Genomic DNA, 72089 nt, shown 5'->3' with positions numbered 1-72089 from the left:
ACTTCAGAGAACTCCTGGAACTTCATTGCGCTTCCGACAGGTTCTCAGAATTTTAGACATATACTCTGGGAATTTAAGAGAAATTCTAAAGGAAATTTCGAAAATTTCTTAATGAACTCTTAGTAAATATCTTTACTTATTTCAAAAATATACCGCTTTTTTATCCAAAAACAACCCATTTTTGAGAACAAATTACTCGAAGGGCGACAAACGGCAGCAGATATAACCAAGTGGATCTGAAACTAGATGATAAATACTACAAAATCCAGAATGTTTCATTTGTATCTAGTTGTATCCAACGACAGGAAATAGACAATTTAAAAAGTACATTTGATGCCCATTAGGGTTCTTCATTTTGAAAACCTGTTTGCAATCCTATAGGCCTTCCAGTTTGATTCATAACCCCACAATATGGGTCTGTTTAAAAAAACGGTGAAGATTGATGAAGATTTAGAGGTCGCGCAAATGGTTTAAAGTTTTTATGAAAAATTAAACTAATTACCACAGATCTCTTTCCTTAAAAATATCATAACGGAACTCACTGACGACATACTATATTTAACAAAATTGTATTTGTTTTGCTTTTTGCACAACTTTGTAGGACATACCAATTTTTTTTATAACAACAACAAAATAGAAACTTTCAACGGTCTCTAGGAGTTGCGCTACAAAACAATTGGCACATTGTTCATTAGCTTGTCAAAAAAGACTCGTTCCCAAAAATCAATTGCTGAACCGATTCTTGATCTATTGGCCTCAAATGAAAGATAATGGTTCCTTAAATGGCACCTTGCCCAGGATTTCCCCATTTTTTTAAACTGGTTGGTTTATTTACTAGGCTCAGTCGTGTGTGACACTTTGCGGAGCCAAAAATCCGTAATTTTTTAATTAACATTTTTAATAGCAGTAGTTCTAGGTTAGTATTGGGTACCAATTACTTGTGGCGAGCTCGAGGTTAATTGGTAACAATTTCGATTGGAAGGAGCTAGGTAGGAAACAGGTTTCTGAAGCCTGCTTCAGATACTATTCTCGAACGGTTGACCAAATCCTGGCTGGGCAGGGGCAAGTAGCACAGAAACAGGTAGATAATAAGACTAGGACTCAATGGCTGGAAAATTTGTGGAAAGGAGGGGATGGTCATATCAAACTCTAACATCAGACAAACAAAGGAATTCGTAGATCGCCTGCATGTAGGGAAGATCACGGGTTCCCAATACATCTCTTACTTCACGGTAGGGTTGTCTACCTCGGGTCACTAGGGTATCCTAGGATTTCTCCAATTTGGCCACTTGTGTTACCTGAAACCGCATCCGATAGGACACAAAAGGACACTTCCGAAACCTCAAGTACTACTGTGTTACTTGACTTATAACGAATATACGTTCTATGCGAGTACCCCGAATACAACGTTTAGTTCGTCTAATTTTACATTGCAAATGCTATGCAAAATTAGACGAGTCATACGTTGTATTCGGGGTACTCGTATAGAACGTATATTCGTTATAAGTCAGGTAACACAGTAGCACCGTACGATGGCACAAAATTAATGATTTTTCATCCCGAAGTAAGTAGACAGCATGCCACGAACAAAGAGATGGCAGGGCCCTAAATAGGTCACATCCTAAACCTAATGTACATGAGGATTAGGAAGTTTCTTTTTTGAACCCTTCTGGAACCAATTCTAGGTATTTGGAGGTGGCTAGATCTACCTGTTGGTTCATGGCATGTTGTTTATTTACTTCTAGATGAAAAATCATAAATTTTGAGCCGTCGGACGATTCTAGTACATGAGTTGAAGATGCTAATTTCAAATAACAGACTGTAGTGGTAATTTTTATACGATAGATGGAGTAGATGAAAGCATAGAGTTGATAGTTCCGTTAGAGTACGGCAGTGTGAAGATTGCATATAGATATTAGAATAGCGAGCTAGGACAACTTTTAAGGAAGGTACAAATCGGTTTTTTCATCTCTCTTTACCAGTGGCGTCGCCCTAACCTCAATTTACCTGTTCAACAACTCTCAAAACTTAAAAAATTTAAAAGAAATGGCTTCCAATGGATACAAATCAGTGAAACTAGAAGATCCTGTGCCTTTTGAAACTGATTTGAATGTAAGCATGACCCTAAATAACGTTTCCAAAGTCGTTGAACAGGTAAAAAGTGAGGTTACGCGACGCCACTGCTCTTTACCAAACTCGCCCTTTGGAGAGGGATGGTTTGGTCAAGAGAGATGAAAAAACCGATTTGTACATTCCTTAAAAGTTGTCCTAGCTCGCTATTCTAGTATCTATATGCAATCTTCACACTGCCGTACTCTAACGGAACTACCAACTCCATGCTTTCATCTACTCCATCTATCGTATAAAAATTACCACTACAGTCTGTTATTTGAAATTAGCATCGTCAAACAATGTAAATCGTATACTTCACGTAGAAGTAATACTTAAACATATAGTCGAAGTAGTACATGAGGTTTAGTAAATGTCCTTTTTGAGCCCTACCGGAACCGGTGACCGGTAGCCTAAATGGCAAAATTAGAGAAATACTGGGAAGCGTGTCATTCTAAACAGCTTAATCTTTCATTTGAGGTCAGTAGATCAAACATTGATTTTTGGGAGCGAGTTGCAGTTTGGGTCTGTTTTGACCCGCTAATGCGAAAAATAAAATTTAACTAACTTAAACGAGCACTTAGATAATTTGTGTATTTAGCAAAATTTCTTGTAATAATATGTTCTACAAATTTGCTGAAGACACCAATGCATTATATCGACATTTGAAAAACAAATGATTTGTCATCTCACTTTTAGGTAGATTAATCAAAAAAACGCATATCTTCAAAAGCTAGATCTTTCAATTTCAAGAAACTTTCCCCAAGACACTGCATACTTAAAATCAAGTTATCCTAATGAAGCCTCAAACGATCACGTTTGTTTTCGGTTTTAGACCACTGCGCATTGGCCACACTCAGAAATGTTCCGTGTTCCCCGGGGGAAGTGACACTTTAAATTACATGTTAATTCAAAGGATTGGAATTCTTATTGAGTGTCCAGAGTAATTGGAAGTCTGATTGAGTGTCCAGAAACGGACATGTTCCGGGTTCCCCTGGAGAAGTGGTCAGAATCGGAGTTTAATTAAAACTCATCATGCGGTACATCAAATCAGATGAGAATTTAAAAATAAGATCATGGAAATTCTTATTGAGTACCTAGAACCACATTGGCCACTCCCGGACATGTTCCTGGTTTCTCCGGGAAAGTGGCCAGAAAATAACATGAACTACAACCGTTCATGGGCACAGCAAAACACATGATCATTCGGAAACAAGATGATTGGTAGTCTTATTGAGTGTCCAGAACCACATTAGGCACATCCGGACATGTTCCTTGGGGATGTGTCCAGATTCTGCTATTAAACTAGCCCATCAAATCACATGATAATTCAAAACAAAGATAATTGGAAGTCTAATTGACTGTCCAGAATCACATCTGACTTGAAGTAATACCTATATTGCGACACCTCAAATCACAAAAGATCATTCGTAATATGATATTGATTCGCCAGGACAACATTGACCATACGCAGCCAAGTTCCGGCTACCCCGGGGTAGTGGCCAAAATCTCACTTCAACTAAAACCCTAAAAATTAAATAGTTCAGGTAGTCTTATACAATGTCCAAGGCCACATTGATCACAACCGTCAATTTTCCGGGTTCCCCCGGGGAAGTCACTAGAATATGATTTGATCCGAAACTCGTCATCCGACACGTCAAATCACATGCGAATTCAAAACTAAGATGATTGGTAGCCATATTGATTCTTCAGGACCACAATTGTTTACTCCCGGGCATGTTCCGGCGTCCCCCGGGAGGGTGACCAGAAATTAATTTGATCTAAATCCCATCATGCGACAGCAAGGTGTCGGCTACATAGAAAAATTTAAAGAGACTAGAATATACAAAGAGACGCCATCTGAACCCTGTGAGGACAAATCATCTAGCAACTAAAGAGCCTGAATTTATAAAGAGATGACTTGTCAAAATTGGAACAATCGGTTATCTGCCAAAGTCATAGGAAAAGTTATTCCAATCGAGCAGAAGACCTGTCAAAGGGACAAGATGTCGCTTCTTTACCCAATTCAGTCTCTTTACTAGCAACCAAAGTAGCCAATGCGCACAACACTGTCATTGTTCAAAACTTCGCTTTATTTTTGATTTGGTCACGAATTAAGGTTTGTAGGGGAAATGGCTCTAATGTTGGCCTATGGATCTAAGATTGGGCCCATCGCTAAAAATTTTCTATTTATCAATTTTATCTAGATGAACGCGTCATTGGGACGCACGGTACTAATGGATATTTTGGGTCGCTATTGAAAATTTAGTCGATTGTTGAATTTATGTTTGGGCCCTAATTAGGGGCATTTAGGCCGACATTACATCCATTTCCCTTACCTAATCAATTTAAATCAAACGAATTAATCTTTTTATTGCGCTTGATTTTAGAGATTGTACCTGAAAAGCTTGATGAAGCAGATAGCAATACTTCTCCAATCACCACCATTAACAGTTTTTGTTTTGGTTTAACAAGTCTCGTGCTCAATTAGGATGACACTGACAGATACATTGAAATTCCGAAAGGAACATGGTGTCTCTAAGTATATTCTAGTCTCATTAGAAAAACCTTGAAAATAAAGGATTTTCTAGGAATTCCATGCTGATCCTGGAAAATCAGGGAATCTCAAGGAATTCCTTTAACATTCTGAGAAATATTTCTTAATCCTTTTTCATTACTTAAAAGTATGACTAGTTCAGTAAATATTTCAAGTGTGAGCCGGTGACGAATGGTTGTTATGTGGAACTCACTCTTAATGAATGATCTATACTTTGATCTTTTGTGTGAAAGGGTGCGTTGCATATTTCAACATATGGAAGTTCAAAATGGCCTGAATGAAATATGACGCTTGCGCCAATCACTTGAAGATGTGGTATGACGGAAAATTCTTACTGATAAAATGGAAATCAATGTTGTTCTTGATCTTTGTTTTCTCCTTGATTTGTTTTCCGTCGATCTTGTTTTCCGTGCTGAGCACCAATGGCACCGACGCCAGGGAGGGAGCTCCTACACCTAGGCGTGATCAGAGATTTTATGCCTCAGAACATCCCGGCGGCATCGACTGGGATTGAACCCAGGCCTGCTGTGGTGAAAGGTAATCACGCTTACCACTACACCACCGGCGCCGCTATTCTTCTTGATATTGGATTTTGTAGAAAATGCGTGTAGTTTAATATTCCAACGATTGCTCCTTGTCGCGTTAAATTGAGATGTTCCCTCATTCCACATCCGTTGAACCATACTGAATGGTCATCCCGTTGTGTTTTTATCACAATAAAGCTAACATTGGACTTATCTGTATCTTTTCCGGTGTCAACGGCGGAGTCATCGAAGAAAAGGCGCCAAGAAACAAGTGCAGTAGCAAAATGGAACACATGCGATACGACAGTGGAGTGATCCTAGTAGATACTTGGGAGCATTACGAGAAGTCTTACGAGAAGAGCTACATCTTCAGAACGCATAAAAAAGATGTGTACAAAGCATATCATCATCTATGTTCTTTCCTTAAATGGAGCGTAGTAAGAAAGCTTTACCATTGTCTAATTACTCCATGGAGGTTAGCACAATATTGAAGAGAAACCGTAATTCACTGCGGAGAATGGAACACGAGATGCTACTGACTCTTCATAATTTGTGTCATGACGACACAGACGTGCCTACGATGAATGATACTGATAATGTCTAGCAGTCTAGCGATTCAGCAAACGACAACAATCATCACGAAGAGCGTCCACAAGGGAGTAGTAGAACAGGCCACATTGCCCCCGAGTGGCTGGGTGGATACACGATAAACAACAAAATAAGAATAGCAAGGCTTAACTACTACGGGCATATCCTCAGGAGCGATCCAGGCGGAATTTTGAAAACGGCACCTAAGTACAGAATACCAGAACCCAAGAAAATTGAAAGACCGGCATATACCTGGAAAACCTGTATTCGTCAGGACGTGGAGAGGAGAAAAATTCCCATTGAAGTATGGCAGGATATCACACAAGAAAGGAGCAAGTTCAAACAAACCACTAAAAACCTGTATAGTAGCATGGTGGAGTCGGAATTTGAGACAAGCAGCGACTCGGACTGGGAGGGTGATTCAGAAGACCTAGTTCCATCAGACTTCCTTGGATTTAGTGATGAGGACCCCATCATGAGAGGAACCGATTCTGATGACGAGGTCGGTCCGAGGCAACGACAATAACAACCCACAAAGCATCCCCAGTCAACCGATGATGATTCTGCAACAAAAGTAAACCCAGAATTCATAGGTAAGTTCACACAATCGTTATATTAACATGCTTTCCGAATAGGTCCCTACTAAAATGTGTTAGCAGTTCCTATTCGACCACCATTGGTTATCTCTTCTGGCATTCGAGTAGTGGATTTATTGGATAGAGCAGGCCTTGACAAATGAGCCCCAAAAGGGCTGCAACCTGTTACAGTAGTCTACAAAAAAAGAGACTAGTCTCATACAATACAAATGCTCGGTGATGTTTGAGGATGTGTTTGTAAATTAATCATATCAATGGAATTGCGAGCATGCGGTTGCTCGAATAAAGGGTATTTTGATTTGTTGTGCCTAGATTATCAAAAAAATCGAACTCACACTGGGCTGGCACGATCCCTGGAAGTGTGTTCCAACTAGTCTTGGATGTTTAGTCTGTCTTTCTCCGGAAGGTTCTTCCATTTTTTCTCGGAAGTATCTGTCAACTTTCCGCGGAAGCTAGTTCCTATTTCCTTGGGACAAGGCAACTTTTGATCATGAGTTAATTTTGAGTAACTCTGAGTAATACACGTAGCTTAACATCATATACACATAGCAACCTGATTGTTGTGTTGGAACCGATACTGCCAAGCAAAGCAAATTTACGTTTTTCAAGAACATTTTAGCACCGTTTAGCTTGGCTTGCAATGCTAAACCGGGAAGATGTTTCGGCAATGGAAGGGCCCGAAGAAACGTGCTCGACTTTTGGCTCAGCTCTGGTACTCTCTTCGGTCCCAAGCTAAACGATGCACCCCTCGAATCATAAGAAAATCCACGAACCCCTCATTTTATCTGTCAAACTTTCATAGCAAATCAAAACAAACATAGTGTAGAACTGGAATTTATACTAGAATGGGGTACGTTAATCAATTTGCTTGGGACCAATAGGCTAGTCAAGTAGTGAGCCAATTTAAAATCGTTAGTTTCGAATTGATTGTTGGTGGTACTTTCGTATAGCAAGCGTAAATTGGTGGAAGATTTTCATGGTGACCTTACGGAAAAGCCAGAGATGTTTTGCTTTACTGCCATGCCGATGACGATCGAGTGCTGCAACATTAGCAACCGCATAGTACGGATTCTGGTGGGCAAGTCCCAGAGGGGATTCTGGGAAATTCTATGGAGGTTTTCGGACAATCCCTGGAAGGGGATCTTTGATAGTCTCAGGAGGGATTCCAAGCATGACTTGGGACGATTCCTGGATAATCCCAGTGCGGCTCTCAACAGAATCAAAGGGGACTCCGAATAATCCAAAGAGAGATTATTGACAATCACAGGGGAGATTCTGGAAATCCCAGAGAGGATCAGTCAGGGGGATTCATGACAGTCCAGGGGGGATTCCAAACAATCCCAGAAGGGATTTCGAACAATCCCAGCTCGAATTTCATCAATCCCAGGAGGATTCCGAACAATAACAGGGCAGATTCTAGTCATTCCAAAGGGGGATTCTGGGATTCTCAGTGTGAAAATAGTAGAAGGGTCTGTGCCTAGAGGCACAAACGGAAGCTTGACGTAGGACCACTTTTTTCTAATGGTGGCCACATCAGTGCAATAGTTAATGCCGACCGAATGACGGCGGCCTAGTCATGCTGCCTATTGCGGGAAGGCTTTCCTCCGGCCGATGTGGGTGTTTTCGTCGTGGTCGTCATCTTCGTATTGGTGCGATGCGTGCTGTTCCACTCGGACGTCGTGTCTGACGCTTATCCGTCCGTTGCTTGAAAGCAAATGACGAAGAAAACGATATGGCAAGCGTTTTTATTACCGCTGTTTTTCTCCTCGCTTCCTTTCATTGGTGAAATTGTGTGCGGTTGAGCTCGCTCATGTGAGAAAGGGGAATGGGTCGTGTGTTCGATTTGCGCTCTATCGTTGCGTCCGTGTTTGGGATTTTTCGTTACATGTCTGAATTTTGAATTTGTTTTAATGTAGACGTAGTGGTGGTTCCTGCAACACTCCGATGATCACTCATTGACAAACTTTATATAAGTTTCAGAATAGAATCAATTATGAAGTTTGCTGGAAAGACCGCATTCAACAATAGTCCTTTTGTGCTAAATATGGATCATCACAACAACACCAGACGATGAAAATTCAACCCGTTCCTATTCACCCTTTTCAACTCGTGTCTATCGATGTCTTTTCCAGGAGTATCTGGGGAAACAACGGAAGTTTCCGGTAACAGTTGGCCATTACTCTAACTTTTTCTAGCTAGATTTCTCTGAAATTTAAATGGTTCCTCCGTTATGGAGCTTGTAAATATAATTTTGCTGATCACGGTACACCTTTTAGTGATTTTAATGTTGAGTTGCCTCATTTCAGACATGTAATCCAATAAGATGAGAAGGCTATTTGACCGATGTTGTGATATATATTATAAATTTAAAAGAATCATCTCATTAAATTTGGCCAAATTCCAAATTTCTTGGTCTTTCAATCACACCACCACATATCCAAAAACTTCGAAAACATTACACTTTAGCCATCGAGAAAGCAAAAGAGGCCTTGGTGTATCCCCTGGCCTGGACCAGAGTAATCGACACTTTAATCGGCCTGGACCAGAGTAATCGACACATAATTTCCTGACTTTATTCGGAAGTTTCTTCTGATTCTTCTAAATTCTGTTATAATTTGCTTCCTATTTGTACTATAGTCGCTATATTCATAGTCTGACGGATAGAATCTCTGGAAACAACTGAGCTGTCAAATAGCGGAACCAATCGAGCAAATCACGACCAACAACAGAAAAGAGCACATCAGCTATTGCGAACAAAATTTCGGAAACCGTTTTCTCGTAACTCAAGGCTCGCCTACACAATCTATCACCATCTGTAGGTTGTGCAAAGTTTCCCCTAACCGATGATGATGGTAATTTTCGTTCGATTGGTAAGCTGTATAAAAGTTTATAGTACCTTTTCAATTGTTGGTCTACAATATATTGAACTGGTTCCGCTTTTTGATAGATCGAAATTCTATCCGCCAGACTATGAATTTCTACTTCTTAAGTGTTGTTTACCAACAGACCCTTTGACTGTGACGTAAGACTTTTCTTTAATTTGTATTACCCGGCATATTACCGGCACTCAGAACGATCAGCATAACATGATCCCCCAGCCTGAGATGAATGTGATAATGAATTAAGAAACCTGTTTCAGCATTCAGGTCGGTTACCTATAGGATTTATTTATATTTTATAATAACGACACACTGCCGGCTCCCATATGTTGAGAAGAGGTTAACGATGCGATTGACATTGACATTGGTACAACTGTATCTTACATCAATTGTATTACAGTTCTAAATGTGTACGGATGGTATTTAAATTGTATAACATTTAAGGCAAGGGCAAGGCCTACTTTATTGTGATAATCAGGTAGAACGAAAATTGGATGTAGACAGGAAAATTAAGTTTTGTTTCTGGGTAGGCTATTTATAATTTGTCTGATGCAGCTATTTCCGCATTTTGAAACTTTCATGTTGATGGAACATCGAAGCAACCTGCTAATTTTGCCATTGAATCAGAATATGCCTCTGAACCAAAACTTCAAATCCCAGAGGTACCAGAACGTCAAATGTTGATTTGAAAATGCTAAGTGTAGGTAGGTACAGTTTGCATGTAGTAGCTTCTATAAGTCAAAACTGACCCGATCGTTGCTGTAATCATTATGCATAATTACCGCTGATAGTCGTATCACAGTAACCTTTCGACAACAACCACCTGACGACCGATGCACGGATCATGAACCAAAAAGCATTTTTCGCTTTTCCTTTTTTAGCGGTCATGTCTTTAATGTAACTGCAAAATTATTTAATAATGAACCGCACCAGCGCGTACCAGTTTGTTTATGTGAATCCACGTATAGTGTTTCCTTCCTTCAAAATTTGTTCGCGGTTTTCCAATGCGCGAAAAAGCAGATTTTTGCTGAGTCACGGTGAGGTGAATGTTTTTATTGTCCCCTTCTTACATCTCTCTTTACCACCAGATCCCTTCTTCGTGGCCTGCGTTAAATCATAAAAATACAGTTGCATACTTCATGATATAGGCACACATATGTTTGCGAGGCACGTTTATATACCTACTTATTTCGGTGATCATGAAAATCTTTGGAACATATTTATATTTATATGCATTTTGACAGTTGCAGCAAGGATGCAAATGCGTTTAGTTGTTGTACTAGATTGTGATTCGTACAGTTACTATTACTTAATATTTATTTTTATGCTATTGACAAAACATTAATTTTCGCATGTTTAATCTCTTTTTCTGACCTAAAGACTGACTGTGGCTTCTCAAAAATGTTATAGAAAACTGCACATGGAACCTATTTTAGCAATTCAGTTAAAACATTGACGAAGGTCAGATTAAATATGTTGGAAGATGCGATCAGATACTTAATATGTGTCGATAGTACCAAAACAAGTTTTGACAGATGATAGATGGTTGTCTGAAAATTATCATGTAGCAATTTGTTTAATTATAAACAATCTTCTAACCAAAATATCCTGTCTACTTCCAGATCATTCTGCATACCATAGCATCTAAATACATATTACATTTTTCGTAAAAAATCTAATTATAGGAATAATGCACATAACTCAAGTATGGCTCCAGCTCTACGTTTCAATTGTTATAGTGAACTATTGGCGACCAAAACAAAATTAGCACCCCTCCATAAAAAAAACACGCTTATTGCCAAACAGAACACACCCACAGCCAAGCCAGCAGAAATACATAAAGAAGTAAAAGATGCGAAATAAAGGTGGAAAACGGAATTGCGGATGGAAATAAACAACGTGAAATGATCGCAAAAAAAAAAACGGAAAAAGGAGGGCGCGGTGCAGGCACATGATTGAAGAAGTTTTTTGGCCAGTTGTAATGATGCTGCAAAATATTTACTCGGTGGGTAAAGGAGTCGAGAGTTGGCGAAACTCGTTGGACGCATCTTTCGCATTTGCTGACTAAGCATGATTTGCACATTGTGGATCGTTCACGATTTGGTTGCATAATTTGTGTGGTGGCTTGGGGCGTTCTTGAGATGGTTCTAAATTTAAAGAAGAGCTTTATCAACGTCGATTTCACTATTATTTTTTTTTCGAACTTTTATGACCTTATTTTCGACTAAATTTAACGACCATCAAATCAGCTGGTCGGCGTTTGTTGACGTATCCTGTTCCTCGTGAACGTCAGCAACCGGGCCAAACGATTGTTTTCGGGGTTCATTCGGTTTTTTATGTTACCATGCGTGATGCTTTGAGGTTTGGCCATTTGGTTCGGATGGGAGCTTAGTGAAAGCGTATGGTAACAGTTTTATCTTGGATGCGTGTTCTACCTGGACCTGATTGATTTTTTTTTCCTTTGGTTTGTTTTTTCCGTCGATATTGTTTTCCGTGCTGAGCACCAATGCTACCGACGTGCCAGGAAGGCAGCTCCCACACCTGGATCCTACCTATCGACCCATCAACTCATGAACCGGGGACCAACGGCTTTACTGCCCATCCGAAGGAAGGCGTGATCAGAGATGTTATGCCTCAGAACATCCCGGCGGCGCCGACTGGCACCTGATTGATATTCTGATACTATTTTAATAAATTTAATAAATCACAGTCAGCGAGCCTGGGTAGGATTAGGACAATCGTAGGAGAAAGTTGGTCGGGTACGGTATCTCGGCGTCAAAAAATTCCGCGTTCTATTGGTATACAGGAGTAGTGCAGATTTCGCCAAAAATCATTCGTAGTTTGCTAATTGAGAATTGACAGAACAAAAACATTCGCAGAGAGATGTCACCTTTGGTGAATGAATCCTTACACCCTCTAGAAAATTGTCATACACTTTATTTCACTCCAACATGTTCAGTCGTGTTCAGCATCCCTCTCCTTGGCTAGTTTTTGCACCTTGCTGTTGGTGGGCGGGCTTAATTTCATGCTTTTTAGTGGAGTGTTGGAGACGGTAGGTTTATGGCCGGCGTTGCTGGCTCATGCCGCGATAGAATGGTGCCATGGGCAGGCAATGGGGATTACTATGCTTCCTCTTTCTGATAAACCACTGCATGAGAGAACCAAAGATCTAGTCGAGCAGTGATCGTATCACACTTGTTACTCCTTTGATTGAGAACCGCGTCGTAGTACGCTTACGTATAGGCACTGACGTTGGGTGCGATACTGGCGGGTTTTGCCGCAAATCACTCTTATTTTTTTACGCAGATAGATTTATTTGGGTTTGCAAGGGAATTATACAATTGAAATATTTCAGAAAGTGCCCAACACTGCTCCTTCTATTTGCGTGACAAGCTTTCATTGTTGTTTTCATTGAGGTATTACTCAGGGAACAACGTTAAACACCATTTTTGTATATGGTATTGTAACTAATCTTATATGTGCTTCATTTTGATTTGGGATAAGTGTTTGAACTATGGCTCGGGATTTCCACTGTGGTGTGCTTCTATTGTGACATATCCATATGTATTTTTGTGGTGCGACATAGTGGAAACGTGAGAGCGTAATTTGAACATTTACCCTATACAATATAAACTTTAGCTAGGAAACTAACTGCAAAGTGAAGCATTTTAGTCACTTGAAGGTCACCTGGGACGAACAAAGATATAATCATGGACCCAAAGGGTAAGTTCCTCCCTCACGCGATTTTTTTTTTGGTCCACCTAGCTGTTTTTTTAGTGTACCTGGTGCACCCGGTACTAGAGCAAAAGACAGCAATTTGTACCAGAACAGGTGTCAAAAGTGACACAGACAGCACAACTGCCAGCAAAAAAAAAAAGCGCGGTACCCGCTGCCGTGGCAGTCAGATTGAGGTGTGTCATATCCCTTAGCACGTTTCTTTTTTTTTTCGCCATTTTGTTTCGGTGATAATTGAAAATTATTTTCCCGTGGTACTCGTTCCGGTGAGCGTTCTGGTTTGTATAACGGTGCTGATTCCAATTTTGTGTACGAACAAGTTCGAGTTTGCTGATTTGTTGTCCACGGTAAATGAATGTCGGAAGCTACCACTACCGGAAGAAACCGCCAAATAAGAATTGAATCACCATTTTGAACCATGGATGCTGAATAGATGCGCGTACTTACCAAATCTCCCGGATATCGGCCTATTAAGCACAACCCGCACTTAGTCTTTCCTAATATAGCGCAGTTTTGCACCAAACGGAATGTTATTATTACTGATGGCTTCCAAATTTATTTACCTTTCCGTATGTACCGTAAGATTTGATAATAACAAACCAATCGTTGAGATATTGTCAAAAGTCTAGCACTTGACGAAAAACTTGCCTACGGATTGTGTGATGTGCTTGAACTAAAGCCCTACAGTAAAAGTATGGACGTCTGTCAAAAGTTTTTCAATCGCACCGCTTTGCGCGATTGGAATAGCTTTTTTTCAGTTTTGTGGTGACAGTCGTCCATACTTTAACTAAAGGGCTTAAGCTTGAACGCATTCATACTTTGTTCAGAATCCATAAACCGAACCGAAAGAAGACAGTTGTACTAACGCATTGAAACGCCAATGAATTCACTTCGGCCTTTCGGATGAAGATAAAAATTGATTCGGTCGGAGTGCTTCTTTTGTTTTTGAAATAATGGATACAAATCTTTATATCATGCGTTCTCATTGACTTCGTTTCGTAGCTTATTAACTAAAGTATCATACCAAACTCATAATTGACTTGTTAACTCTGAAAGCATGGATTTATTTGAAGTTTTCTGCTCGATAGGCCCACAACGGGCGATTAGGCCGAAGTAGTTCTCTACCCTACGTCTCTAATTTCTATACTGGGGGGTAATATTAAAAAAAAATCAGACATGTAACGAAAAATCCCAAACACGGACGCAACGATAGAGCGCAAATCGAACAAACGACACATTGCGCATGCTTACATGAACGAGCTCAATGCTCGGTTGATCACTCATCATTTCACCAATGAAAGGAAGGGAGGAGAAAGCAGCGGATAAGCGTCGGACACGACGTATGAGTGGAATAGCACGCATCGCACCAATACGAAGACGGACCACGACGAAAGCACCCACATCGGCCGTACTAAAGGCTTCCCGCAATAGGCAGCATGATTAGACCGCCGTCATCCGGTCGGCATCGACTTGTACTGGTGTGGCCACCATTTGAAAAACAACCGGCCCTTTTTAGGGCCACCAATTCAAAAACGGAAAGAGTTAAAAACTTAATGATCAACATATTTGTTCCGTTCACTAGCGGTCCTACGTCAAGCTTCCGTTCGTGCCTCACACCCTTCTACTTTTATACGTCTATTGACCTCCACGGTATACACGGAGCTATTAAAATACGGTGGTGAAGCACTGGCTAAAGCGCTGCACTAGGTAATTGCCAAGATTTGGGAGGAGGAGATATTACCGGAGGAGTGGATGGAAGGTGTAGTATGCCCAATCTACAAAAAGGGCGACAAGTTGGATTGCTGCAACTACCGCGCGATCACACACTGAGCGCCGCCTACAAGGTACTCTCCCAAATTCTATGCCGCTGGCTGTCACCATTTGCAAGAGAGTTCGTGGGGCAGTACCAGGCGGGATTCATGGGTGCCCGTGCTACCACGGACCAAATTTTCGCGATTCGGCAGGTTCTGCAGAAATTCCGCGAATACAACGTGCACACACATCATTTGTTCATCGATTTCAAATCCGCATACGACACAATCGATCGAGATCAGCTATGGCAGATTATGCACGAGTACGGATTTCCGGATAAACTGACGCGATTGGTCAAGGCGACGATGGATCGAGTGATGTGCGTTGTTCGAGTATCGGGGACACTCTCGAGTCCCTTTGAATCTCGAAGGGGGTTGCGGTAAGGTAATGGACTTTCGTGTCTGCTATTCAACATCGCGTTAGAAGGTGTGATCAGAAGAGCTGGGATAGACACGAGTGTCATGATCTTCAGGGAGTCCATCCAGCTTCTTGGCTTCGCCGATGACATTGACATCATGGCACTGAACTTTGAGACGATTGCGGAAACGTACATCAGACTGAAGGCTGAAGCTAGGCGGATTGGACTTGCCATCAACGCATCAAAGACAAAATACATGAGAGGAAGAGGTTCTAGGGAATACAATGTTAGCCTCCCACCCCGAGTTCAGATTGACGGTGACGAAATCGAGGTGGTCGATGAGTTCGTGTATTTGGGCTCACTGGTGACCGTCGAAAATGAGAAGGATCTGGCAGCTCTGCCCGTATGAAGTAGGAAAATAAATCAGTGAATTTTAAAACTAGTTTTTCATGGTGAAATTGTTGAGGAAAAATCAGTGGAAGGGTTCAAAATTGATCCCATGTTACGGAAGAGTTGTGTGAAGTAATTATTTAGGCTTGGTCTAATGGTAGCAGTGGAGGTTGGACTGAAAGTGAAAACGAATAAGTGGTTCGAGCAAAATGCCTTAGTCTGATTGGCAACGGCAACGGTAAACACGGATAATTGGATGGCCAAGGACACCCAGCAACTCACCAACAGGATCAAAAACTGCATTCGTAAAATCGATATGGCAGCCGTCCAACGGTCATGTTCTTATATCACGGACCGTATGCTAATGATTTTCACTAAGCTTCACTGTTTTTTTAAACTAAACAATGTATTTCAATTTTTATAATAGTTTTGGATGTCCACAGTTAAATTGCATCACTTAGAAGTACTTGCCAAAAATAAGTCTCTCAACCGAGGGGGGTGACTATCTAATATGCAGGACAAATTACGCTTGGCTGTTGTGAGATGCGCGACAGATAGAAAAAAAGATTGATGAAGATTTTGAAGATTTCCTGCAGAGGGTTGGAGAGCGACGCGAATAGGTGGATTTAGATGCAAGAGATGCAAAAAGATTTCTCGTAGATTATGATTCGCTACCGTGTGATTTACCGACTATGTAAAATTTAGATTGTCATGAAATTTTCAGGGACTCTAATACTGTACTATATATGAGCTTTGTTACGTGGTGGTCAGAGTATTATCAGAGATTCCCCGGAAATTAATCACAGTCTCTTCCAACTTCCTCTAAAAATTTCGGTCACCTTGACCCGGAAGTTCCCGCTGATTAGGGGGAAGAGATTTCTTTCGCCTTCTCCGGAAAGGTTAATCTGAATTCCCCCGGAATTTTCATCCGACTATCTTCGGAATTTTCTTCTAGCTTGTCCCTCGGGATGTGTCTTTTACATTCCCCGAATTTGTTGTACCTATTTTCCTCGGAAGTTCCTGATTTCTTCTTGAAGACACTTTAGACAACTTATACCGGCTCCTCTAGATTTAATATCCCCAAGTGAATCGGAAACGTAAATTTTCTGGGTGTTAGTTTTAGTCTATTTTTGATGAAAATATATGTTTAGTAAATTGGTTCAATCCATTAAGAGGCGAACCGTTATAATAATAATATTGGTTATCTGTTAACATCTTGCGAAAAGGCAAAGGATGAGATGTCGTTTTTGCAAATTCTGTGTACATTGGCTTCTTTACACAATAAAAACGGTTTTCCTATGAATTCGAACCAGTTCCCAGAGAATCGCTTTCCCGAGATGACCAGTATATGTATCACAATGCTGCTTGTGCAGCAGGGCAAAGGATACGCACTTCAAATTCATTCATTAATTTTCAACCGAATCGAATTCTATTCGTCTAATCGTCTTTAAAAATCATTGCTCCAGAGAATGCTGCTCAGTTAAATAAGTATCGTACCGTAAGTGGGGGTGACATTAGGCCAAAAAATCAAAATTTGTCGTCCCTACCTTACAACATTCACATTATAGCAAGGAAAACAATTTCAAGCATATGCATCAATGATATAATTTTCGACTGTCATGGAAATGGTTGATTTTACTAAAATTAAATTAGAATAGACCAAAACTATAAATTTAGTTAAAATATGTAAATGTAACGTAGCTATTAGGGTACACTTGGTTATGATCACAATTTACTTCGTATGTTTGGCTAAAGATTGCGTGTCAATCCAATATAAAAGTATACTTCAAACTTTCGTTTGCCTGAGGACATTTTTAAAAACGTGTCTTTGCTACTATTTATGGCACTTAACTTTATAGCACTATTTTTTTTATAAAACAACTAGTTAATGTTATCTACTCTTTCTTCCTGGAGATCAAGAAACACATTCTAGTCATTATTTTCTGTATATTCAAGATATTTACATCAATACCCATTATTAAATTTTGGCCGAATGTCACCCCGTCTTACGTCGACATAAATGATGCCGGGGTTTAGTGATAATCGCGGAAAGGTGAGAAGTAATATTGCATAATTTTTAGTTCCTAAATCTAAAAAAAAAAAAAAAAATCGGTCAGATTTATTATATTTATTCGGAATATTGAGAATTTAAAGAAAAAGTAGCACCGCGATTGTCAAATAATCTGACGCTATTTTTTCTCTGAACTGACCAAATTGCCTACATTTAGGCGCATTTATACGCAGAGTGCTCACGGAATTGTTAGCCAGTTTATTGTTGTTGTATATTTTTATTTAAATGTATAAACTTGTTCAAAAGATTTGTTTTCAGCTTACTGGGTAGGTTTGCACTATGGATTGAACTTATTATTACTAACCTATACCGTAAAATATAGCAGAAGTAATTGAGGAAAAAAATTGAATTAGCTTTTTATGATTTCTGTAAAAGGAGGACAATATTTTGACTAAAAAAAATCTTTGTTTTGTTAAGAAGTTAAAATCGAACTCAATCATAATCTTCCATGATCGCGTACTAATAGGTTAATGCTTTAATCGATATTAAATTGCTAGTTTAAAAAAATTAACTATTTCCTCACACGAGAAAGTCGTTGGTCCCTTAAACTAGAGTGTCAAATTGATATAAAAGTACTGAAAGGTGGAATTTCCTTTAAATGCATCTCACATCAATACAAGTTGTCGTTTGAACTAGTTTCTAAGCATGCAGATTCAGCTTCTCGAAGCCGTTGACAACATTTTCCGAAATCGACAGGAAATCCAGCATATCCCGTTGCGTGATGATCCCGACGACGGTTTCCCTCAGTTCGAAGTTGTCTCCGTCGGTGACTGCAATTTGAAGAAGATAAATATCAAAAGAAGATAGTTCATCATTCGAAAAATCTTACATTTCTTCTCCTTCTGCACGACCAACACGAACGGATCCTGTTCGAGAATCCGAGAAACATGACCCAGACAGTCGGTACGCTCGACTTGGACAAACTTCTTGAAGACCGCACGTGCCACAGGATCGCTTGGCTTGGCCAGTCGGTTTAGCAGTTTACCCATCAAGTTCGGCAGATGAACCATGCCCTTGATAGATCCGTCGTTATCGATTACCGGCAGCTGATTGATCGAGTTGGTTTTCATAATGTTCATGACCTCCTGCAGGCACACGTCCACTCCCACGGTCATCGGAATCGACAGATTGAGCGTGGAGATGCTGTTGTTCCACCATCTGCGGAAGAAATCGTTAGAGTAAGGTTTAATTTTAGAACTTCAAAAGTAGCATACTTGTGGTTGTGGACATTCACGGATTCCTTGAAGTTACGAGCCTCCATCCAGCTGTCCGAAACGAACTTTGTCAGGTAGTTGCGGATGTTGTCCGGCAGAATAACCACGCAATTTTGGCCTTCCTTCAATTCCTTGGCAGCTTCCAGGGCCACGATTACGTTTGCGCCGCTGCTACCTCCGCAGAGCAATCCTTCCTCAGCAATCAAACGCCTAGCCATAGGTAGGGCGGCCTTGTCGTTAAACTTGTACCAACGATCTACCACACTGCGATCCAAAACCGTCGGGATGAAGTCGTATCCCACACCTTCCACCTCGTAGAAGTTGACGTCGGTCTTGTTCAGCTCTTCCGGTTCTGCAAGGATCGATCCTTCCGGATCGCCTCCTACGACGACGCAGTCCGGAACAGTTTCCTTGATCTTTCTTCCGATACCGCAAACGGTACCTCCTGTTCCGGCTCCTACGACCACCATGTCGATTTTGCCTTCCAACTGATCCACGATCTCCGATCCCGTTCCGTCGTAATGGGCCAATGGGTTGCCCGCATTGGTGTACTGATTCAGCACGATCGAGTTTGGAATCTCTCGTTGGAACTTCTGGGCGACGGCGATTAGCCCTTCCTGTGAATCGAACGATGCTTCCGTGGGAGTACGCACCACCTTGGCACCTAGGGCCTTCAACGTATCGACCTTCTCGTTGGACATCTTCTCCGGCATGACGATGAGGCATTTGTAATCCTTGACTGCGGCACCCAGGGCCAGACCGATACCGGTGTTGCCCGAGGTGGGCTCAATGATCGTATAGCCCGGCTTGAGGAGACCCTTGCGTTCGGCTTCCTCAATCATACGCAAACCGATGCGGTCCTTGACCGAACCGCCAGCATTCAGGAATTCACATTTCCCGTCTGCAAGAGTAAAAACAAATTCATTGACAAAAAATCCCGATAAGATCACTGATCGGAAACTTACACAAATTACACTTCAGGTTCGCTGCCTTCGCAATCTTGCTCAGTTTAACCAGGGGTGTATTTCCAACCGCTTCCAGGATGGTTTGCATTGTCTTGGGACGTTGAATCCTGTGGAAAGGAATTTCGAAAAAAGTGAAATCGATTTATTATCATTTTTTTCGTTAAGATTAACCGTATCTCAACGCACACGCCCCTCCTATCGATAACCATAGGTCAAGGTCCCCGTTCATTCATACATTCATATAAGTCGGTCACTACTTGGCTGCAAGCAGCCGGTCTGTCATTGTCGTCATCTGCGCGCCGCGTCCCATTGCACCAATCACAGGCACAGAAATTGCGCCCGTGTTCGCGTGTGGTCATTAACGAGCGCCTGCTATTCGGCTCGCTCGTGTGCTGAGCCGAAGAGGAAGGAAGCGTTCAGCAAAACCATTCAGCTTTTTTTTCTTCAATCTGTCAAATTTCGGCAGCGGCGCGTTGTTGATAAGGGGTGGTTTGGTTTTCCTGTTTTGCGTCTTTTAGTGATGATAAGGTTCGGTAATGTTGGTGATTAGGAACTGCGCGGAAAGGAAGGGCAACATTCGACAGCTTTAATGAAAAATGTGGTTTTGCGTTAGGTTATCAAATCGGTTTCATATTATCAGACTAGTTGCGGAGTCAGAGATTGATTGCGCTCTCCATGTTGGTGTTAACAATTAACGTAGCTGTGTGGAATGTTAGGTTCGATGAACTATTTTCAGTCAAAGTCATATCACCCGGTTAGTGCGTTGTTCGTTTCGAGTAAAACTTGTTTACATTTTATTGGAACGTCATATTTTGGCTAGTTGCCACACGGGGTTATCAATGAATTACGTTTTTACAAACCATTGTTTCACATGCTTGAACGTGTTCAAAAACTCGGAACTAGTTAGAAAGAGGACAGATTTTTGTTCTATTTACGGTGCACGAGAAAATCAGATGAAGGGGATAGGGATAGAAACCGTGTCTAATAATAACCGTAAACAAAATGAGTTTATCTACAGCTGTGGTGGGGGATGTGATTTTTCACATTGTATGTTAGTCAGATGATTTTTTTTTGTACAGTGAATGTTTGATTTTAGATCCGGTTAATTTTATTTTATTTTATTTTCTATTTATTTTAGGTAGGCAGCCCATACTAATGGAAACGAATTGGTGACCGAGCGGCAGTAGTACATAAATCCTACGGCTTTGTTATTGAATTTTCATTAGTTCCGTGACAAGTTTTATTATTTATTTAGCAACATATTTAATAGAAATACCGTATAAACGAGTCGTGCCGCAGAGCTGATCCCAGAAAAAAGGTAAGTACTTTGATGCAAAGGTGGCAAGCTTTAAGAACATTAGCAATGAAGATCAATTTGGCTGCCATTTGTAATAGCGAATAGAGACAGAGTTTCATGCTTTTATACTTCAGCGGATTTTAAAATTTCTTTGATAGTAGCCCACATTGAAAAAACTGGTAGCTTTCAATATACATATTGTAAGAACTTAAAATCGCTTAAGTGGCCTATGGGCAATAAAATTTTTAGCTGGGCGAAGTGGTGTGAAATTAAAGATCACTTATTTGACTTTTTCCCAACTACCAAGCTATTAGCTGTCAGTTTATTAGCTGATTATAAGCTATTGGATAGTTGAAAATACGCTATCGATGTTTATGTTACTCAGTATGAGTTATTGGTTGACTGAAAGCCATTCAATTAGTATTTAGATCATTTGTACACGCTACGAAAAATACTTGCATTTTTTGGTGCTTTAAGACCAACACATGCAAGCGTCACAATGGATTTAAAGCTTAGTCAGAAAGGACGAGAAATTCAATTCAATCTAATGTGCATCTCATAGAGTTGTGTATTTTTGGGTATCGAAACACTTATTGTTACATGCATGCATGTTTACGTTTCATCATTCACCCCAAATAATAATTCAAGCTGAACAGTTAGAACAGAAGCTGATTATTGGTTGATTTAAGGTGTAAGGTGCTGATTAACACCAGGCTCAATATATAGTTAGTTGATCAGTAGTGAATAAAGCGAATTGTATCCCCATAATTCAACCTCAATAAGTTAGCTGACCTAAAGACTGAACAAGACTTATTTAAGCCTAACGCTACTCCACAAACTTCAGTCGGTAAAGGCACAGCTACAAAGCAAGACCATGCTGGAGGTGGCTGGGTTCGATTCCCGGTATGGTCTAGGAATTTTTTGGGTTTTCCCTGGGCATAGAAGTATGATTGGACTTGCCACACAATTATACCAATGCAAAAATGGTACAGGCATCGAAAGCTCTCAATTAATAACTGTGGAAGTGCATCTAGAACACTAAGTTGAGAGCACGCAAAAAGCTAATATGCCATACGCAATAAGCTTGAAATGCGAGGAAGAAGAAGAAGCTACTCCACATCTGCAATGCGCTACATATATTTTGATACTTTTTTTTTCTTGATTTGTTTTTCGTCGATCTTGTTTTCCGTCTTGAATATCAATGCTACCGACGCAAGGGAGGCAGCTCCCACACCTGGACCCTACATATCGACCCATCAACGAATGGACCGGGAACCAACGGTTTTAAGATGTGATCAGAGATTTAATGCCTCAGAAAATCCCGGCGACGTCGACTGGGATTGAATCCAAGCTTTTTGGGGTGAGAGGCAATCACGCTTACACCACCTGCGCTGCTATATAATTTGAATCTATTGCACAATATTGTTGAAATTCATCAGTATCACGCGTTTCATTTCCGGCATTTTAGCTCTGCAAACTGCATTTCCTTCCTTTCTAATCCTATTAGAATATTAAGCCATGACTCCTATCGATAAAATAAATTTCTTCAATCTGTTATTGAACGTCAAACGAACAAGTCGTATTCTCAATAAATCATTACAACAGGTTATGGATCTATTCACCACTGAAAATTGAAGCTCTGACGGTTCGAAATGACCACCAGCAATTTAAGTAGAAGTCAGAATTCGGAAGCTCACGGGTTTTCAAGTCTTCCCGGGTCAGGGCTGGCAAATGTCATTTTCAATGAAAGATCTCAAGCAATATTTACAGAGATACTTCTGTCACTATCATCAGATGAGAAAACGATGATAGAGATTTATTTCAAAATCTCATCGTTTTTTTTTTTTGTAATGACGGAACGTGACAGTGTTGTTAACATCGCAATTACTAGCTCATTTCTTGATATTATTGTTACTTGTACCGCGGAAATCTTAAAAATATATTCACTCTACCGATTACATACTGTTACTTGCCTAAATTCATCTAAATCAGTAAGAAATGTTGATGTCGAAGCCGTATGACAATATTTCTCATGAATGTTAGATCATTGGAAAATGATAATAAATCTCATGATAGGTAGTTTTGTCTCGTGATAGTGAGGGAACCTGTTTTCTCATTTTCACATGAAGGCCGTGATATTTACCAGCTCTGTCCCGGGTTCGAACGACTGTACGGACGGTTGAATTGGGTGACATGAAAGTTTGCCGTCACAACTTACCTCGAGCTTGAAGATCTTTGGGAGGCCGTCAAACCCGATAGGAGAGCGGACGGAACTTTCGAGGGAGTCAACGCCACGAAAAACCGAAAAGCAAGAGCGAAGACAATTTTGTTGCTGGATTCAACGAACTATGTTCATGTGGAGGAAGCGACAACTGCGAAGGAAGTCTGGGACCCCCTGGAGAAAGCGTTTGAAGATTCCAGACTCACTAGGCGAGTAGTACTTCTGCGGAATAGGCGAGTAGTACTTCTGTGGAAACTGGTGAAGACTGACCTTGCAAGCTGTTCGCCGATGTCGGACGTGAATCAAGTTATTTCGACGGCTCATCAGTTAAACGGAGTTGGATTCAAGATTTCGGGGGAATGGATTCGCGCGTTCCTGCTATGTGATCTACCAAAGGAGTACAGACCAATGATTTTGGCTCTGGAAAACTCCGGAACACCGGTAACAGAGGATGCCATCAAGACTACTGCCAAAAGGGAAGCGTGGAGAATTCAACAGGCAGACAACGTTCAACCAACCCAATACGGAATCAAAAGGTCCGAAGTGCAGGAAGTGTAAGAAATACGACCACATCGCAAAAGACTATAGAAGTTCGAAGGAAGAAGTTTTTTGCACCGGATTGTCGTCGATTGAGTCGAACGGCAGCACCGATTGGTTTTTCGACTCCGGAGCAACAGTCCACATGACTCACAACAAGACGTTGTTGAAGGATCTGAAGCCATCGAGTGTTAATGCTGTTGTGGTCGACAAGGGAGAAATGAGCATTGAATCTATCGGAAAAAAACCGTTTTAAGGCCACATTGTCGGAAAAGCAGTTCTGGGCATCAAGTCAACGAGGTACGATATTTTATATTATATTCCCCAGTTATCAGTGAATCTCCTTTCCGTCAACAGGATTGTGAAGAACGGATACACTATGGTTTTTGCAAACGAAGGTTGTAGCACAAACGAAGTGACAGATGACTAACTGGCGAAGAAATCAATTAAAATAATGTGGTTCGCTGTAATAGAATTTTCTTAGATGCTTGTGCCATCATCCACCAGATGGGATAGTATTTTTGTTTTGGTTTTGGACAAAGTTGATTTTGTGTACAATGGTTCTTTGACAGTGTGCAAAGAGTGTATCATTTTGTCATTTTTTTTTATGCATCTCAGTTTTGAGTGGAGTGAAAGAGATAGAACCAAAACATTCTAGTACATTTGGTGAAAATGCTACTTCAATCCAGTAGTAATGTTGCCATGTGGTACAATCCAGCAATAGTGGTGCTGCCATGTGGTACACTGAAAAATTGCAATAGCAGGTGAGTCACCAAAGTTTTCGAGCCGCTCCGTCTGTCACTTCGTTTGTGGTTGTAGAGTGCTGAATGTAGTGGCAACAGCTAGCCACATGAATGATTTGTTTAGGCTGGACTAGAGAGGGTCTAGTATAAGAGCGGAGCGGATTCAAAACAAACTGCTTTGGCAACATATGCCTAGATGATTTCTTACAACACTGCCAATGCAATCAAGATAGGCGCTGCTCGATTGGCTCTGACTTTGACAGTTCGTTTGGCTCAAAACCATCCAGTCCGCTCCTCTCTTATATTAGACCATCTCTAGGCTGGACCAGCACGATAACCCAAATAATAGAACTATTCCACAAATGGTTTCGATGATACCCCGAACACATCGTTAAGCAAAGTAACCATAACAATTTTATTAGGGATGCTCATCAGCTGTGTCCCTGGATATCTGACATCGACGAATGGGCCATCTGAATTCGGCGGAATTAAAGAAGCTGGCGGATATGCTGGTTGATGGCATGGAACTGAGTGAAAAGACGGATAGCGATTGCAGCGTATATGCGATGGCAAAACACAGTCGGCAAACATTCAGCATTAAGGGTTCCCGTGTCTCTGAAGTGTTGGAGGTCGTACACTCGGAAATCTGTGGTCCGATGGAAGTAAAGTCGTTAGGAGTAAGCATATATTATATAGTATTTGTAGATGACAAGTCAAGATGGATGTTTATCTATTTTCTGCTATCAAAGTCGGAAGACGAAGTTCTGGATTCATTCAGAAACTTTCATGTGATGGCAGAGCGACAGACTAGATAGAAGGTCAAAATCATCCGAACCGACAACGGGTTGTAATATACAAACCAGAAGGTTTCGGAATACATTGCAAAGTTTGGAATCCGGCATCGGCACTTCGGAACAAAATGGACAGACTGAGAGGGCGAATCGATTGATAGTGTGAGGTTTATGCTTTTTGAAGTGAGCCTTGACAAACATTTTTGGGTACAAGCTGTGTCAATGGCGGTGTACCTCCTGAATCGTTCACTGACGTGAAGACATGATGTCACATCTGAAGAGTTCTGGACCATAATTTGTAGTACACACTTAGAAATACATAATTTTACACGTGACGGAATCCATCTTTGACATACAGGATGAGACGTAAACAAACATGTCATGTAAGATTAAGTGCTCCGAGACTGAAAAGTTCGGTACTCGACGAAAAGTACGTTTGATTGAGCTGAATTTTGCGTCTATTATGACTCAATTGTATGTCAAAATTGACGCTCGTATAAATCAGTCTCAGAGTATCTATATTTACATGAATTTTTCTAGGTGTGTACGTTATAATCTTCCGAACCAGAATGTCGCAAATGGAATGTAAAATCAGAAGCATGCATTTTGCTAGCATTGGATGAAGATACCAAGAGTTATCGTTTGTTTGATCTGAAAACCAGATTGTCAAGAGTCGGGATGCTTTATTCATCAACGAAGGGACAATTGGATGTCGTGAATTGAAAGCTGATCGAGGAGGTGGTCGCACGGTGATCAGACTAGATGTTGAACAGACTGTGTCACTATTGTCAGAGGTTACGGAAAAAACGAGTGCAGCGGCTGTACCAATTATTCCCGAGAGTGACTTCGAAGACGATGATTATGAAGAAGCGTGTCATTATTCAATAGTTAAGCTTTTAATACAAGAGCTACTTATTAGTTGCGGCCCCGACAGTTGGGTCACGACCCAATTAAAAAGCAACTGGATGTCAAAATTCCATGTAAATCAAACATGAACTCTTCCGAGGGATGGGCAAATGCGTTTGCCACTGCGCATAATGTGTAATGATTGTAATTCTTTGATAGGTACTCATAATATTTTAGTTTTACTCGCAATTCGTCAAGAACAGCTTGCTTCATTCAGTTTCAATAAACTTTCCACAACAAACAATGCACTCACCTCTCAAAAAATTTTAACCTCGACCCCAATAATGAATCGATTTCGTTAGTTGAGTCGAGCTGGTGGCCCAACCATCGAATTTCGACTGTAGATGGTTTTAACTATTGTGAGAAACTTTGCTGAAGACACCTAGTCACGGATATGCTTGATTTCTGAGTTATTAATTTTGTCCCGCTAGATTGCACTCCTGGCCCATCGAACGAAACTGAGTAATCGGAATTCAAGTTGAAGATATTTTGAGTTGTAAGAGTTACGTCTGTTTTTCTATGGGTTCCTGATTCATCGTAAAGGATACAACCGAAGAAAACAAATCATAGACCGTAAATGCATAAAGAATGAGTTTTGTAAGAGCGATAGGCATAGGTCGTAAGACAACCTTGGAGTAGGTAAAATGTTCAAGAATGTTTTGAAAAAAGTTACAATTTACTCTATAATCAATCACTTAGCTGATCTATACATTTTGTCCGATGAGCAAATCCAGTGTTCCGGAATAAACGAGTACATACTGTTAATGCTGAAATTCCTAAACAAAAGAAGCAACAAACAAAAACAAATTTTATCAGTTGATAAACTGATTTCGTTGGTATGATATGGAAGTGTGTTTTTAATCTTTCTTATCCGAATGTTTCCATTTTATACTGTCACATTGAACCATTAGGTTTTTTGTTAATGGTTTAGATGTTTTACACAGCAAAAAAGTTGTTAAATATTACAACGCACCAGTTGCACAGAGGTCGTTCCTTTGGTTGCGTAATGTGTTATGCGATGTGTACATTCATGAATTGAATACTGTACAATTTTTTTTCGATTAGATAAACATTTGTTGGGCAATATTACAACCTGGGCAATGAAAAAAATCTCAAAATATTATTTTGATTGAAAGTTTGTTCGAGCATTTTAATCAGCTCGAATGAAGTGATTAACTGTTTACTGCTGAATCTATCCCTGAGACTAACCTGTAGCATAGCTCAAGGTCACTAATTTTTTTTTAGAAGTTCATCGTAAAATTACGTTGTAGATAATTGAGTATGGATTTGTTGTAAACAAGGTTCTGTGCTAATATTGAAAACGAGCAACATATTGTTTCCACTGTGCACAAACCAATACGGCTTTGGTTGCATTTTTTGATGATTTCTGATCGAAAATACTGTTCATATCAGCTCGAGTAAGCGAATTTTGAGTACGCTTTCAATTATACACCATCCTGCAACCAGTGGCGTCTCGTAACCTCACTTCTTACCGGACGTTTTCAACAGTTTTGAGTCATAAACATATTCAAATCGGTTCCAAAATGAATAGGGTCTTCTAGGTTCACTAATGTGTATCGATTTAAAGTAGTAACATTTTATTTGTTTTTGTTTTGAGAGACGTTGAACAGGTTGATTCGGGCGACGTCGCTTCCTGCAACGTGTTCAAGTTCATCGTTCACTGAAAAATCCGCCTACGTTAGATAAAATTGATACCACCAATAAATCGATGCCTCAGTGTAAACCCAACACAGTCGCATCTTCCGTTCCCCCATCTCACGCTGACGACTGATACTTACAGCGGTTTGTGGTGGTGTGGGCTCGTTTCGGCAGTTCCAACAGCCCAAGTGCACCGGGAAGGCAGATCAGGTCGCTTGAAGTGAGCGAGAAATTCCTCGCGGCTTTCGACTCCATTGCTGTGCCCGTTGGACATTGGGCAAACTCGATGGTTGGTGGTGGACATCTTTCAATCACTCAAATACACGTGGAGGACAATGATATAAAGCTTACTAAAGAGTTGTTACTCATTAACCGAAACGCCACACATAGGATAGCTATTACGCTCAAATGTACTCTCGTGCGATAGAGTAAATGAACCGGTGCGAACGGCAAGCCAAATTCGACTGAACCCTCATCAGCTAGAACCAATCAATTTAAATTGAAAGAGTACGGCGTGGTTTGCTCCCGTTCTTATGCTCTTAAACCGCAACCCAACGAGACGCTCAAATGCAGCTCAGCTCGCAGAGAAGGCGATGCGAGTTGATAAGAATTAAGCAATCCGACATGGGAATGGGAAAGCTTGAGGTTGAAAATGAAAATAATAACTCAGGAAGCAGACATTTCAGCAATAGCAGAAGCATCAGCTTATGGTTTTACCACATATACAATAAAAAAAATCTGCTCCTAAGCAGTGACTTCTTATCGTAATGACGTTGTGGTTTCGGCAGTCTCTGCATATTTTGAGGAGAGTTTGTTTGGAAGGAGTGATTGTGGTTTGGGAGCTCTCGCTCCCGCTCTTTATTTACTGGTTTGTTGCGCATGTGCTCTCTGAGTGATTATTGTGTGACCCATTCAGGGCCGCATTTTGTAGAATTTAATAGGGGGTGCGACGACACTTCCAAATGCTCAAAACATCTCATGCTAGCAAATTAAATTTTCCGCATCTACTTGCACCACACTTCATCTTTTTGAAGGAAATATTTCTAATCTTCATTAATCTTGTATATTTCAACACAGCGTGTGCGTAGCTCAGCGCAGTAAAGCAACATTTTTTCTGCATTGAAGGGAGAGTTATTCCCCTCGGAATTTAACGTATTCCTCTAGGAAACAGATGGATTTTGAAAAGATTCGATTGGACATAGATCTTCGCTGACAAACGTAGGTGTTTAACATGTGCAAACACATTAACAAAAGTTAGTAGAATTGTACAAAAATTCATAACCATATGAAATATATTTTTTAACAAAACTATTCTCACTATGGCTTAAGGATCTATGAAATACAACTTAAGTGATAACATCCCCTTTAAATATGCTCTAACCTAAGTGCGACGGCTGCCTGCCTAGAATCTATAATCAGTGTTTATTTTGAATCACCTTATAAATTTAACAGAGTTTAATGAGGGGCTCGTGGATTTTCGAGGTGTGCTTTAAATATCTTGAAACAGAAGGTCTGGTACTTCCTGAGTCGAAAGATTGAGTATGTTTCTTCGGGACACCCTGGTCTTACTGTTAGTCTCCCGCATAAACGCGAACCATAAATTGACCTTACCTAAAATGGTTAAAAATTGTTTATAATCCCTGCTAAATTTTAACTGAAATGGTTATGGAACTTTACATGAACGTTTAATGATAAAGTTTAAACCTTATGTATTATGGTTTTTTGGAACTGGACCTTACAAATAATGGGTTGTTAAGAACCATTACCATTCCAAATTCTTGTTTTCTCCATACATTTTCAGAAAGAGAACTATATAAGAACGTTTTTACTTATGATTTGAGAACATTAATGGTAATGGTTATGGTAGTCAGTAAGGTCCATTAATGGTTTTGTATTATCGCTCAACTTTACGTGGAATATATCGTGAATTGGTAATCAGTAAATTACAGGCAACCAATTCGCGATATATTCCACATAAAGTTGATCGATGTTACAAAACCATTCGTGGACCTTACTGACTACCATAACCATTACCATTAAAGTTCTCAAACCATAAGTTAAAAGGTTCTAATATAGTTCTCTTTCCGAAAATGTATGGAGAAAACAAGAATTTGGAACGGTAATGGTTCTTAACAACCCATTATTTGTAAGGTCCAGTTCCAAAAAACCATAATACATAAGGTTGAAACTTTATCATTAAACGTTCATGTAAAGTTCCATAACCATTTCAGTTAAAATTTAGCAGGGATTATAAACAATTTTTAACCATTTTAGGTAAGGTCAATCTATGGTTCGCGTTTTTGCGGGTTATGATACAACCAACCAGTGATGGCAAAATCATTTGCAAATTGATACTTTTCCGCTTTCATACGATCTCAATATCACGTGTGATATTGGAGCAAAATATCATGCATGAACCTATAACCCAAATGATTGAACTATTCCGCAAATGGTTTGGATTATACCCCAAACACTTCTTTTAACATATTAACCATAACATTTTTATTAGGGTTGCGAGACTATTGAAAACGTGTAAAGTTAAAACTGAGAGTTGATTGTCGCAAAAATGATTCCGTTGCACCTCATTTTCTTAGAAAGAGAAGGTATAATCAAAAATCAATACTAAACTAACGATTTTAAATTGGCTCACTACTTGACTAGCCTATTGGTCCCAAGCAAATCGATTAACGTACGCCATTCTAGTCAAAATTCTAGTACTGCACAATGTTTGTTTTGATTCACTATGAAAGTTTGACCGATAAAATGAGGGGTTAGTGGATATTCCTAGAAATACTCAGAGGGAGAGATAGGCGGAGAAAACAAAATACAATTCGGCAGCAGGGATTTATTCCTACATTATCTTGCAACCCTTGCTAGAAGCTAGCATTTCAAATGACTTATTTTTGATTCGATTTACGTGTAAAATAATAATTGATTGGATTGCAATATTTTGCACATTTCTTGGTGCCATTTATTAACCAACGAAGATCAATTAATCAATAGAGTTAGAATATTGTTTTTAGTTCCAAAAACTAGTTGAATTTGAGAAGCACACAAAACATAAAGGTGATTGAATTTCTGTTCGATTGCAATACTCTCCTGCACATTCGGTTGCGGTCAATGGATGGCAATCGATGTCCGTCGGTGATTGGCACTAGATTGCGAAACAGAGACCGACGTTAAATAAAGGAAAAGAAGGAGAGGTTCGTGGATTCTCCTATGTTTCGAGGGGTGCATCGATTAGCTTGGGACCGAAGAGAGTACCAGAGCTGAGCCAAAAAGTTGAGCACGTTTCTTCGGGACTTTCTGGTCTTAGAGTTACCTCTATGCTACTACCATAGAGGTAACTCTAAGACTAGAAGGAACCGAAGAAACGTGCTCAACTTTTTGGCTCAGCTCTGGTCCTCTCTTCGGTCCCAAGCTAATCGATGCACCCCTCGAAACATAGGAAAATCCACGAACACCTCATTTTATGTTTCAAACTTTCATAGCGAATCAAAACAAGCATAGTGTGGTACTAGAATTTCGACTGGAATGGGGTACATTAAACGATTTGCTTGGGACCAATAGGCTAGTCCAGTAGTGAGCCAATTTAAAATCGTTAGTTTCCACCGGTTACTACTACTGGATTGTACTAGCATTTTCACCAAATGTACCAAAGTCTCGTTAATAAAGAAAACTAAACTAAACTTAACTAACCAAATGTACTAGAATGTTTTGGTTCTCTTTCACTATACTCAAAACTGGATTGTATAAAAAAATGACAAAAATTAAACACTCTTTGCACACTGTCAAAGATCATTGCACACAAAATAAACTTTGTTCAAATCAAAACAAAAATACTAGCCCATCTGGTGGCTTATGGCACAAGCTTCCAAGAAAATTCTTTACAGCGAACCATTTTATTTTAATTGACTTCCCTAATAAAAATAACCATAAAAGAGACCTTAACGACGTGTTCGGGGTATCATCCAAACCATTTGTGAGATAGTTTACCCATCCGGGATACAGTTTGTCAATGGTATTTGTTTATTAGGGTTCTTCGCCGGTTAGTCGTCTGCTACTTCGGTTGTGATTGTACTGTATTGCTTACCGTAACAACCAAACGTAAACAATGGCTTCAAACGCAAATTTCACGAGAATCAAAACAGCCAATCATCTGGTAGAGCAAACTACCTTTATCGAATGGCATTGTTGGTTTGCGTGAATGTGTTGTGATTCTTGAGAAATTTTGAAATATAGAGAAGAAAATACCTATGTTTACATTTGGTTGTTCCGCCTATTTCAATTGTTGGTCTAGAACTGAAACACATTTTATTAATTAATAACCCTATTAAAAATAACCATAAGAAAGAGCGTGACGACGACGGGTTCGGGGTATCATCCAAACAATTTGTGGGATAGTTCTACGTCTAGGGCATCACTAGGGCCCTAAGTTGTTGTTTCTTGGCTTGTAAACTAGCTCCGACGGAGTGACGACAGTGGACGAAGACTATTGCTAGATTAGATTTACTGCACTCTGAATAACAGGAGATTTGGAATTTAACTGATAGTTTATTTAAAAACCTTAGGTTTTTTTTATTGGCATGCAAATATGAAACAAGAGACATTGCTTTATTGCGCATAAACAAATCTAAATCTTTCGCTGTTTCGTTTCAATTTGTTTTATGGGCTTCACTTGCTTTGTTGTGATTTGCTCGATTTGCCCATCGTTTGACTTTAGCATAAAATAGACAAGACGAAAATAAAAACGCTTTAAAATGGTGAGCCGTTGCGAACCTTCCCTACAAACAATTTCAGTTGATCAACAGCTGAATAAGCCATTTTTTAGCTGAAGAAGCTTATTTTTGCCTGAATAAGCTCTTATTCAACATTAAATGTTTGTTGGGTTCCAATCTAAAAGTTGAGGTATGAGTCGGCATAATTTCACCGTGTTCAACTCCTCGACTCCGAATCGTTTACTCCGACTCCTCGACTCTGGCTCCAACTCCGACTATAAAGCCTTTTATTTAATAAATAAAACGAAAATATTTGTACGTTTTTTTCATGATCGGTATGCTTCATTAAAAAAACAACGAACAAAAATCGTTTAATCCATTGTAAAAATTAAGATTGAAGCTAACACACTAACGAATGTGGGAATCCAGTGAAATTACCATGTTAAAGTTGGTTGCCATACTTACCTTACCAATCAGGTTAAGGCCTTGTTGTCCTCTGCTGTCCGAAGAAGTCGTCTCCACTCTACTCGATCCATGGCCACACTTCGCCAGCCTCGTAGTCTGCGAAGGGTCCGCTGATCGCCTTCTACTTGGTCGATCCACCTTGCCCGCTGCGCACCTCTTCTTCTTGTTCCTGTTGGGTCGCTTTCTAGAACCATTTTCACTGGGTCGTCGTGCGGCATTCTTACGACGTGCCCAGCCGACCGTAGTCGCCCAATTTTTGCAATGTGGACGATGGATGGTTCTCCCTGAGAGGGACAACGCAGGAAATATTGTGCTTTGCCTATGGGCATCCCACTCTAAACTTTAGTTCTAATATCAATTAAGTATTTTTAAGTATTTTCAATCCTGGATAATTTTTATCGTAGTGACCGGTTGCTAGTATAGTTGTTTGTTGTTTTAACTTGGACGATTTCTGACTTTTCGTTTCGAATTAAGTGGAATTGATACTAATTTTACCTTGTTTTAATTTAAATTATATGTGTAATCGTGTTAATTAATTAGTAAGTATTTCAATTTCATCTATGAAATAGTGTAACAAAGTAAACAATTTTTCAGTTAACCAGGCAGAATATTCATTGGACTGTTTTCATTCATCCGATTCGAAGTACTGATTTATTCTAACTGACTGTTCCATGCGCTACAAAACATTTAGATTCCAAAGGCATTCAAAGGACGTCAAACTGGCATCATTCTGACCTGTCCAAATCACCAAGGTCTTCGACCAAGAGTTGAGTTCTTGACAATGCTCAAGTAGATCAAATAAGCCGAAGCTATGCTGCTCATTTGCTAGTGAGGGTGGTAGTGAAGCGTACCATTTACAGTTGCTACAGCTTGAACTATTCGTTGGGATACTGAACCTCCCCATAGTGCCACTATTTGAGGAGCATACATTGCTGGATTACGCCGTACTGGCGAGAAAGTTAAGATCCTACTATCCTAGGAGTCAATGACTTTTTTAACTCTACATAGATTTCGTGCTTTTAGGCTTCGGATGATGATGGAGGATTGCAAAACACTCGCTTCGTTACCTTTATGTTCTATGGAGGCCACTTAGATGACTCGATGAAGCAGAAGTCTGCAAAGTTTGTCAAGGGTGGGATACGCATTTTAATATTGTGAAATAATAATTTATGCAATTCTCACAATAAAAAGAACACTTCATTAGCTTGTTTGTATTTTGCAAACATAAATCCAAAGCTAAATTGTATAAATTGAATCCAAAACAATCCAAATTAATAATTAAGCATTCAACAACCGTTTCTGAAAGTTTACAGCAGTATTTTCAGGCCGTGGAGCATGCTCACTGATCTCATATACGCGTAATTAAACCATTCCAACATTATTAAAGAGGGGAACTGTCTACATAGCCTAATTCCTTCTTATGTGCTTTTCGTTCTGTGGGGGTTCGCGAACTCCAGGTTGAAAATCGATGGCTTAGAATAAAAGCGCCCAAGGTTCCAAGTACTAGAAATTATTCTCCACTTTAAGATAAACACATTCGGCGGGAAGCTATGAGATGTGATTCTCGCGAATGTCTTCACAACTTCTAAATCAGCTCCGATCAGCCTAAATTACTTCAGTTAGTGTCATACTGTCAATAGCCTAATTTTCACCGATTACGCAATGATGGAATTCAGATCAACGAGGAACGGATGGAAGATTCCCACGACTATTAGCTAGACAGAGTTAGGCCATAACGTGAAATTTTGAGTGCTTGTAGCGTGGCATAATTCAATTTGTTGTCTAAATAGAAGCCATAATCGGGATAACATTCCGTCACTTTATGTAAAGCATTATAATGAATGAATTTCTTGCAAAGGATGGGTACTTTAAAAATATTCGCTGAAAAATTCTAGACAATATTAGATAAACAAACAAATTAAATTTGTTAAGCAACGGTGGTAATAAACTAAGTATTTTTAAGTATTTGCAGGTATCTTAGATATCAGCAAGAACTTTCTGTGGAGAAATACAAAGTTTAGAGTGGGATGCCCCTAGCGTTTTGCTGTGACTAGCTGCGCGTACGCTGAGTAGTATGAAAGAAGATTTATCATGATTTTGAAGATTTCCTGCAAAAAGATGATGCGCGATGCAAGTAGTTGCCAGGAATGAAAGAAGATTTTTCGAAGATTTATTCGCTAGTGTGAGATTTATTGAGCATCTAAAATTGAGATTTAGATGTGTCGCCCCCCTCGGTTCTCCCAGCAGCTGGTGCAATTCGTGGTTCATTCGCCTCCTCCACGTTCCGTCATCCATCTGCACTCCACCGTAGATGGTACAACAAGGGTGCGTTGTTCCTCCACGAGCATAGTCCCGAGCATAGTCCAGTTCTCGTGGCCGTAGAGACCCACCGGTCTAATCAGCGTCTAATCAGCGCCTAGTCAAATTCGTGCGGTGGTGAATTTTATTCGACCGGAGCGTCCTCCGGAATCCAAAGTAGGCATGATTCCCTGCCATAATGCGTCTTTGAATTTCTCTGCTGGTATCATTTTTGGCGGTCACCAGTGAGCCCAAATACACGAACTCATCGACCACCTCGATTTCGTCACCGTCAATCTGAACTCGGGGTAGGAGGCTAACATTGTCTTCCCTAGAATCTCTTCCTTTCATGTATTTTGTCTTTGATGCGTTGATGGCTTATCCAATCCGCCTAGCTTCAGCCTTCAGTCTGACGTTTCCGCCATCATCTCTAAGTTCCGTGCCTTTTAATTTGTTTTTCTTCATCGGACTTAACGTGTCTAAATGAAACCTGATGGGGAAAAGCATAGAAAAGGCGTAAAAACCCCACATCTTTTCGAAATACATGAATCACAATAATACTATAATAATACAACAATACAACGAACATTAATCAAGTCTATAGCATAAAAAAAGTTATTCTCCTATAGAGTTGTCCGTGAATCAGGTAGAAGTCCTCGTCATGCAGTTGAACCGGAAACAAAAAATAAACAGGTAGCACAATCTTTCACGCGTATATTAAATGGACAGCTACTCACCTTCTCAGGAGTCTGCGTTGAATACGCTGACGAAAGGTTTCCGCTGCACAGTTTAAATCGGAAAACTCGTCAAACTCGTTGAAACGCCCAGACATGAACCGTATTGGGTCATGCAAGCTGTAGTTCGCAGCACGAGGTCCAAGATGCAGGAAACTCCTCGACCGAAGAACTCGTTCGGTTGCGTAGATTTCGAATTCAGCCAAGATTCCTGGAGAGTCGATATCACCAATAAGTACTTTCGCTGCGAACACGGCCTGACTAATCGTCCGCCTATGTTCTAGTGTTTCAAGACCCAGGAGTTGACAACGATTTTCGTACGGCGGAAGGTTCACAGGGTCATTCCAAGGAAAGTGACGAAAGGCATACCGAACAAATTTCCTTTGAACAGATTCAATCCTCGCTATCCAAACTGCTTGATACGGGCACCATACTACCGAGCTGAATTCTAAGATCGATCGCATATAGAGTATAGAGCTTTTAGACAGGCAGGATCGCGAAACTCGTCAGCGATCTTGAAAAGGAACCCGAGTTGCCTGTTAGCTTTCGCAACGATGCCCGAGTAATGAAGCTTGCATGTTAAGGCGCAGTCCAGCGTGATTCCTAGGTCACGAACATTGTCCACACGTTGCAGAAGTTGGTGATTTATCGTATAGTTGAATGCCACTGGTTTCAGCTTGCGATGAAATGAGATAATATTACATTTGTTTACATTCAACGTGAGATAGTTTCTTGAGCACCACTCTTCGAAAGCTGAGTGCTGCGAACTCAGCCGATTTTATTTTTCAAGTGAGCTAGAAAACATCTTGAAAATCTTCTGAAGTTTCAAATTGTTTTGCTGAAACAGCTCACGAAATTGTATATACATGCTGTCAAGTGAACTCTTGGCTCCTCCTCCTCTGCTCCAGAAATAACGTATACATGGTGATGGGAGTGCACCTGCCCACAAAGCTCACATAACTCTTATAAAGTTTGATTACATTCTTGTTTCAGCAACCCAGTTTTGGCATTATTAATATTAAATAAAAACACTTTTTCAAGCACCACGCTCGATGATTTACATTATCCGCCTACTAAGGTTGATGTTTCGACAGTTTCATAATTATAACCTTTACTTGTGGTTCAAACAGTAACTACCTATGTGACTTTTGAGCTCTTTTGAATGTTTGGCTCCCGTTTGCAGGTTGACTCGGCTCCCAGATGACAAGCGTTTTGAGTTAGTTTGCAGTACTCAGTTCGAAAGTATCGATTAGGTGCTGAAGCCGCAAGCAATCGGCGAAGCTACGAACAATCACATAGATCTTCACATCATCCGTGTACAACGATCGGCAACCAGTTGGGAGGATCAGTCCGGCCTCATTCACAAAAATCGAGAATAGCAATGGTCCCAAGTTGCTACCTTGAGGAACACCGGAGCTGTTTGTAAAATAGTCCGATTGCTCTGATCCGATTCTAACACAAAGTTCAACGAGTTAAACCCGAGGATACACCGAGTTTTTCAAGTTTAGCTAGCAGTATGGAGTGGTCAACCCGCTCGAATGCAGCCTTAAGATCTGTATATACAACGTCCACTTGCGCTCCAGCTTCCATACTCCGAAGACATAAAGAAATGAACGGAGCTAGATTTGTTGAAACTGATCTCTTGGGATAAAAACCGTGTTGGTCAGGAGAAATGTAATTTCGGCAGCTAGAGAATAATGCGTCGTTGATGATGATTTCGAAAACTTTAGAGCAGGCACTGAGTGATGTGATCCCTCGGTAATTTTCGACGTTTCTCTTGTCTCCTTTCTTGTAGATCGGGAACATGAATGACGATTTCCAACGCGTAGGGAACTCCCCCTGCTGTAATGAAATATTGAACAGCTTCGAAAGCGGTGTTGTAAGCTCTGAACAGCATCGCTTCAGGATGCTTGAGGGGATCCCGTCAGGGCCAGCAGCATTAGAAAATTTCAGCTTCTTGATGGCGGATTCGACGAGGTCTACTGTAACCGAGGTAATCGAAAAATTGAAAGCATCACTGGGAGTGTCCCTCACCGCTTCAGCAACTTGGGACAACGAAGCCGTAGTGCCATTGAAAATGCTTGATGTCAATGTCATCGGCGACGCCAAGAAGCTGGATGTGCTTCCTGAAGATCATGCCACTCGTGTCTATCCCAGCTCTTCTGATCACACCTTCTAACGTGATGTTGAATAGCAGACACGAAAGTCCATCACCTTGCACCCTTTTCGAGATTCAAAGGGACTCGAGAGTGTCCCCGATACTCGAACAACGCACATCACTCGATCCATCGTCGCCTTGACCAATCGCGTCAGTTTATCCGGAAATCCGTACTCGTGCATAATCTGCCATAGCTGTTCTCGATCGATTGTGTCGTATGAGGATTTGAAATCAATAGAAAAATTATGTGTGGGCACGTTGTATTCGCGGAATTTCTGCAGAACCTGCCGAATCGCGAAAATTTGGTCCGTGGTAGCGCGGGCACCCATGAATCCCGCCTTGTTGGTTGCCAACACAATTTAAAATCTGTTGATCTGCTTGGAAGTTGATTTGGAGAAACTTTCTTCTGCCGCCATGGTGCCTATAGGCAAACGAAAAGGACAACAAGGATGGAATTCATTTGAGCAATCGATTTGATATGCTCACGGATGATGAGAATGAGAATAAACATTCCCGGCTTAATTCCAAGAAAAAAAGGTCCCCATATTGTGATAAGCACTTTCAAATCCACCGGTAAAAAATAAATCCAATAAAAGTACAATGGTTTTCATTGTCATTGTAACCATGATATTTAATGTCAAAACATTGGACATTTTTGTCGATTACCATACAATCACAACGAAATTCATGGTTCATAACAATGAAAATACAGTAAAAAAGGGGGTGGTGGGTGGGCGTGGTTGTTAGTCATCTTTTTTTTTGTGCTTTATTTAGGAGAATTTTAGTCGTACGCTAGTTCATCTCCGACAAATTTGATCTCATCAGACGAATTTTCATGGTTTGAGCATTGCATCGTTAAAAAATAGAAATTACTTTTACTCCCGTACAACAATTTAACAATAACTTTTAATGTGTCTGAAATTCAACAGTAAAATCATTGTAATTTCATTGTTTGTTATAATTTTTTTTTTCGAGCATGCTCTTTGCACGGATTTTTTGAACTTGGTTACATTCATGTTTTCACTTAAAATTGGCCGTCGAGGTAAATGACGTGTATTGGCTGAAATCTTGGACGGATTCAAACGTCTTCTCAAGTTTCTTACGTGGTAAATCCCTGGATCACATCAAAGATGAATTGACAAAATTACTAGGAGCTGAGCCAGTTCAAGCAATCAAAATGAAAATGAAATCTCGTCGTGGCGATTTGGGCAACGAGATTTCTGATTATTTTTATTTAGTTCATTTCAAGTCTAGTGAGCTTCACAAGTCTAACAGCTTAACAGTAAAAATCATTGTAATTTCATTGTTTTATTGTAATTTTTTTTTCGGGCATGCTCTTTGTTCGGATTTTTTGAACTTCGTTAAATTCACATTTTCTCTTAAAATTGGCCATCGAGGTGAATGTCGTGTTTTGGCTGAAATTAAATATATCATATTAAAAATATGATCCATTCATGCCTTTTCCAAATGGTGCAATGGCGACCCTCAAAATATTGCTTCACGCACCATCTAGCGTTGAAAAAGGTCAGCAACAATCATTCAATTACAATCGAGGGGTGCGAATATATCACTTATTACAAAAGTAAGAGTCAAATTATTTTCATTAATTACATTGTGTATATTACTTTAAAATTTGTCTGACATGTCACTGTAGTCATCAAATAAAATAAAATGCTGAAATACATTCATTTGAAATATTAAACAAATTTTCATTTGGTTTACCCCTCGTGACGATAAACAAATACATTGGTAGCCTTTTTGGCCACAGAGGTGCTTTCGTCGCTTAACATTCGGTTCGCCAGCTAAGCGAAAGAGTGGATCATATTTTTAATATAATATATTTGCTGAAATCTTCGACAGATTCAACCGTCTTCTCAAGTATCTTACGTGGTGAATCACTGGATCACATCAAAGATGAATTGACAAAATCACTAGGAGCTGAGCTAGTTTAAGCAATCAAAATGAAAATTAAATCCCGTCCTGGAAATTCGGGCAACGAGATTTCTAATGATTTTTATTTATTTCACTTCAAATCTAATGAACTTAACAACCTTAAGGCCTTAGAAAAGGCTAGCCTTATGCTCCATGTTCGAATAAAGTGATAACTCTTTAGGAAGAGTGAGAAAATTTCCAAAACCTCACTCAGTGTCTGGGATTTACTCTTGTACCCGAAGCCCTATAAAACATAGAATTTAAAATTAATTTACAATAATCAAAAGACAATTTGCCGATTAAGGCAAATACAGATCGAAGTGAAGCGAGAAATTATGAATTTCCGCTAGCAAGTAGCCAGTCAGGATCGAAGTAGTTCAGGTTGGCCCTATGTGCCTCTACTGGATAATAGTTGAATGTGAGTTAGTTCGATCTGCATACGTACACCCCTATTCTGTATTTCGTTTCGAACGAAATTCTCATACAAAAAAATATTTTTTTGTATGAGAATTTCGTTCGAAACGAAATACAGAATAGGGGTGGTAGTTTTAGCGTTTCAAGTAAAACGACATTCACTTTGGACATTCACTCACATTTTCTTCAATAGATATGTTTTTTTTTAAATCTCATTGTTTAATTTATGATCTCGTACCCTCCCTTGGCTAGTTTTTAACCTGAACATTGGTGGGCGGGCCTAACCTTATGCTTTATAGTGGAGCGTTGGAGACGGTTGGTTTAGGTCCGGCATCGTTGGCTCATGCCGTGGCAGAATAGCGTCATGAGCAGGCGATGGTGATTACTAAGCTTCCCCTCTGTGATGAACCATTGCATGAGAGAGCTAAAGATATAGTCTAGCAGTGATAGTATCACACTTGTTACTCCTTTGTTTGAGAGCCGTGTTATAGTACGCTTACGTTGGGGGCGATACTGGCGGGTTTTCCCGAAAATCACTCTTATTTTATTTATTTTTACGCAGATAGATTTATTTGGGTTTGCAAGGGAATTATACTATTGAAATTTTTCAGAAAGTGCCCAACAGTGCTCCTTCTACTTGCGTGACAAGCTTTCATTGTTGTTTTCATTGAAGTATTACTCAGGGAACAATATTAAACACCATTTTTGTACATGGTATTGTAACTAATCTTATATATGCTTCATTTTGGTTTAGAATAAATGTTTGTACTATGGCTCGGGATTTCCACTGTGGCGTGCTTCTATTGTGACATATCTATACGTAATTTTGTGGGACGACATAGTGGAAACGTGTAAGCGTAGTTGGAGCACATACCCTATATAATTTAAAAATTAGCTAGGAAACTAACCTCAAAGTGAAGCATTTTAGTCACTTGAAGGTGTCACCTGGGTCGAACCAATATATTATAAATATAGGTCAAAGTCAAAAACAATTTAATCGACGTTAAATTTTAGATTACATGCACAAGTGCAGGTACTTAATAAAGCATGGGTTATAATTGATTAGGTAGATTAGAGATTTCAATTATTTATTAAATGAGATATAATAATCATCAAACGAACTTGAATAAAAAATTTTTAGAGAGCCTAATAACATTAAGTAGATTAACAAAAGGGTTAGGATGCGAGGGGTCTGCTTAGGAAGGCAACTACCCTTTAAATCAATTGGCAACTCGCTTTTTCATATATTGTCTGTTTATTTTGATGGTTGCTTTAAAATATCAATTTGATATATATGTGAAATGATTAATCAGTGGGAGATGGATTTTCGGTTTCTTTACATTTTACAGCAAAAATCTAGTACTATGTGTCATTTTCTCAAAACCCCCCAATAACCGACCTCTTCAATCCCTTCCTTTTCACATGGCGTTCAAGTGGTCCGCATAGACTATTCAGCCATTACTCTTCCTTTATCCTCGGCTTTGGATTGACTTGCGCTCCCATTGCCTCACCAAACGCTGCAAAATTAAATTGAAATGTTTAATATATGATCTCGTTTTCTGAGCTTGATGCAATCCTGGCTGCAATTTACCAAACGGCATTTGTTGAGTTACGCTTTTGCACTCTGGAATCCGCAACAACAGGAAATGAATCATCGATTTAAATTGTAAAGGCTTAATTGTACATTCCAACTTTTTGTAGTTTGATTTCCAGTCATTTGAATATCGACTATCAGATCGAGATCGATGATGAGCTAAGGGGAAAGGGAACGAAAAAGATTTCAATCAAATTTAAAACCAGTTTTTCTGTTCAAAACCGAAATTCTATCAATGAAAAGGTGTTCACTGTTTTCCACTTGGCCAGTAGAAAATATTGAAACTCACTTGAATCGTCTGCCTTTAAGCGAACCCCACACGTATCAATATATTGACGTGAAGGAGAATTATTCACAATATTATTGATGATCTGAATACAGAAATATTGCCAATATCGATGTATTAACGTCAATATAGATTGTGCTGACAATACGATTATTGTCTATAAAACCTATCGTGTAGGGTCCACTTAAGTCTACCACCCTACTATAAATGAACACTCCCTTCATCGGAAACGTTCATCCTGACACCGCACACCCATACAAGCGTAAACATGATTACGCATTACACCGTTCGTTTATTGGTTCATTGTCATCAAAACCAACGAGTTCACTATTCGGGGATTTTCTCTCTGTTTGTCTGTCTGCCCATCGCGGCCCAATGGAGTAGATTGGAAGAAAAGGTTGGAAGGGTAATTTTCTCTCCGCTATTATGGAATGACTTGCAGGTTGTAAACGTGTCCGTGCCTGTCCTGTTTTATTGTGGATTGCTCTTGTTGTTGATGTTGTTTTCGCAAATTTATATTACATTTCTTATTGTCTTTGGTTGCTTTGATGTGGTTTCATTGTTTTCGTTTTAGTTGTGGCTGCTACAAATTGCTAGCTACGAAGAATTTCGACATCGCCGGGTACAAAATTCCGGAAATTCCACAACCATGACGAATACGTCATTGGAAATCCCAGTTGATGCAGCAGTTTCTGGTTTGGCATGCAACTATAACCAGTTTACTATTCGCAGATGATAACAAAAACCCCACGATCTTTCGAGAAATGTGCAAAGTACACATGCAGTGTTCTTCGCAGTTTCCAGCGGAAATCCCCAACTGCCCTTTGTAGTGATTAGCTTATGGCTTCCCTGTCCACGACGACGAATTGACGTCATTCGCGCGCACGTTGAATGATGCAATTCGGCGAAATAAGTCCATGAGTGAGCAGTATTATTTATTGTTTGCTCTCGTTCGACGACGACGAAATCCATTGGTGCTGGTATCGGCGGTCGATTCGGTTCCGTAAACTACGACAACTCTTGACAATCAATCGGCGTTCACAGTAGGCGAGAAAGTTAGCTGTTTGCGACAAATGAGCGATATGGATCAAGTCGCGAGATAACAGCAAGACGCCAAATAGGAGTTTCAGTGCGAATGCAGTGTAGCAGCCCATCAGTTGATGCGTCATACGACCGTGTTTATCATCATCGTATTCCATTGGGCTGACGAAATCCCCATCGGTTATGTGCGGTGGAGGATGATTCATGGTTTTTAACGGCTAACAGTAATCGTAAGTTAGCTCTGATGGATTCGAAGAAATTGACGTGAATCACTCGCGGATTGAAAACTACCCACTGGCTTTGTTTGCTTACAACTAGAAAGGTCACAGTATGCCTATTTCACCATTTGTCGTAATCAGCGCCCACTTAGACTTGTTCACATACTTTTTTACTGATTTTCGCGTTCAAGGGCTCCTTCGATGACCGATCACCGGAAGCCAGTGATTTATCTCCCTGTCGACAAGAAGAGCTGGACAGTGGTGAAGGCTCATGAGAACGGACACAATCCGGTGAAATAACTTGCCTCGACAGATAAGATAAACCAATGTCTCCGGGATCTGAAAAACCTTGACCTTCGTTTAACGCAAGTGCCCACACAACAACGATCCACGTGGATTTACCCGAACGTTCTAATTTTCAACTGGCGACGAGGACGATGAATCACATGCACCGAAATTTTCGCTTCCACTCTTCATCACTATCATAATCGACACAAAATCGGCACCAATATTGCACTGCACACACGTCTGCACCGGTTCTAGGATGGAACAAGACTCAGTTCGGACCTAAGCTGGATGCTTGTCTATATAGATGTTGACGTGAGCGCGAGCGCGCAACATGTGCATTCACGAATATCATGAATGAATGTGCCACCGCGTTCCACCCGATGCCGTCGACACGCGTATGTGGGGTAGATGGTACGAAGTGTCACTAATAATTGAGCAGAGAGGACCAATTTCGGCCTACAATGGGCTATTTCGGAAGAAGGAAGGCGGTACGTCATTGTTCCGTTAATAGCATACTGGTGTGACGCAGGGGTTGTCGCTGGTCATCGATGCGAAATGCCTGGAGTTCATCTTGATAATCGCGTGTGTGTAGGCTTAAAATGAATTCTTCGGCTGGGGGATGTGACAAGAATGCCAGCTTTATTTTTTATTGGGGCTAGTAGGTAAGTTTGAATTCTCGTTTGCTTTATTCTATAGGCTAAGCTTCCTTACCTTTCAGTATGTTCAAACTTTCTCATAAACTATTAAATATACTGAAAAGTCGCTAAACCGTAAATCAAAAAAGTTAAACAAAATAAAATGTGTAGTTTTGGGAAGAAGCGTCTCAATATGTCTGATTTGTTTTCCCCGAGGTTTTCCCTTTCAATATTTTGTAATTTTTGAAGGGGGTAAAGTACGGCTTAACCGTACAATAAAAAAAAAAACATTGCGGTGCCGAAAGTCTTATTATTTTCAATTAATCAACTATTCTTTCTAGATTCTTTTGATATTTACTGCGTGAAAATTCACCGTGTGCATTTTCCTGTACCCCATAATTATTATCCTTGAGTTATTATCCTTTTCAGTCAATAGTTTTCAAACTATTAGTAAATTTCTATGTAAAATTACGCATAATATTCATGAGTTCACACATAAACCGCACACGCATAACATATGGCATGAATGTGGATCGATAGGCAAAGTCGCCGGACAGTAAATAATCTCCTTCCAGCAACGCACAATTTGTCAAAAAGACGAGCTCCCAAACAGGAAGATGTCCCAATGAGTGGGGAGAAGAGCCCGCTCTTTATCCACGAAATGTTATCAACAGGGAGTTGGTATTCCCACTCTCACCGTCTAAATCGCTTCAATCGGGTGCTCTGATGATTCCTCCTCTTCCCAGCATTGTTCGTTATTTGGTGCATTATGAAATATGAATGTTGTATGAGAAATGTACAATAATGCAGTTATGCCTCATTTAAAAATTGCTTCTGCTTGTCTGTTGGCCGTTTTGTTTACTAAAATAAAACAATGTATGACGGTCGCGACTTTTGAAAAATCTTTTAATCCTAATTGTCAGCATGTCGCTGTATGAAGGGCCAAAAACGGGTTGATTAGATGCACAAGTGGGACGCCCGAATCCTTTATGATTAGTAAAGACATGTATGTATAGGAAAATAAAAAAGAAAAACATAAGACGTTCATGTGCAGGATGGAATGTTTCTGAAACCTAACAATAATTATATCTAAATCAAATTATCAATTTAGGTTGTATTTGAACAGTCAAGTGTAGGCTGTTAATCTGAAGAAATTATTGCATTAAGCAACAGTCTTTATAACATCAACCAAGTATATATATATAACAGTAAGCAAATTTAACGGTTTTAATAAACTAGTTTGGTTAGGTTCGGTGAATTTTGTTATGATACTCTAAACCATGGTAAACCAATTGTTGATTATGTATGTAATATTGCATAAGCATTATCTTGATTAGAAGTAGAATATCCACTGATTCAAGCTATTCCTAGAATAATCCGTTTGTCAACTGAAAGAGAAATCATAAAAGTAAACGTATGCTGGTGTTGCGTCACCTTTGCGCTATAGTATTTTAGAAAACATAAACATAACAAACAATAATACGCCTTTTTAATAGAAACTAAGCAATCGATTCAACCACTGGTGGTCAAAAATAGTGTTTTTAGCAGACATTTTTGCCGTGAGACATAGGGAGGAGAACACTTTTTCACTATTCCTCACTTCATCATTGAAAACTTCGAATAGTTTATTAGTGGTTATGTTCCTCGGGATTTCTTGTGAGTGAATAGTTGAGTTACGAATCAGTCCAGATTTGTGGAAAATCATAAAATAAGACGTTTACTGATGGAAATTCACTAGATGTTGAATTGAAAATTCTTTAATTTTCGTTGTGTTAAATCCTCATTCTGATGTTAACATACGGTTTGGTTGACGTTTCTTCTCGACCTCACGTGGTGCCCTCTACATTGGTGGTATGCTGAATAAGCCTATTGATTTCGGTTGATGCAATATTGATTATGCGGTGTTTATTTTACCAATACATCCTGATGCGCCTTTGCGATATAAGATTCAGAGAGTGTAATTTTTTTCCAAATTACGTGAAGGTATGATCAGAGATTTTATGCCTCAGAAAATCCCGATGGCACCGACTGGGATTGAACCCATTCCCTATGGAGTGAGAGGCAGACACGCACACCCCTACACCACCGGCGTCGGCTGTCATAACTCTGAAACATAAAGATTTGTAATGTCAGTTGCACTTTGATTTCTAAAGTTGTTTTTCCACGACTAACAGTAGTAAGTTTGTTGGGTAAACATGTTTGGAACCTAATTATGAATAATAAAGGAACTGATTTTATAATTTCAAAAATTGAAACTTTATTTTTGGACTGATTCAATAACCGCCCAATTTGAAAAGTTTGAATAATGAATTAATCATTTTGGAGTTGATTTCTAAACCATTTATTTTGATATTCATATATTATTGAATGGAGCAGCAAAAATAATCTCTTAGTCTTGCGTCCACAATGCGGTCGTGCATTGCACACAACTATTAACTTTTTAGAAGTAAGATCTTTGACGAACTACTAGGAAGTTCCCGGATACGTATTTCGTTAAGCTTGAAAATTTACAAAACTACTATGAAGTTTTTGCCCTCCAATAAAGTTCCCTGATTGCTGCAAAGTTCTACGAAGTTTCCTGAACTCCAATAGAATTCCTGACCTAGTTCATCACCTGACGTATTAAACTTAAACGAAGTACCATGAAGTTAAAAGAAGGTCCCCGAACTTTTATGAAATTCATTGAAATTAATCAAAGTTCGTTTAGCTTGTTTAAAGTTCCCCAAAGTGTTGATAAATCCTCGCTGTTACGAAGTTTTCCCAGATATTTACAATTGGTATCGAAGGAACCTGGAAGCCAGAAGCAATCGTTATTTGACTTATTTGACTTTTCATTTTTCTGTTCCATTATCAAACTGTCCTTTAAATAAACCACACGTTAATTGGAAGAGCTCTGCTTTCACTCATAAAAGGTTATGGGCACCTCTACGAGAGAAGTTGTGTGCGGTATTCCGGAGTTCAACGGTGGTTCCGGATTTCAGCACTGGAGCTTCAGAGTCAAGATGTTCCTGGATTCCGTGGGAGTATTGAACACTTTAACTGAAGAAGCATCGGCCGTAGCAGCTGAAAAGGTGAAATTTGAAGAGGCAGACCTGAAGGCCAAGTCATATATTGTCAGCTTCCTGGCGAATGAATGTCTGGCGATCGTCTGCCAGAAGAAGACGGACAAGGACATGTGGAAGGCGCTCGAGAACACCTTTGCGAAGCGGTCAATTAGCACTCAAAACCTGGTGAGAAAGCAGTTGAATCGTCTTAAGTTGAGAGATGGTGATTCGATGAGAGCGCACTTGCTGGTGTTCGAAGACTTGATCCGGCAGCTGAAAACCGCTGGGGCGAAGGTCGAGGAAGCTGATTTGGTCATTTCGCTGTTCCAGACTCTACCGGATGCGTATGACCCCTTGGTGACGGCCTTGGAAAACATTCCTGAGGAAGAGTTGAGTTTGGAGATCGTGAAGCAACACTTATTGGCGGAATAGCTGAAGAGAACCGAACGTCACGAAGACTCAGGTGAGATCAAGGTTGCGGCATTTTCTGGAGAGAAGAAACGCAAGTCTACAAAGTTCCAAGGCAAGTGTCACAATTGTGGAAAACGTGGCCATTTGAAGAAGGACTGTCGGCAGAAAAGCGGTAAAGCTAATTCGGCAGATCAACGGAATGCAGTAAGTTTCATTGCAAGTCGCAAGATTGAAAAGGCACCAAGTGGAAAGGTGGTATTCAAGCTCGATTCGGGCTCAAGCGATCACCTAGTGAATGATTTGGCAGTATTCTCCAGCAAATATGACCTGCAAGTTGCTGAAATCATTGTATGGATTGAAGCAATCTTCACGATGCTGGAATGAAAAATTCAACAGTGAACTAGTCAAAATGGATTTCAAGCGGTCCCGCCATGACTACTGCCTATACACACGATGCGAAGAAGGAGACGTACTCTATGTGAACGATTTGCTAATCGGAGGGAGGAAATTGGAATCCATCGCACGTATGAAGGAGAAGCTTTCGACTGTGTTCAGCATGACTGACTGTGGAGAAGCACGCCACTTTCTGGGAATGAAGATAGCGTACGATTGGCAAACAGGAGTTCTTCAACTTTCGTAAGAGTCTTGGAGCGTTTTGGACTGGCTGAATGCAATCCAGCTAAGTCACCAATGGAGAAGGGACTGCAATTGCAACGAGAGGGGACGTCAACTGAAGAACCCTACAGGGAGCTACTAGGCAGTTTAATGTATATTATGCTGTGCGTTCGGCCGGATATCTGTTTTCCAGTAGGGTATCTGGGGCGCTACCAGCAAAAACCAACAGAAACACACTGGCAGTGCTTGAAGCGAATCGTTCGTTACCTGAAGGGAAGTGCCAGTGCTGTATTGAAGTTCGAACGCAATGACGACCGTCCGCTCGTTGGATTTGCTGATGCTGACTGGGCGGCCGACAATGAAGATCGAAAATCAGTCACGGGATACGTATTTAAGGTGTTTGGATCAACGGTATCATGGTGCAGCAAGAAGCAAACTACAGTTGCTATTTCGTCAAGTGAATCCGAGTATGTAGCTCTGAGCGCCGCTACAGCAGAATCCCTGTGGTTATCTGGAGTACTTGAAGATATGAAGGCCAAGGATCCGAAAAAACCTGTCACCATATTCGAGGACGACAGAGGCTGTATTGGAATGGCGAATAACTTGGAGACAAAACGAAGAAAACACATTGATGTTAAACACCATTTCATCAGGGATCATATTGCCGAAGAACGCATCCAAGTGGAATCTATTGGTACTCGCGAACAATTAGCTGACATATTCACCAAGCCATTGGACTCTGGACGCTTTCAAGAACTACGGATGAGTCTAGAGCTACACGATTGAGAGGGGATGATATCGAAGGAACCTGGAAGCCAGAAGCAATCGTTTAATTCCATCTCAGTAGTCCTGCTTATTTGACTTTTAATTTTTCTGTTCCATTATCAAACTGTCCTTCAAATAAACCACACGTTAATTGGAAGAACTCTGCTTTCACTCATAAAAAGTTGGAAGGGTTGTATACTAGATACGACCGCAGGGTTGGCGTTGGATAACGTTTGTTATGTGTTGTACTTAATTGTGTATATTATATTTTAGGAATATTCCTTAATAACTCTTTTGCGAAAGTTTGGTGGCCCTGAAAAGGGCCGTTTTGTTGGGCTGATGTTTTTGACAATGATGGAACGGGCGACCTTGTTGGACGCTTATATAGTAGAACAGAAAATATCAGAGGTGTCAGATACTCGCATACGTACGATACCTTGTACAGACATACAAAGTTCACTGTTTTACTGCTTTAAGCTAGTACCACAAATTGTACGTTTTGAGGTACATGATTAAAGGAGTACAACGGTACTAATTTGTATGTCTGTCTGTGGTATTAAATTCTTTCTTGATAATGTTGTGGCCCTGAAAAGGGCCATTTTTCCAACGCGCTCGGCGTAGTTGCCCTTGCGGAGCAGACGGTGAATACGACCGACTGAGAACTGCAGCAGTTGGGCATTCCATGACGGCGGCCCAGTATACCGGAGCACTGGCACCAACGCACTCGGCGTAGTTGCCCTTTCGCCCCCAGGCTCTGCTGCCGCTGCTCTGCTGCCGCTGCTCTGCTGCCGCTGCTCTGCTGCCGCTGCTCTGCTGCCGCTGCTCTGGTACTGCTGCTCTGCTGCTGGGTCGACGATCGGATAGACAATGATGGAACGGGCGACCTTGTTGGACGCTTATATAGTAGAACAGAAAATATCAGAGGTGTCAGAAACTCGCATCTGATGTCTCGGTTGGAGAAAGTATAAGAATATAAAAAAATCAATCACATTTAAGCTCTCTTTTATGGTTATTTTTATCAGGGTTACTTTTAACCATTTTTCAATAGTTTACAGAATGAAATCAATAGTTTTGAAACATTCAGCAAATTGCTAGAAATATTTCCAATCGATTGATGCCATTATCTCGTAAATCTATCGAGAGACGGTTGAGTTATTATCGTTCAAAATCTTTTAATTTTTCGTAACGCATCCAAAATGACTGTTTTCAATGTTGTACCCCCGTATGTTGCCGAAAGACGTTATCCAACGTCAAAACAATGCTCCGTGAATGCTTACAAACTTCCCTGAATTTTTACGAAATACGCTGAAGTTCTACAAAGTTTCCCGATTTTCTACGAAGTTTCCTGTATTTCGACGATGTTCCCTGAATATCTCGCATTTAATTTTTTTGCCGAATCTCCGAGATTTGCACAGCCGAGCGTTCGGCAATCTGTTTTACTAAGATCTAAGAATTGTTTGCTGAGTCTCAGAAAATGTTTTGCCATATATTTGCTGAGTTCACAGTAAAATTAATTGTCGAGCACTTGACTGTGCAAATCTCGGCAAAAATACTAAGTGTGACAAAGTTCCTGAAGTTTTACGAAGTTCCCTGAAATTAACGAAAAATCCCCGAATTTCTACGAATTTCGCAAAATTTCTATCTGGTTCGTTAAATTTCTACAAAGTTTGATGAAGTTTTACAAAGATATCTGAACTCTGAAAAAAAAATTTACAGTACTCCTACAACATTATTGGTACTTGTACGAAGTTCACTGTAGTTTTACGGAGTTTGCAGAAGTTTTACAAAATTCACTGAGCTTGTACAGTGTTAGTTGGACTTGCACACAATTTTATGCAGTTCTAGATAGTTTTTTGAACTTCTGCGCAGTTCCCTAAACTACTTCAAAGGTTCCAAAAGTTCTACAAAGTTTCATTAAGATATACGAAGTTCCTTAAAATTTTACAACGTTCCCAGAACATTTACGAAAGTCCGCGAACTTTTACGAAGTTCTCTGAAATTAAATGATGTTGTCTTAACTTCTACATACTGCCCTGGCTTTCTAAATATTGAACACCCTCTCTATATAACTAGCCCCCTTTATTGATAGCAGCCCTGCAAATATTTGTCTTAAAAATATAGAAAATAGTTCTGTCACATGAGCTGCACTATGATTAAAAGTGTGCTATTCTAATGGGGAAAGTAAAGTAAAGTCTTCTATTCATACAACCCATTCCCGTAATTCTGTCCATCACATCTTCCAACCCTGACCGACCGACTCACACCATCAAAAGCAATCACTCTTTCCCACGGTTCGCTCAATGAACATTGACCACCTAGTTCAAACGTGTTCATCCACGTCCACACACCGTCTTAACTCGATTTGGATTCATCGAACTAATATAAAAAAAAGCGCGGCTTGCTACCGGATTGTTTTCATTCCGGTAAGCATGACGTGGTTCTTCTCTACAGTCGCCTTCTTGGATCTTGCCATCGGTCGGCGTTCGTCCATACATGGATAAACATTACAACCTCGCTCGCTGGTTAGAAGGTGGTTGTCGGATGTCGCACCGCGGCAAATGATGACGCACCACGTGCACACATGAATCAGTAATCGAATGAATTTTTAGGGGACGAGGAAAAGACGATGCACGTTGCAAACGGTGGCTGTGGCTGGTGGTTGAAGTCGTTACAAATCTGTACGAACTTGTCCAATCATGCCAATGACTAATAGGGTTGTTTGGAAAGGGCTCATACAAAGTGTGTGTGTTTTTTTTAATAGTTCGAAAAAGCTTGGGTGATATTAAAATTAAAGTTGAGTACCCCGTTGAATGTCTTATTCTATTTAGATTTTCCTTGCTTGGATTGTTCAGAATGATTTCGAGCTTAATTTGCCTATTCAGTTGGTTGTGAATAATGCAACGTTTGAATCAACGTTTTTTTTTCTACTACATGATTCATCCAAATTTACGCTGGAAATTTGCCTTTTCTTCTCTCTAGCGAATGCAGCGTTGTGCATTCACGCTTCATTCTATCAGCTGATTAAGGTCGAAAGTGATACATCACTCGGTACTTGGTAGCAATCTTATTTACATAGAAAACTTTCAATTAGTCACAATCAAACTAGTTTAATGCAAATGAAAACAGAAAACTTTCATTATATAAAATAAATAATGCACTTGAAGATCATGAACAAAGTCACCAACATCATTACGCCGAAGCTGAGGAATCGCGCCGGTTGCGGTAGGGGCAGCACTGCGTAGACTAGGCTGTGGACGATTCGACCGATGACCGCTGCACGGATCAGGTTCGTGGCCAACCAGGGATCCGGATTGGTGAGCAGATAGAGGAATGCCACCACGAAAAAGGGCAGAATGTTTTCCAGGTCGTTGCGGTGGGCTCTAAACGAGTTCAGATGGTGTGCGAGGGTGAGAGAAGGTTTGGTGATAATTAGAAAATTCAGTGCCTTACCTGCGTACTCGTTCAACGTCCGGGTCGTCAAATTTCGGTTTCAGTTTGCGGCTTATAGACGCAGTGTCTTCGGGATTGCAGAATGCCTGAAATGAATTTCAAGTGAATGATCACGTACGGAATCGATCTATGGCTCTCTTTCTCACCAATGCCATTTGAGAGAGAACCATAATTAGGAGATGGGTTTTGCAACAATGATAATTGATGGATTTTGCTGCATCATGATGAATTTCGGCTATCTTCGACCGTCCCCAACCAGAGTGAGCAGTTATAACATTTTATAAGCCTATCTAGTTCTTGATGACATTTTTCTTGTCGATAATTATTATAACATGTTATACTTCTCTAGTCTGAACAGGCATTATAGTAGTTCCCTATAATAGTATATAATATAAATATACGGCTTGTCTGATTTTGTTGAATTAGACACTCGATAACAACCCGATGCAAATTGTTGAGTTTCTCACATGTTGATCATTAACAATGATTGTGAATTTGCTTCTGTTAAATTATCGGAATAACAAGAGTATACTGTCTTCATTTACATATAGTCCAAAGAGTTATTTATCCAACAGAAAAGCAAATCTGCACTCTCCATGAGTCGGCACAAAACAAATGCGAACGGTTAATGACGAAATTCCTCATCAATCATCATCATCGACGGATTTCTGCCGAAAAAAACACGGTATGATCACGTGTGATCGAGCTGCGATCGGTGACGTTTAGATCAAAGCACATCGAAAGCTTCGAAGAATACGGAGGCAATCGAAGTATTCATGTATCTGGCAAAATGTATACGTTGTTTACCTTCCAAGGAACCATCGTCCGGCCTAGCGTGGCAGCGCACGTTTTCTGCTATCAGTGTACGAGACTCCGGAAGAATTTGTTTACTTTGGGTGGAGCAGTCCCAGTTTCGATGCATCGCCCCGACGGTTTCATTGATAAGGAATAAACGTTGCAGGGCAGGGTACAATTTTGGAAAATAATGATAAGCTGTTTTTTTTTCTGACACAATCTACGCTTCCTGTTCGCACCTGTTCGTTTTTTAATTGTAAAAGTAAATGGACAATCGACCATTTTGAGTTTTGAGACTATTTTTGACCTGCAGCTTTGAGGCGACTTGTCGCAATCATCATAGGCGTTCTGAAGATATTCTATGAAAAATTATAGGAAAACTGTGAAAAATAACCGAATTGTTTACCGAACGTTCAGCTGTTGAGGTTTCGGTAAAATTTCACATTGTTTTTCGATGTTTTTGAGTACCCCTATATACGATTTCCTAGGTGTCCGACATTCTATTAGTTTTAGACACAAGTTAAACAGAAATAGAGCCACCGGTTCAATGATATGAGTAATTCGTACCCCATAAAAATGTGCGAATATTAACAATAACAATTAAGAACAACAAGCATTGGCGTAGCTACTGGCGGTGCCAAGAGTGCCTCCAGAATTATCTATTCCCCCCCCCCCCCCCCCCGCACCATTGATGTTTTTTATTTTATTTACCGGTATTTTGTCAAGCTTGTCAAGTTCGATGTTACTCATTTTTTTTAAGTCCTTTATGGAGACTACTTTTCTTACGTTCTGGACTAGAAGAAGCAATTTTGATTAATTATATTACATAGATATTTAATCTACGGCATAATAAGACGTCTACAGCTTTACAAATTGGTAATGAGCCCAGAGATGTTTCTCCAACTTCTGGAAACTTCGTAAATCTTCAAGGACTTCTAACAAGTTCAGAAATTGAGGAAACTTATTAGAAATTTTGGGAACATCATAGATCTACAGAAAAATTCGTAGAAACAAGGAACTCGAAAAAGTTCTGGAAACTGCATAGAAGTGGAAAATTTATTTCCAGAGCTTGAGTTTGAGAGCTTCGTAGAAGTTAAGGTAACAATATTTTATTTCAGGGAAGCTCATTATTGATCGGGAACCTCTATATAACTTCAGGGCACTTTTTTGAGGCCTCATGGTTTTGGAATAGTTGTGGAAATTACGTAAAAATGCAAGAAATTTCGTTCGTAGAACTTCTCGGAAAATCATCGAGAAACGTATAAGTACAGCAAACTTTGTAGCATTTTGAGGAGCTGCGTAAAACTTCAAATAAGTGTAAGGAATTTTGAAAAAGTTCAGGGAATTTTCTAGAAGATCTACAGATAGTTCACTTCAGTATAGGGAACTTTGTTGCAATTTGTCATAGATCTTAATTCGAAAAGCTCCATAAACTTCTTAGGGGTTTTGAGAACTTCGTTAAATTTCAATGAACTTCCAGATATTCAAGAATATTTGTAGATTATAGGTGCCTTTCCAGAATTGCAAAGATGTTCAGAGATCTTCGTAAAATTAAGAGAGATGACAAAATATAGAACTGGGAATAAATTCAGAGAACCTCGTAGAAGTTGAGGAAATTTAGTAAAACTTAAGGGAGTTTTGTAGATGTTCAGGAAACATTACATAAGTTACAGGATATTTTTTCAGACAGCGGGAAATGTTCAAAAGATCTCCATGTAGTCTAAGATATTCGTAAAGTTCTCTGGATATTTTTCCAAGACTTCAGGTTGATCAAGTTCTGACGATCTCCAACTATTTAAAAATTCAATGTACTACATTCTTTAGGTTGTTCAGGAAGTACCGTAATACGGGGGAAAATTGATCACCGGGGTGAAATTGATCATAATGCGTTGCACTTTTAATTGTCACGTATGACATGGTCGGTGATAGATATCAAGAGAAATCTTAAAAGTATATCATCATGAGACTTCAATGATTGCCATGATGTGTTTTACCTAGCAAAAAAATTGTATAAATTTCCTTTTTATAGAGCTGACGTTAAGTAGCATATAATATCAACATCCAAAGAAACGATCATAGGACTGCAACGATTGATGTCATTAACATTCAAGTATCTTGTTTTACTAAACTAAGTGTCAATGAATGCGAATTATTTAATAAATTGCTGTAGAATGTTTAAAATAAGAAATCCAGGGTTTTTCGAAAAATTACCAGTGAATTTGAATGAAACTACCTACATTTAGGCGCAACTGTGCATTAAGACATCTTTTTTGGCGTTTCTGCTGAAAACACTTTTTACACAAGGGTTTTAGCATCTGAATCGGATTCAGGGAACCCACATTTAATAAGAACAATTACTAGAAATGCACTGGGAAGCCATTTGAGGGGTTGATCAATTTCACACCATATCGATACTTTCAAATTCAAGATTCCAAAAGTTTTCTAAAAACTAACAAAACATCCAATATTATAAGAAATCATGCAGGACGATGGAGCCCTCATAGCTACTGATTTAAAACCATTAGTTTTTCAATTTAGTCTATTGTAGAAATTTATTTATTTACGTTAAATAGTGATCAATTCACCCCCAGATTACGGTATTCAAAAGTTTTCCATCTAATTGAATCTGATGGAATCTTGAATGATGAATCTAGATTTATGGACATGTTGGTACATTCTGATTTAGCTATATTGTCAAGAATTAGCACTCCAGTAGCTGAATTGCGGGCATAAATTATATCGAAAAGATGGAAATAATATGTATAAATTTCTTTCTTTTCGATGAAATTTATGTCCGGAATTCAGCTGCATGATAGTTTGAATGCCTTAGCACATAAAAAAATCCGTGCTTTATGTGTGTATTTTTATTAAATAAATCAAGAACACTAATTTATTATTTACACGCTCGTGTAAATAATAAATTGGTTCCAAACGGGTATAACCAAACCTAACTTCATTTAAAATTTAAAAAAATCCCAATGCTTTTGTAAAAATTACTTAAATTATTATCTAGTAACAAACAGGGATACAATCATTCAAGTTTCAAGTTCATTCCTTTCGAGTAGAATTAAAGTTAAATCTTGATTTACTCCGAATGTTAGTTAGTCCAATGCATCGAATAAAAAATTGCTATGAATAAATGTTTTATTACTTTCTTTTCTTTTCAAATATCAGAATAATGACAAATTGTAACCAGACTTTTCAATATTTTTCGAAATTTTTAAATTTTAATATGAACATGTTTATTCTGTGTGCACTTTACCATGCTTCAAATTCTAACTCCTGGAATTTAATTTTGGTTCCTATGTCTGAGATTTAACTGATGAAGAAATATTCAGAATCTAAAAAAGATATTCAAAGTGTTTTTTATGTTACTTCATACGCGAAGTTAACGATTTTCAGAGTTGGTTGGAAATGCTAACATGAAGCTTTAGTGTGATGATTTATTAGCTAGAGAATGATCTTTAGAAGAATGTAGGTGGATAGTTCCGTTAGAGTACGGCAGTATGAAAATTGAATAGAAGTTGAAAATGAGCGAAGGGCCATTAAAGCGACAGTTTTCAAGATGACGCACATTTTTGCCTAGCCCGTACGATGTACGCGGGGACTTGAAGTATGTGCGTCCAACGTCCAGGCTAGGCAAAAATGTGCGTCATCTTGAAAACTGTCGCGGCCCTTCGCTCATTTTCAACTTCTATTCAATTTTCATACTGCCGTACTCTAACGGAACTATCCACCTACATTCTTCTAAAGATCATTCTCTAGCTAATAAATCATCACACTAAAGCTTCATGTTAGCATTTCCAACCAACTCTAAAAAAGATAGTTACAACATTTATGGAATTACCTAACTCTGAGCATTTTCTTCAGTTTAAGATGCTTAAATTTATGACATCCGGACGCTATGTGATTTAATTACAAAAAGCAAGAACACAGGATCATTGCTTGTTTAAATTCAGTAAGCTTTTAAGGCTCCACCGAGAGCGAGGTCCCAATCATTGCTATGAAATAATAATTATCGAATTTATTGTTTCACCATTAAAATAACAGTAACCTTAATGTCATATTATTAGTCACAGAAAAACATGTACCCAAAAATAAATATATTTGCGAGTTTTTATTTATCCGTAGCTTAGCAAAATAAAAAAAATCAACAGGTCCCCCTAGACCCCCTCCAAATAAATGACAGCAAGTAAGTGCAAGTAGGACGAACGGAACACGAAATCAAATAAGGGAGAAACAGAAAATAGCATCAGACAGAGAAAGTCGATTAAACGTAAAAAAAAAACTCATTCGTACACGGTAAGAAAAAAAGTACCCAACGGTCAGTTCACTTTGACCTACTTTTGATAAATCGGTAGGTTTGGCCACCCTGGTTGAGAACTTGGTAAAACGTTGACCCGGATTTCAAAAGCTGTTTCATTAATTTAAAATTCAACACACTTTAAGCCTTGTTTAAAAAATCGAGTCTTGCCATTGGGGTGAAGTTTTCCTTGTTTTGAAGCCTTATAGGGTAAATGTCGGCTTCGGCACCCATTGACTGTTTTCGGCAACCAAAATTTAAACGTTAATTTCACTATGTTTTCCCATCAACACACTTCCCTGAATGCACCCAAACGATTCTTTAGTCTTTCAGCTTCAATCTGATTGTATTTGTACGTCTGACCAGTCCTGTTATGCCAGATTTTTATTCAAATGAAACATACGTACTCTAAAATGGGGTTGATTTCAAGTTGCCGATAATAGAACAGCTGGTTAACACGCAGTTCTAATGGGAAGGTTGCCGAAGAAAAAGAGGCTGCCGACAATAGTCACACTCACCTGTGAAGTTTGGAGCGTTGTAAAAACGCTTTCAAACAGTTTTGAAGAATTCTGTCGATTGGAATGGATATAGAAGCAAGCAGCAGATGAATGTAAACCAACAAACACGTCATATATGTGCGTGACGCTGAGAAAATGCTAATAGAAGTGCGGACACTGCTTAGATTGACGAGAATACGTAAATTCCCCTATCTAATGAATTAAAATTGCCTGATTTTTACCGATCAGTTCAGCTGTTGAAAGTTCGGTAAAAATTACGTTTAAGTCGGTAATCATTTCTTAGTGTGTAATTACGAATTAAATTAATTTGTGTATAATTCCAAAAAAATATATATGCAACACATTTTTAGGGATTTCAGTTCAGCTATCGAAATTCGTAAAAATCCAGTAAACTTCATGGGGAACTTCGGTGAAGGTCAGACATTATTCTAGACCTTCATTGAGCTTCTTAAAACTTCAAATTCTTTGGAGAAGTTCCAGGAAAATCGTAGATGGGAATATAATATAAATTGGAACAGCTTCAAAAAGTTGTGCAAAACTTCTTAGAAGCGGGAAACTTGTACATAGGGACGGGCTTATTTTTCAAAATCGTTCGGGACATGTTTTCCCTTTTGGCAAATGATTATTGGGACTAATTAAGTAACATATCAAAAATTGAGCTTTTTTCGTTGCCATTTAAAGGTGGCGCAAGAGGTCTAAGTTCAAAATGTCGAACGATGAACTTTTTCAAATAAAACGTAAGCTTTTATGAGTAAATAAGTGATTTTGTTACCCTTATATGAATTTGGCTGGTTTCTTTTGGTGCAGCTCCACTTGGTTATTTGGCTGAGATCATTCCTTTTTATTTATTTATACAGTAACCCCTCCCTGTCGTTTAAACATCAATTCAGCTTATCGTTTACCAAAACGAACCTTGCTGCAAACCCTACCCTCTTACCCAACATCCCAGTGACTCCTCGTAGAAGTGCAGAGGATTTCTCGGCTTCCATCAAAGCGAGTGTCACGTCAACACATTCCTACCCATTCCTTTCTTGACCTGCGTTCAGGCGCGGCTGGCGCTGGTATTGCCTAATTTGAGATCACCAGTTTTTACACATTGAGGATGATTGCTAGTCCCAAGCATCGTCTATTGGTTCTCTGTGTAATTACAGCTGATCTGGCAATAACAGAGTAGCAACCGTGGGCGGTCAATCATGCTCATGCATGCTCATAATGCCAGCCAATGTTGCTGCATAAGAGTCACAATGAGCGATTTTGTCATTATCTCACTTACTCTTTGCTCTTCACTCTTCGCGAAGAGGCGATCAGAAAATCGCTCATTGTAGCTCTGTCAAAGCTGAAATTGCAGGTTTTGTGTGTCGGACGCGGGCTTTGGGATCTTTTCTTGCACCTTACGCATGTGGGAAGCCATCGTGTTGTCTTATTGTTCCAGCGCTAGGCGTTGATTTATCTAAACGTTGCTTGATAACAATGCATTTACAGGATGAGAAAAGAAAGGCACCATTTTATTGTTCACTTGATGTATTTTATTGTATTGTATTACTCATATACTTCAAAATTAAGCAGATGACAACAATAATACAACATTATATGCATATAATTATTATACAGGTCCCCTTTTTAGACTAGATGCTACCAACGATCAATGATTTATAAATAACAAAACTATTTTTTTTTTTTTTTTTTTTTTACCTATTACCTTAATATTTCAGTAACCCAAGCAAGTCATCGAAATTAATATGAAGCTGGTGAAGCAGAGGAAATAACAACATTAAATAATATTATATGTATATAATTATTAAGCAGGTTATTTCTCGTCATGTTAGTTATTCATCACAATTTTTAGCATTATTGTTAGTATCATTCGAGCAAATAGATTTAATTGCATTATATATCCTATACATTTCAGTGTTGCATCCACCCGCCATTGTGTGCTGAGGAGGTATAGAGCTGCATCTTATTATATGTAAAATACTTCTTCATTGCAGTAGCAACTATATTATCCACATAAATGTATTTCATTATGCCATATTTTAATGTTCTGATATATTGTTTCTCCATTGCATATATTTTCATTATATAAATAAATACTGGGTTGGGAGGGAGCATCAGGGTATCATTCAAACTGAAGCTGGACGATGGTATGATTGACAGCTGGAGTCTAGGAGAGAATAAACACTATCATTTTCTTTATCCTACCGATTCGATTGTGGTGATGTGAATTCTACTCCAACAGTTTCAGGGAGATTGACGCGCCCTTCTTAACAAACCATCCAGTAGGAAGCTTAATAAGTATTGCGAATTGTGTTATTCGATTTGTTGGAGCGTATCGTTGGAAGGAGATTCTTAAATTCCCGTGGATTTCGCGTAAGTGTCTCTGCTTACGGGTCCGCCCTTCCGTTTTTGGCCCTTCATACAGCGATATTGTGAATTCAGATCGGTAGCTCAAATTGATCTTGCTATTAAGTGGAGCTGCATACAAGACAAGTCTTGAAAGGATGGTGGCTACCTTACATACATACATACATACAAATAAGTGATTTTGTTACCCTAAAGAACGAAAATTTTGTCCATTATGCGATATCTTCACTCGTTATCGAGATAAATGGCATATGGATGATCCCTACGTTAGGTACTAAGTGGTCTTGCCATCATTAATGAAAATCTCCACGATATGGAACGACATAGTCACATCCCTTTAAAACTTGGAGATCAGGGGCCTTATTAGGGAACTCGAAACGAAGCGTCTTTCGTATGAATACTTGTGAGAAAACAGTCGTTTCGACTTGGTTCTATAATGTGGCTCCAATTAACAGGTAGAAAGCGGGTTGCATTGCTCAGAGATTAGCACCGCATCAAAGATCATTTTTTTTATAAACGTGGTATAAATTGCAGCTTTCCTAGTGCTTCTGAATTTTCCTGGGTCATGAAGCCTATATTCATGGAAGCAACATGGTAAGTAATCAATTTGGAGGTCTTAAATAATCACGCTGAAAGTGATATTATGATGATTGAAAATGGCAATGGAAGCATAAGTCGAATCAAGAATAATTTCTAAAACCTAGTGTAATCTTCATTAACAAAGCCTTCCCAACATGAAGAAAAGCATGTTAATAAGTATTCCTAATACTTAACGTTGAAATCAGATCACATTTCAAAAACAGTCAACCCTTCTTCTTCTCCAGATTGTATAGATTGCTTCGACCACATTTCACATGCACATTTAGGTACTAGGGTTTTTTTATCCTATTTCCGTCCTACCAACCGGTGGAAACTAACGATTTTAAATTGGCTCACTACTTGACTAGCCTATTGGTCCCAAGCAAACGATTAACGTACCCCACTCTAGTCGAAATTCTAGTACTACACTATGTTTGTTGAGAGTACCATGTAACGGAAGCCTCGCAACCTGCGAGATTTTGACCACTGAATACGCTTCCTGTCTCAAAACGAGTCGCTTAAGCGCCACCTCCGAAGAAGACCATTCGTCACGGTTTGATTTTCCCGGCAAGAAACCCAACCTCAGGGCGGGTTCATGTGAAGAAGAGACCGAAAATTAGTTTGAGGGCGATTTAGTAGACTGAATTCCCATGATGGATTGAGATCCTAACAGATAGAGGCTGTTTCAAACAGTCTTAAGGGAAAGCTGGTGCTAGCCGCCGCTCTACCGAAACACAACAACCCCTACTCACATTTATCATCACTGGAGGAACTTCCCCTTTCAGATTTCCTCCACCGATCGTGAAACGTGAGTACGGAGACTGTTTTCCCAGGCAGTCCAACCTGGAGTAAATTCTGCTAACAAAAAATACCACAACAAATAACGCAAAAATAGAACGACGCCAAATGTGAAAAACCTAGTCAAATAAAATTAACATTATATGTAAATCTTAAACTTTACGAAAACAATATTTATTTCAGGGGATATTAACGGAAATCATTGTATAATTTATTAGAGTTCTTAACCTAGGTTTGTACATCGTACTTGTTCCTTTCCATATGTTTGTTTGCTAGATAGCTCTCCCTAATCGTATGTGCGGTTTTCTGATCTGGTTCTAGCGATTGCTATCCTATCCTTTTTTGTCTTACTCACTTACTCACGGTACCAATTATTGTCGTCGCTGCTTCATCCGTATCGGCACAGAAGCATCCCTTTGTCGGAGTGAGGTCGGCAAAGAAGCACTCTATTGATCGGTGTTGGTGTTGCGCATTGCACCCCGGACTAGTATCATAGAGGTAACTCTAAGACCACTGGGTCCCGAAGAAAATCATTATTATTTTTGGCTCACTCAGTACCAGAACAACGGTCCCAAGCAGTCCCAAGCTATTTCACTCACCCCTGCATGTTCTGCATGAATCCACACACCCCTGATGTTATCTGTCAAACTTTCATAGCGAATCAAAACAAACATAGTGTAGTAATAGAATTTCAACTAGAATAGGGTACGTTAATCGTTTGCTTGGGACCAATAGGCTACTAAAGTGGTGAGCCAATTTAAAATCGTTAGTTTCGTATTGATTGTTGCTAGTATGGTGGGAAATCGAATCCTCGAATTGGTACTGATACTAGCGCCGATTGCCGGTGGCGCAGATGTCGACGAGGGGATCGTCGGTTATGCACGAAAGCACGTTAGTTCACGTGGTGGATGCTGGCGGATTTGGCCAACGCTCTGTCGGAGAATATGTTAACGGTGTCAACTTTTATAAGAGAAGCAATTTCAACTTTTATAAGAGAACACGGTTCGGATTCGTACCCCGGACTTTAACGAACAGATAGCGTATTCGTGTCAAATGGAATTAATTGGCTGAACGTATTGGGAACTCATTACTTGTTGTATGACAAGTGTAACTCTACATGAGAGGACATTCCTTGGCGGGGAACACATTTACGATTTAATTGTAAAAAACGTAACTTCATGCAATTTGATTAAATGAGTAAAGTGCATACATATGAATTCTGTATAAATAAATAACTAACAAAATAAATAATTAAATAAATGAAAAGCGTACTTGTTACAACCAGAGCTGAGCCAAAAAGTTGTGCACGTTTCTTCGGGATCTTTTGGTCTTAGAGTTATCTCTATGCTTGTAACGTACGTTTAATCTGCACACTTTTTAATTTTAACCCCGCTAATTTGCACGCCGAGCAACTAAACATTGCTCAAACGTCAGTCAGCACATGGAATGGAGGAAAACGGAATGGAACATTGCAAAACGGAACGCAGAGTCTAACAAAACAGCACATAGGGCTACCAGAAACACGTTTTCTCATGATCGTAGGGTAGCTTGTTAATATGAATGAAGTGTCGTTCAAATTAGCGGGGGTTCACGGTATTCGTTTCTTCATACACTCAAAAAATTTCACACGTTTGATCGAAGTGTTTAAACACTTGATTTTTTAAATGCAGAATCACATATACTTAAAGTGTATTTCACCTTGGTTCGATGTGTTGTACACGTTAATTTATAGTGTTTCAAACTTTGAAATGTTGAAATTTTTTCACTATCTATTCAAGTGTATTGCACGTTGAATCACGCTACTGTTCAAAACAGATGGATTCAAAGTGTTTTGCGTTACAATACGATGTGAATTGCTTGCTCAGAAAGGTAAACATCGAAAACAAGAGTTGTGACTTTTTCCTATCAACCCGCCTCATATATGAGAACAACCGTGGCACAGTGAAATCGAACGAAGACTCTGGCAGCAGCACACCCCAACAGTTCGTGATCGAATCCAAAATCAGACCCATTAAAAAGATATGTGAAAGCTCTGGCCTCTGGCAGCTTTGTTTATATATTTGTCGATTCATTTTTAGAGTCGGTAAAGTAGAAGTCGATAAAGTAGAATATTGTAGAATATTGAACTATGGTGTGCAAAGCTATTGATATCACCATATGAGGCACATAGAATCCAAGTGTGTCACAATTCAAATCCATAGTGTTCAGGCATGGTTCATAGCATAAGATTCACACATGAAATGGATGTGTTTCACAGTAAGCGCAAAATTAAGTGCCCAAGTAACATTTTAAGTTTTATGAAATACTACAAAGCAACTATAAAACAACATTCATAAAACCCTGGTCAAGGCTGTCTTGTCATTAATGCATCCACCATAACCTCATTAAGACTAGAATATGTCTAGTTGGCCCACCCTGAAGAAGGTTCTGAAGGGTGTATTCTTGAAGCTCTTCAAGATTGATTTACTGCAAAAGGTTGTATGACGAACGCATTGAGAACCATTTGAAAACTACAACAAAAGCTATTTAGCAACAATCAAAACCCTTTCCGAGCCATTTCCCCTAGCCGCTTACTAAATCCACTAGGAAAGCATCAATCAAGATAGAAAAGGATTTATGAATCCGATCTTATCAAAATAATTATAATAGAAACTGATGGTATAAAAATCGTGTTGAATATCCAAATTTATTACAATAGTTCTCATAGGCCACATAACCTAGTTTTAAGTGCCTTATTAAATTTCATGTGAATTGTACATGAAAACATCGAAAAAAATAGGTCCGCTCTCGTAAAACGTCGATTTGACTAATTATTTTACATTGAATAAAATAAATTATTTTTCAGATCGAGCTAGGCTGAGATTATTTTTTTATGATATTCGCATTTAAATGTTTGCTCATTGCTAAATTTACCAAAATATAGTTATATCCAAGGAAATATAGAGAGAAAATCGAAGATTGTAAAAAAACAAACAAACTAAATGTAACATGGCGGTGGCATAAAAGTTGATTTTCATGGGTCATTTGTGAAAAAGTTGTTTTGCTTTTAAGAAATCCATAACAAAATCCTTATGTTGTAAAATGGCTTTTATGAAGAAAACTTGCAGGCTGAAATGTATTTATCTAAAGCCATTTTGCTTGATCTTAACCCGTTCAGATTTATGGCAGCATTTATGGAGGCAAAGTTGCTTGCAAAAGTTAAACGTTAAAAGTTTGTTTATCTTTCGATAGTTGCGCTGTGAGATTCAGCGTTCTTCCAGGCGATTATCTCCCGATGGCTTGGAAGCAGTTACTAAGAAAGTGTTCACAATATTTCGCATTTCGCACAGCTGTAACCTCGATAATTCCCGAAAAGATCCCCTTCTTCCGGATGGTTCTGGAAGTGCACCATCAAGCGATGCAGAAATGTACAGTTGAATTAATTTTTTCCAAGTGATGAGCCTTTCACCGAATAAAATCGCAACTATGGATCGGAAACCAACTAGTGTCCGCTAACTGAAAGTTTCAGTGGTTTGCTGTCGGTACTGACACAAGTTATTCCGATCTTCATCTATTCGCAAGGTCTGGAGAAGGCTGGTTTGTTTTCAAGCTGTTTTGACAATGTTTTATGAATTTGAGGACCACGCTCACTTCTCTCTTCTCCACCAGATGTTCAGTCGTTGATTGTAACCGTTCCGCCGGACGTGCTGGTTCTTCTAAAGAACTAAATTTTACTTCGTTAGCATCGCTTGAATTTTTCTTCCAACTTCGTTTATCCTTCGATGTATCCTTGTCATAAATTTGGTTTTTATTCACTGTGAGGATCCATCCTTAAAATTAAATTTGTTAACAGAGGAGATTTTATGATACACTTTTAAAAGCCTAAAAGGCAACAATATATACCATTTGCTCTCATTTAAAACTTAATGGTTATATGATTGCTTTTATAATGATAGAACAGGTTTATAGAGTATTTTATCAAGACATTAATAAAAAATTGCTAATGAAGTTTATGATTGATTTATAGAACAGTTTTATGGTGGGATTGAGAACAACTTTAAATTTAATTTTAAAACAAGACAGTTTTTGACTTCTCGACAGTCTGTAAAAGGTTTTTAAAACAGCGAAAAGGTGAACTACTAAGCAGGAACGTGTTACAACGTGGATTTAAACTAAATGGATTATTCATTGCCATTATAAAACCATCATAAATTAGAGTGGATGCTAAATGATTGCAGAATTGTTACTTGGGTGTGAGATACATGATGATGGCGTGTGGAATTTTTTGAGTGTACCGGGAGAGTAAAAAATTGGTTCGATTTGACAGCTCGATAATGGTTCGATTTTTATTAATCACCCAGTACCCACTCTCTGAGAGAGTTCCACAGCTCACGTTCGCCCAAAGGAATGACGAAAGTGGTACAAACTCTATTTAAATTAATCATATTGTCAACCTTTTTTTAGACGACCAGCGATTTTAAGAAAATTAAGCTATAAACTCCTGATGTTTCTAGGAGGTAGGGGAAATGTATGTAATGTCGGCCCAAGTGTCCCAAATTTGGGCCCATACATAAATTCAGCAATCGATTAAATTTTCAATAGCAACCAAAAATATCCATTAGTACCGTCCCAATGACGCGTTCATCTAGATACAATTGATAAATAGCAGATTTTTAGCGATGGGCCCAATCTTAGATCCATAGGGCAACATCAGAACCATTTCCCCTATAAGCTTGCAATCTTAAAATTCTTTTATTTTGCAAATGGAGCATTTTTTTAATCTGGTTACGGAGGTAGAAAAGCAGAAATCTATGTATAGAACTTAAAATCAGAAATTATTTTTTTTTTAATTATATGTTTAATGAGTAGCCCTTTAGTTTTTTACTAACGTCAACCAGATTTCATTGAAGTAATTTGTTCTCAATATAAATGCATTTTAAGGTTGCACTCGTATACCTCACAGTGTACAATTTTGAAATCATCATCACATTCATACTTCTTCTATTCTCCACGGGGGCCATCTTTGATTTGCAAATATTGACTGCCCTTTCTTTTACTCTCACGGAAATTTTACACAGTTGCAGTTCAAAAGGAAGTTTATTCAGTGACTGGGTAAATTCCCTTTTGAACTGCAACTGAATAATATTTCCGTGAGATAAAAAAAGGGAGGGCAATACAATTCTACTCAGTCATTGAGTAGAATTGAAATAGAGTGCATGACACCGCAATTGTGAGCAAGTTGCACACTTTCACATGGCCGTTCAATCTCACTCAGTGACCATTCAAATATGACGTAACGTTCGCCAAGAGGTAGGCAACAAACGAAATTTTTATTCAGCGAATAGATTGCTGAATCCACTTTCACCTGAATAATAGTTACTGCTACTTTTTATTCAGCCTGCATTGTTTCCATTTTCACTTGCACACTATATCACGTAGAATTCAGCCCAAAAAACTCACCATCTTCCTGAACCGATTAAAAGTTGTCAGCGGGGTCATGAGCACCATTTTCAGCACCAATATAACACTCCAGAATGCATACGTGCGGAATAATTCCGGGTCCATTTGATCCAAAATGTTGGACATTTTTTGTTCGTTTTTGAGCTAATCTTGCTGGAGAAATTCCCTTCGACGTGCTTGCGTCAGGTTCAACGGTTGATTTTTAACTAAAATGAGAAAAAAAAACAACTCGTTCGACACCGGCAGTGGTTGAGAGGATTTTTGGCTCAATGAATTTTAATGTGTTTAGAAAGCTGGTTTCTATTTGGGTGTCGAATGCTCAACAGATTTGGGGCTTTCTTGTGAATAGAATTGAGCGATAAAGCAACAGGTAAATATTTATGTTGTAAGAGGTTGATAGCTTCTTCTTATTATTGGTTTTAACGTTCCAACTGGAACTTCACGTCTGCTCTCAAGCGCTCTTCGAGCAGTTTTACAATTGCTAATTGGGAACTATCTACACCTGTACTCCACCTTGAAACTTTTCTAAACTAAAACAGGAATCGATCCCGTTGCTTCCCGAACGGTATGTCGTGATTTCAATAGCAACGCTATCGAGAGGCTTCCTTTCGACGACTAATTTGCTTGATTTGTTGGTCGTCTGTATCTAAGCAGTCATGCGGCTTACCGTATTCAGCTGAGCCGTGTTCAATTTGTTTTGTTACGCCATGCCTACAATCTGACTTAGTATAGGTAGATGTCGGAGCGTTTGAAGGGGGGTTATCTCTGCGTTTGACTTTTATCTCTGATTCAGCACATTTGAATCGCTGACGTGTTCGGGCTTCAGATTGTTTTGGTCAAATCATTTTCTGATTCTCATAATGAAACGACCAGTGTTGAGTTTTTTCAAGTTTATTTAATGATAATGATAGCTCGAAAGTATCCTGAGTGATTGTTCGATAAATTTGTCGACGGAAATCGTTAAGATTCACGATGATTTCTCTTTCACTTGTCAAAAATGCAAATGAGTTCGCATCTTAAAGCTAACTATGACACCAAAAACCCTTATACGTGTACTAATTCAAAACAAAATCACACTTTAGGGAGCATCCATAAATGACGTAGCATATTTTTGATCAATTTTAGACCCCTCCTCCCCCTCTCGTAGCGTATTTGGCTATATCCAATACATGGCCGGTCACAAATTCTGAAACCCCCACCTCCCCCCTCAAATGCTACGTCATTTATGCATGTTCCCTTACAGAAAGTGAAGAATCGTATTGAAGGCCATGTAGAAGCTGGATGCGTACGGAATGAGCCAAGCGATGGCCCGGGCCGGCTGCGGGATGACCACCACGGCGTAGACCAACGTGTGAGCAATGCGGGACACGGCAACGGCACGGAACAGATTGACCGCAATGAACGGATTCGGATTGCTTAGGATGTAGAAGAAACCGATCACGAAAAAGGGAAGGATGTTTTCCAAATCGTTCAGGTGGGCGCTGTGAGGATGAATAAGGCAGATAGGGCAATGTTAACAGTGGTCGATTTGTTTACGTTTTCGTGCATTACTTACCGACGCACACGTTCAACATCGGGATCATCAGTCTTGATCTTCAGCTTTGGCTGTGTAGCGATGTCTTCCGGGTTGACGAAAGCCTAGAATGTGTTGGAAAAATCTTATTAGAACAGAAGAAGTATAAACAAGATGACGTGTAAAGTTGCAAGTCATCCCCGATGGCGACACAACTGTACAATGATCATATCTGTTACAGTCGTTATCGTTAAATGATAGCATCTTTTCCCGTGATAGAATTAATCACAGCACGCTTTGTTTAATCCATCAACTCGAGAGATGTAATTCGTTAATCGATCGCAGCAAGCCGACGCCCGGCTTATCGAAGTGAAGCGGCATCGCAACGGTCATGGCCATCTTTGTTTGCATACACAATCAGTTTTGATGAGAGCCGTTGCGTAATAGCGCTATTGCTCGCCTCGTCAAGCGAGCTTATAATTACGCTTTGACCAATCAAATACTCGCATGCTGCCACGTTGGAGCACACAAACATAAATTTTATGTCAACTCCAATGATCGGAACGACGGGGACGAGAATGGACGGAGATTAGGTTCAAGGTGGTCACACTCACCTTCTTCCGGAACCGCTGCATTCCAGTCAGGATCGACATGACTAGCATCTTGACGACCAGGACCGAGGACCAGAAGACGTACGCCCGGTAGACATCTTCGTTGATGTTATTGAACAGTTGCATCTTTGCGTTGGTTGAAGATTTCTGTGTTTTCCTCGACTGTACACCGAATACGATAGATATGTGGAAGATGCGTCCGCTTGTCGGGAGTGGCAGTTGAACACTGATGTATGAGAAGCGAATGAATGAATAAACTCTTTTCCGTTGTATGTTTTTGCCGGTACGATGAGTTGCAGTTTATAGGATTGGTGGAATACACACGGGGAACATCTGGTAGAAGTATTATCGGATTTTCTTTGTGTTGGTGAGAATGGTTCCAGAAGCATTAGGCGAGGAAATTTCTCAATTTTTCATTTAAATATGATATTCTATTATGACTTAGGATCAAAATTCATAGATTTGCACAATAAAGGTTGCTGCACCCAGTGCAAACAGCTATGGAAGCAGCATGTTCCGATATTTTTCTGGTCGGTCTTTGATATTTTAGGATGTTTTTTTTAACTAAGCGAAGCGCTCATAATCAAGCCGCCGTGTAAGGGTCAAGCTAAAATCAACCCGACTGCACCTTCGGTGGCTCGTTTATGAGCAATTTTTCCTGCTGGGAAGGTGTTTTAGGATGATAGCAAACCAATGAGCTGGATTACCGAGGTGAAGCAATCACTCACACAACCACTGTACGATACACGCAAGTACACGCAAGTAGTGACGTCACTACTTGCGTTTACGTTGATTTTTTGGTTTACTAATACAACCCTATTTCACGATCTGCGCCACCTCTCTCTGTACCTCATTGATAGCAAACTACCACACACATTAACTCCTGTTTGCACTGAAGAAACTTGATCAAATATAGTCGTTCTAACAGAAAAAAAGGCTCAGGAATCGTTTGGAATTGGTTTCATCTTTGGAAGGATAGTCCAAGTTAGGTGTTTTGGCACTTTCGCAAAAAAACCTAAAATCTTGTATATTTCTCAAAATTTTTAATCGTGATGATAAAAATTATCCATAGTTGATTTGCAATTGAAAAACATCTCAAGAATCCGACAAAAATTGTTTCAAATTGCACAGATATATGCTAACTTATATTTTTAACTAATTTGCCTAAATTTTTCAGAAATTATTACAAAAGAACCGTATCAGGTTTAACGATTTATACCCCGTACAGAATATGGCTTATATAATGTAATATAGGCTGTCTTGCAATGAGCACTCATACATTTAGTTTCCACTGGAAATCCTATGTATGAGTGCTCATTGCAAGACAGCCCTATATTACATGATATAAGCCATAGTCTGTACGTGGTATTAAACAAGTTGAGAGTTATTTTTTTAGGATAATGATAAGAGATTTTGGAAGATGAAACTAGACTCTGTGTGTAAGAGTCACGTCAAGAGAAAAACAGTGGAACTCATGAATCCCACCTGGTATTTCCCCAAGAACTCTCTTGCAAATGATGAAAAGCTGCAGCATACAATTTGGAGAGTACCTCATCGGTGGCGCTCAACAGTGTGATCGCGCGGTAGTTGCAGCAATCCAACTTGTCGCCCTTTTTGTAGATCGGGCATACGACACCTTCCATCCATTCGTCCGGTAATATCTCCACCTCCCTAATCTTGGCGATTACCCAGCGCTTCACCACCGTATTTTAATAGCTCACTTGGTAGTTGATCTACACCAGTTGCTTTGTTGTTCTTCAGCCGGCTGATCTCTTCCTCAACTTCTTGAAGATCAGGGACCGGGAACCTGTCGTCTTCTGCGCGTGCTTCAAGGTCTGTTGCCGTGCTATCTTCGTTTTCTGCTACATCACCGTTGAGGTTCTCGTCATAGTACTGCTTCTACCTCTCAATCACCTCACACTCGTTCGAGCACATATCGGATTGCGGCACGTAGCCTTTGCGCGAACTATTTAGCATCACGTAGAACTTCCGAATGTCGTTTACGCGGTACAGATTTTCTATCGCCTCGCGATCTCGGTCTTCCTGCTGAAGCTTTTTACCTAGTGCCGCTGCAGCAGTACTACCTATGGCGGAAAGGATGTCCCTCCAGCCATCTTCAAGAGTAGCTCTTCCGTGGGTAGTGCAGCTTCCAGC

The 72089-nt window shown here is 39.6% G+C and overlaps 3 protein-coding genes and 1 long non-coding RNA gene across 4 annotated transcripts; all 4 read right to left on the bottom strand.

The window, feature by feature from the left end:
- Positions 1-18061: 18061 nt before the first annotated feature.
- Positions 18062-28398, bottom strand: LOC135706234 (cystathionine beta-synthase-like). The gene is made up of 5 exons (XM_065227801.1): positions 28093-28398; positions 19799-19905; positions 18834-19734; positions 18449-18777; positions 18062-18389 (listed from the first exon to the last, which is right to left on the bottom strand). The coding sequence occupies exons 1-5, from the start codon at positions 28254-28256 to the stop codon at positions 18259-18261; spliced, it is 1632 nt and encodes a 543-aa protein (XP_065083873.1). The 5' UTR covers positions 28257-28398; the 3' UTR covers positions 18062-18258.
- A 14577-nt stretch (positions 28399-42975) lies between these two features.
- LOC135706282 (uncharacterized) lies at positions 42976-44496 on the bottom strand. The gene is made up of 2 exons (XR_010518162.1): positions 44112-44496; positions 42976-44041 (listed from the first exon to the last, which is right to left on the bottom strand). It is a non-coding gene; the product is annotated as an uncharacterized LOC135706282 (long non-coding RNA).
- Positions 44497-52663: 8167 nt separating this feature from the next.
- On the bottom strand, positions 52664-67967 carry LOC135706251 (microsomal glutathione S-transferase 1-like). Its single transcript, XM_065227823.1, has 3 exons — positions 67812-67967; positions 53019-53104; positions 52664-52948 (listed from the first exon to the last, which is right to left on the bottom strand). The coding sequence occupies exons 1-3, from the start codon at positions 67935-67937 to the stop codon at positions 52705-52707; spliced, it is 456 nt and encodes a 151-aa protein (XP_065083895.1). The 5' UTR covers positions 67938-67967; the 3' UTR covers positions 52664-52704.
- A 1076-nt stretch (positions 67968-69043) lies between these two features.
- Positions 69044-70163, bottom strand: LOC135706281 (microsomal glutathione S-transferase 1-like). Its single transcript, XM_065227846.1, has 3 exons — positions 69939-70163; positions 69367-69449; positions 69044-69292 (listed from the first exon to the last, which is right to left on the bottom strand). The coding sequence occupies exons 1-3, from the start codon at positions 70059-70061 to the stop codon at positions 69049-69051; spliced, it is 450 nt and encodes a 149-aa protein (XP_065083918.1). The 5' UTR covers positions 70062-70163; the 3' UTR covers positions 69044-69048.
- Positions 70164-72089: the final 1926 nt, after the last annotated feature.

Source organism: Ochlerotatus camptorhynchus, unplaced genomic scaffold (assembly GCF_037179485.1).
Source record: "Ochlerotatus camptorhynchus isolate MF236.1 unplaced genomic scaffold, CSIRO-AGI_Acam_v1.1 ptg000276l, whole genome shotgun sequence".
In the NCBI taxonomy this organism is placed as follows: Eukaryota; Metazoa; Arthropoda; class Insecta; order Diptera; family Culicidae; genus Ochlerotatus; species Ochlerotatus camptorhynchus.
Note: the sequence above shows the minus strand (reverse complement) of the source record. Positions and strands in the feature narration are given on the sequence as shown.

Excerpts from the sequence above, each read along its gene's own strand:
- LOC135706234 (XM_065227801.1), bottom strand. The coding sequence starts at position 28,256 with ATGTCCACCACCAACCATCGAGTTTGCCCAATGTCCAACGGGCACAGC. Across the intron at positions 19,906-28,092 it reads CCACACCACCACAAACCGCT|GATTCAACGTCCCAAGACAA; the intron begins GTAAGTATCAGT and ends TCCTTTCCACAG. Across the intron at positions 18,390-18,448 it reads CGTGCAGAAGGAGAAGAAAT|TCACCGACGGAGACAACTTC; the intron begins GTAAGATTTTTC and ends TTCAAATTGCAG.
- LOC135706251 (XM_065227823.1), bottom strand. The coding sequence starts at position 67,937 with ATGTCCAACATTTTGGATCAAATGGACCCGGAATTATTCCGCACGTAT. Across the intron at positions 53,105-67,811 it reads TTAATCGGTTCAGGAAGATG|GCATTCTGCAATCCCGAAGA; the intron begins GTGAGTTTTTTG and ends AATTCATTTCAG. Across the intron at positions 52,949-53,018 it reads GACGTTGAACGAGTACGCAG|AGCCCACCGCAACGACCTGG; the intron begins GTAAGGCACTGA and ends GAACTCGTTTAG.
- LOC135706281 (XM_065227846.1), bottom strand. The coding sequence starts at position 70,061 with ATGCAACTGTTCAATAACATCAACGAAGATGTCTACCGGGCGTACGTC. Across the intron at positions 69,450-69,938 it reads TGCAGCGGTTCCGGAAGAAG|GCTTTCGTCAACCCGGAAGA; the intron begins GTGAGTGTGACC and ends AACACATTCTAG. Across the intron at positions 69,293-69,366 it reads GATGTTGAACGTGTGCGTCG|CGCCCACCTGAACGATTTGG; the intron begins GTAAGTAATGCA and ends TCATCCTCACAG.